At 37.4% G+C, this 72,089-nt stretch overlaps 2 protein-coding genes across 7 annotated transcripts; one reads left to right on the forward strand and one right to left on the reverse strand.

Annotated features, from left to right (window-relative positions):
• LOC109842972 (bifunctional aspartokinase/homoserine dehydrogenase 1, chloroplastic-like) lies at nt 8,967-47,152 on the forward strand. Of its 2 annotated transcripts, XM_020411891.1 has the most exons (19): nt 8,967-9,123; nt 11,328-11,393; nt 19,377-19,444; nt 20,097-20,471; nt 21,462-21,550; nt 21,637-21,940; nt 22,880-22,932; nt 23,011-23,225; nt 23,323-23,410; nt 23,480-23,593; nt 28,144-28,242; nt 28,437-28,631; nt 31,867-31,949; nt 42,504-42,729; nt 44,704-44,849; nt 44,998-45,133; nt 45,712-45,795; nt 45,862-45,954; nt 46,716-47,136. In XM_020411891.1, the coding sequence occupies exons 1-19, from the start codon at nt 9,029-9,031 to the stop codon at nt 46,959-46,961; spliced, it is 2,775 nt and encodes a 924-aa protein (XP_020267480.1). In that variant the 5' UTR covers nt 8,967-9,028; the 3' UTR covers nt 46,962-47,136. The 2 variants fall into 2 exon arrangements, with proteins under 2 accessions (XP_020267480.1, XP_020267478.1); XM_020411889.1 differs by having other exon boundaries at nt 45,712-45,954; nt 46,716-47,152.
• LOC109843411 (putative 4-hydroxy-4-methyl-2-oxoglutarate aldolase 3) lies at nt 47,854-51,110 on the reverse strand. 5 transcript variants are annotated; one of them, XM_020412344.1, is made up of 3 exons: nt 50,829-51,110; nt 48,691-48,853; nt 47,854-48,582 (listed from the first exon to the last, which is right to left on the reverse strand). In XM_020412344.1, the coding sequence occupies exons 2-3, from the start codon at nt 48,721-48,723 to the stop codon at nt 48,082-48,084; spliced, it is 534 nt and encodes a 177-aa protein (XP_020267933.1). In that variant the 5' UTR covers nt 48,724-48,853; nt 50,829-51,110; the 3' UTR covers nt 47,854-48,081. The 5 variants fall into 5 exon arrangements, with proteins under 5 accessions (XP_020267933.1, XP_020267937.1, XP_020267936.1 ...); XM_020412348.1 differs by lacking the exon at nt 48,691-48,853 and having other exon boundaries at nt 50,973-51,110; XM_020412347.1 differs by lacking the exon at nt 48,691-48,853 and having other exon boundaries at nt 47,854-48,585; nt 50,874-51,110.

Here is a 72,089-nt window from a genome sequence, read left to right on the forward strand (position 1 = left end):
CATAAGTGGTGCACCGCAGTAATTTCAACTGTCGAACGAGGCTCGTGCCCACCTTCCTTCACCGCCTGTACAATCCCATCGATGTGTCCGAAAACGAACTGAGGAGTGACTGGAAGGGGAAAACTCGTCCGGAGTCGAATAATACTCGCCAACACTCCATATATTCGGAGATGAGAACGCTCCAGAAGGGTATTCAACTGAGAACAAGCAATTAAACGTTTGTTAATTCATCTAATAAAAGGAAAATTGAACTCATCTACGAAGGGGTAAGATAGCAGTCATTGCCTTAAAAGGTGTTTAGCGTTTGGCCACGTTGCGCACTTCATTAAGATAGGGTATATCATAATATATCCATGCTTATAAGGCAACAACGCAGGCGACGAAAAACGCCCCCCTTTATTTAATTTTATGAATAGTGTTTTGACACAAGCAAAAAACATATCTTTGGAAGCGTCGGATCCTCGTACCAGGAGAATCAAGGCTTTTCCCGTTGCCTGCACGCAAGAGAACAACGGGGAGTAAAAAGGATAGGACCAATTTGCAAATTTCCAAGAAAAAATGGACTAATTTGTAAATTTCCAGAAAAAAGTGGCTCACCAGCATAAGAGGGAGGCGCGCCATCAGTCGGCACGGAAGAGGATTGACCCCTCGCCATACGGGACATAGAAACCTGCAAGGTAAATTGAGGGATCAGATCTAGAAAAGGAAAAATCCCATTTTTTATCGCAATTCCACCCCTAAAAAGGCGAGCTGAGGCATCAAATCACACCCTCAACCCTTATATGCGATCCCGCGACTCCATACACTAGATCAAACATGAAATAGATCAAGATTGCGGAGGATTTACCTGAAGAAAAGCCCAAAATCCAATAAAGGCGAGACCTTTAAGGAAACTTGGACCACGCGCTCGAGGGGCCTGAGAGAAACTTTTTTGGAGTTTTTGGGGGATTTCTCAGTCCAAGATCCAAAGGAAAGCTAGATCTAATACAGATCTGAAGTTTGGAGGGAGAAAAGAGGCTTGTGAGAAAAGAAAATCAAAAATTAGAGGGAGGGGGTGGCCGGCCCTAGAAAGAGAGGAAGAAAAAAAGAAAAAGAAAGGAAGAAAAAAGAAAAAGAATAAAAAAAACCCCTTTTATAGCCTTGAACCAGATCTGGCTGAACCAGACCAGACCGGGCTAAACCAGACCAAGCCAGATTGGACCAGAATGGACCAGAATGAGCCAGAATGAGCCCAAATTGAACCAGATTGAGCCTGGCTGGACCAGACCAGACCAGAATGGACCAGAATGGACCAGAATGAGCCAGAATGAGCCAGTCTGAGCCAAATTGAACCAGTTTGAACCAAATTTGAACCAGAATTCAAATTGAAGCTGAATTAAGCATTGAAACGACTTTTGATCAACCTACGGTTCAGTCCTTCACCTGTTTAATCCCTCTACCATATATTTGGAAGGGTCGGAGAGATTTTTGAACCCAAATACTGCCTTTTTGGCACTTTTTTTGGGCCGGTTCAGATTATTCGAACCTAAAGAATTACTCCAATAAGGTATACGAGTATAAACTATTCCCTCCTCTTTGTTGAGAAGTTTCTGGAGAATATTTTTCTAAAAATATTCTTAAGGATAACTCAACATAACTCCCAGGAGTGTATGAGTATAAACTAGACCTCCCCGCTCCAACTCCTTAAGAGCTTAAACTGTGTAGACTCCAAAATACTTACGAGTATAAACTGTGTTAAACGCCGGACAACGCGTCACAATGAAGATTCAAAGCCGTCAACCGATGGTCAATTCCATGTTGAAGCAACTAATTCGAGCTAAAAAGCCAGGAAATCAAGAATCGACTTCAAATTCAAAATTCCGACAACGGTCAGACAATAAATGCAGCACCGTAACCCTCTCAAACATTCGACAAAGCACCGAATAGCCTGGAGGATTGAAGGAATCGAGAATAGAAGCCATTCCAAGAGCCCGTTACACCGATTGAAGGTTGGGACAGTCATATCCAAAGTATTCCAGACTCTTCTATAAAAGAACGAGACTGGAAAACTTTGGAGGGGGTATCTGTAGGCATATAAAATTGCTTATAGGTCCCTTGACACGGTTCAACACGAACTAATGAACCATCAGGCGACGTATCTAAGCACGAACGTCAGTCCACAACACCGAAGCCAAGTGACACGCAACGAAGCGGATTAACAAGGCTACGAAGCTGACGAACCGCACGTGAACGACGGAATGAATCCACTCGCGTGCGGAATCAAACCAACGGTCCAGGGAGTCAACGAGTCATCCAACCATATAACGGATTCGAACTCAGACACCAAAGCCGATTTACTGCCTAATCGGGATCCAGACTTCCAAATCAGGATTCAGAACAAATCGAGGTTCAGAGCAACGCCACAGGCGAACTCGGATGAATCGCGATCAAGTCATGATCAGTTTTGGAATCAAACTCAGAGTCGGATTCATTGCCAAATCAGGAATCAAGTCAACGAATCGATTTCAGACCAATCAACCGCATAACCGAATCACGGACGAAGCGGATACAAGGACCAAAACAACCGGACGACGGACACACACAAAGCCCGGAGTGGCTCGGCCAAGGCCGAGCCACCCCGGGTGGCTCGGTGGTCGAGCCACCTCAGGTGGCTCGGCATAGCAGCCGAGCCACCCTGAGGTGGCGCCACCAGATCTGTGTCATGCACAGATCTGGTTGCCTATAAATAGCGGGTATTTCATTATATTTGGGACTTTTGAAGAACTTTTGGGAGAGCGGAAACTCGTCGCCGGATTGAGACCTCATCTTTTTTTTTTTTTGGAGATTTTTTTGAGTTTTTGATAGGCCTTGAAGACTTGGACGTCCAGATCCGATTTCTTGGCGCGAGCACCGCATCACAAAAGCAGTGATGTTCCGAGGATCGAGATCTCGTATTCTACGATGTTAACTCCGGATTAAAGCTGTCTTATGATCTCGAAGATGATCGAGCGATTGTTTCCTGGTGAAATAATCCCTCCGTATGTCTTCCTTGTGAAATAATACCCGTTATACTGCGGTAGATGCGTTCGGACACTGTAGATCGCCGCTGTGGTCCACGGCAACAACCCCCGGCGCAGCAAACACCCACCCAGCGAGTGACCGTAATAACAGGAGCTCGCGATCATTGTTCAATGAAAGAGAAAAGTTGATAATTTTTAATTTTCTTTATTTTGATATTTATTGTAACCGCGATCTTAAAAAAAGACCGGATCTTTCTGTAACGCGAAAAACTGTTTATTCAAAGATAGCAATGGAAATCAATGATGCAAAGAAAGCACGATTTTCGAGTCGCAACAAAGACAAGGATCAAGCTTGGGCTAATCTTGTTTTAGGATTTATATATGTTGTTAAGTACTGCTAAGCTCATATTATACTACACACACGTCATTATTGGTTTCTATGTATATAAATAGGTTAATTATATATATATATATACACAAGTTTTGGTTTCTATATATATATATATATATATATAGTTATATATATACATGCATATGTTTTGGGTTTTCATGTTTATAGATATGAAATTATATATTTCATATTTTCTATTGTGTTTTTGAAAACATTGCATAAAATATGCAATTTTGTAAAAATATTATATTCTTAGTTTTTGGACTTAACAACAATCATATACATACCTTATTAAGTCTATATAATCATTATGCAAAGTTTCAAAACATGGTTTAGCCAAAATGTCAAAGTTCACATGTTTCCATTTTCGTGTTTTGAACTATTTTGCAAAAATGATGATTTTTCACAAATGTGAAATGTAATTTGGAAAATTCTTTTTGTAACATGTTCATTTACATGTTTATATACATTTCCCAAAGTTTCATTATTTTTGGACTTCATTTGTTATTTTTAAACATATTTTCAAAAGTCTCAAAAATCTGTTTTTATATATGTTTTCTGCTGTGTCAGTCTTCGGTCGACCGCACCGGTCGATCGATCATTTATTTTTTCGTCAGCATGTGGCAGAGAGTTGGTCGGTCGACCGGTCCGGTCGACCGAGAGCTCCATCGATCGACCGATAAAATTTCCGGTCGACCGACGCCGTCGGTCGCCCGATATTTCCGCCGGTCGACCGACAATAGATCCGTTGCTTTTTTAACGGCTATTTCCTGAGTTGATTTTTTGGGGGCTCTTTTGTCTTTTTCTTAGGGTTTTTGTTGAGATCTTGAGTGGGTATAAATACCCCATTGCTGATCTCTTTTTAGGTAGCTAAGAAGTTTTTAAACAAGGGTTTGAAAAAGGGTTTAAGCTTGTTTTAAGCTTGTTTAAGGGTTTGGTTTAAAGCTGTTTTTGGTTTTCACAAGTGGAAGAGATTATCTTCTTGTTTGGGCTCATATCTCCATCTCTCCATCTTGATCTAGAGAAGTTTTTCTAAACTCAACTCTAGCTTTTATTTATAATTATTTGTTGATTATCATTTCTATTAAAGCTAGTTTTATATTGAGTTTAGTTTGATTTGATTTACTCTTTGTTTACACACACAACCATTGAGCTTATTGTATTTGCATACATTATATAATTAGGTTGTGGGATAGTGTGACATTGAGTTGAGCCAAATTGAGTTCTCACCTTGTTAGAGAGAACACTCATTTGTTATACTATGCTTAATTGTGAGGATTCACTTGTAATACACTTGTACACCGAGAGAAGTGTGTGGTGAGAGACGGGGTCGAATCCAATAGGAGTGGCGTCGGTTGACGTGCCTAGGGAGAGGTTGTAACCGAGCACTTGAGGAGGAGGACACGGGCTAGGACCAACACTTAGTGTGTGAGGTGTGATTGCATAGTGATTGTATTGTGAGGTGTAAACGTTGTTCGGGTGAACGTAGAAAACCCGGTTGTGATAGTGGAGATCTCCTCGAGGTGAGGAGCGGAGACGTAGGTCGTGGGGACCGAACTCCGTAATCATATTGTTTGTTTGTGATTGCATTGGCGCACTTCCTTTTATGTTCATATCTTATATCGCCTTTGTATATTGCTTGTTGATTATATTGCCTACTATCTAGTTTAGATTGTTTATCCTTGAGTTTATATATCCTTGCACATACATTGCCTATATCTCTTTGTTAGGATATATCTTGTTGTTCATATTGCTTATCCTAGCTCATATACATTGTTGTATTTCATACTTACTAGGATAACTTGTTAATTAATTTTAATTGGCATAAAATCGGATTAGATTAGCATAAGATCCTAATCACCCCCCCTCTAGGGTCTAACAAAAAAGATAAAGGCGAGGAAGGATTGATCTTAGCTTAATAAAAAAATAGAATGAATAAAAGGCAGTATTTTTTGAATATTTTATAGAATAGTTTAATTATTTTGATGGAATTTAGGAATCTTTAGAAAGGAGTTTCATGAGGTTTTTCAATACTTTTATATGCTCGTGTAGATGTTTTTTTTATCATATGAAAGTATACTAGAGTTAGCATTAATCTTTAATTCATAATTTTTTATGAAGTCTATCAATGATTAGGAACAAGCTTTATATTCTCTTTTGTATTATTTTAGCATACTTTTAACCAATCATTTTGCCTTATTGGTTTTAAATATTCACCTTTCTTGTATAACACTGTTTTAATATTTTTTACTTTTGCAACATTGTACTTTCTCAAGTGAAGCTTGGTTTTATGTCAGTCAAAATAATATAAAAATTCAAATTAGCTTCAAATTATATTTGTTTTCTATCAATTCAAATATCAACATAAAAAATTAAATTGAGTGTAGCCCATTTAAATAAACATCAAAGAAAATAAATAATTACAATATTAAAGCTAAGAGACAAAAGTGAGCATAAATTATTAAAGTGTAATTGAGGAACAAATTTTAGTTAGAAAAATCTTACTTCCTTTAAAAGCATGAGTTCGGAAAAATCTTTTCATGGTCAATATTACCATTTACTATTTTAAATATTTTATTTATATCTTAATCTATCCTAATTATAATTATATCATATTTTAATCCTATGTGAACTACCTATAGCTCAACAATTTAAAAAATAATATTAATAAAATAACGTTATGGTATTAGTTTGTTAAGATAAAAAAATATACGTAGCTAATATAGTATAATACATGAAATATTGCAAAAAAAACAACTAAAAATTTTAAAATTGCACCAAAAACCCTAAAAAAATTAAATTTATAAAAACATCTCGACTTTTTAAAACTTAAAACAATAAGCATTAATTAAGAAATTAACAGCATCTATGAATTATTTAAAATTTACAGTTAACACTTGAATGTCTCAAAAATTATAGAAACACCCTCAAAAGTTTAAATTACAAATAAGCACCCTGAAATTCTAAAATTTTAAAACTTTCAAACAACATAAATGAATTCAAGGAATTACCATGATACTCCTAAAATTTTTTAACATTTTAAACTTAGAACAATAAACATAAAATTAAGAAATTAACAGCAGCATCTGAAGAATTTAAAATTTCTAATTAACACGCTCAATGTCTCAAAAATTATAGAAACACACTTAAAAGTTTAAATTATAAAAAACCACCATAAAATTTTAAAATTTACAAACAACAAAAGATGAATTCAAGAGATTGCCTTCATGCACCTAAAAATTTAAAATTTACCAAAATTAACCTTAAAGTTATAAAAAATTGCAACAAAAAACTTCTTCAAAATTTAAAAATTATAAAAAACTCTAAAATTTCAAAATTTATAGCAAATGCACATTAAATCTGGAAATTATTGGCAGATCACTGATATTTGTGTTTTTCAAAAATTAATATTTAATTTTAATAATTACAAAAAGAACCCTTAAATTTTTAGGGTTATAAGAAATATTCTAACATTTAAAAATTACCACTAACACATGAAATATAAACATTACAACTGCCAAACTTAAAAGTATTTTTTAAAAACACTCCTAAAATTTAAAAAATTACAAATCACACTTTTAAAATTTATATATATATATATATATAGAGAAAAATGGAGAACCTTGGTACCAAGTTATTTAAAGCAACTTGGTAGTGATATGGCCTAATCTTACCCCTATATCACATATCGAAGATAGAGCCTCAACCACCCTTTACAAACTTCAATGTAGATGTAGGGATAAGATTAGGCAACATCACTACCTAGTTGCTTGGGGCAACTTAAAAACTAATCGGTGAATGATTAAAAATTTAAAAAGTATATGATATATTTAAAATTATTGTTACTATATAAATCGAAGTAACTACATGTTATTTTACTAATAAGTTGGAGTAGCAAAAATACATTAGTAACATTAATTGATAGATGTTTAAATCTATAAAAATAATAAAAGACTATAATATAATAGCTTAGCATCGATTGATTATAATTTAGAAACATTAATCTCCGATGTTAATAATATTTATAGGGTATAATAATGTAAAGAATTACATATGAAGACAGAATGTTCAGAGATATCATTCAAAAGAATCAAGTTATTTATATTACATATGAGAAAGTGACAGAAATAAATCAAAAAAACACCGACTGAGTTCCATTGAAGAATAATGTGACAACTTTATCTCAGTCAAAGAAGAATTCTCCTTGGAAAATACAAGAAAAATTAGTAAGTATTCATAAATTTCATACTTTGTTCTTCAAATACTAAAGAAATTAAATATTAATACATTAATCTAAGGCAAATTGGTAATAAAAAAATACAGGTATTTAGTTCAGATCTTTGTGGAAAATGACACGGATAAAGTAAATGTAACATTATTGATATATTAAAAACTCTTATTAGATGCACATTAGGAAAATTCATTGTAGAGAAAAAAGAGGTAGCTCTTAATCTTATTTAAGTAATAAATCAGGAACACAAATAATTATATATATGAAATTAAAATTTATTCTTATTGAAATAGGAAAAAAAATCAAAGTCTGTATTTTAAGAAGTTTGTGTTGAACATTAGAAGTACATTCAACTTCTTTGTGAAGTTAAACAAGAAGATAAAAGAATAACGAGCCTAGAAAAGATAACAATGCAAAGAATACAACTCGAGCCTGATATCAAAATCAATGTAGATGATGGAGATACTATTCTAGAATTACCTAAAAAAAGATAAAGGTGAAAAAGATTGATCTTAGCTCAATAAAAATAAAATAAAATAGAAGGAATAAAAGACAATATTTTCTGAATGTTTTATAGAATAGTTTAATTATTTTGAGTGAAAATAGAAATCTTTGGAAGAGAGTTTTATGAACTTTTTTCAGTACTTTTATATGCTTATGTGGATGGTTTTATCATATAAAAGTATACTAGAGTTAACATTAATATTTAGTTTATAGTTTTTATGAAGTCTATTAATGATTAAGAACAAATTTTATATTCTCTTCTATCGTTTTAGTATACTTTTAATCAATTATCTTGCCTTATTGGTTTTAAATATTCACATTCTTTGTATAACACCATTTCAATATTTTTCACTTTTGCAACATTATACTTTCTCAAGTAAAGCTTGAGTTTATGTCAGTCCAAATAATATAAAAATTTAAATTAGCTTTAGATTATATTTGTTTTCTATCAATTCAAATATCAACATGAAATTTTAAATTAGGTATAACACATTTAAACAAAAATCAAAGAAAATAAATAATTACAATATTAAAGTTTAGAAACAAAAATAAACACAAACTATTAAAATAGAACTGATGAATAAATTTTAGTTAGGAAATAAGCCAAAAATAATTAATCATAGTATCTAACTATGTATAAAAGTGTACTCAAATGCTAAAAGTGTACTCAAATGTGTAAATAAATGTGTAAATACGTATAAAAGTGTACTCAAATGCTAAAACCTAGTTCAGTAATAAATGTGTAAATACGTATAAAAGTGTACTCAAATGCTAAAAGCCGCTAAATCATCCCGTCCATTGAATTTAGACGCTTATATATCATAAAAGAGCTTATTTAGATCTTGATGACTCCTATAAACCCCATTTTTTTCAACATTTCCACTCTCCAAACCCTCAATCGCGATGGGCTCCCTCGCGCTCACTTGCTCATCTCCGTCCTCCTTCCTCCGGCGAGTTTCCCGCGCAAACGAGCCCCGTTTCCCTATTTCTCTCCCCAGGTGCGCATTTCAATCATGTTTTGATTTGGTCCAAGATTTCTGCTATGGGTTTGTTTTGATGAGGCTTGATATGGGTTTGATTTGAAATTTCATCTTTGTTAGTTTTTTTTAGTGGAAGCTCTTTGTCTATTACCCAGTTGTCGAAATTATTGTTTTGGAATGGTATTTTACATGGATAGGGCGCTGCATTGGAATTATATTGTGATTTGGTGTAATATTGCTGGTATGGGCTTGGTTAGATTTCATATTTGATTTGTTGTAGTTGGGTTTCCTAGTTTAGATTTTGTATTTGGAAGTTTTTCGCCTATAACCAATTTGTGGAAAGTTTCCATATTGTTTATTGTGATTGACTAGTGAATGTGATGAGTTTCATTTACTTTATTCAGTGAAGATTTTTCATGTACTTTATTCAGTGAAGTTTAGTGCTGTAGGCTATAATTAGCTCCATACCCATCAGAAGGTTAGTACTTTTGATTTTGGATGGTTTTCTAACTTAAATTTTCTTCATAAGTTAGTTGATATTAGTTGTATTTAACTTTTATGACCAAGTGATTTATTTCTTTATTGTTAAATGTTATTTAAACATTATGTTTTTTTTTGTAATTGCACTTTGTTGCTACATGTAGAATCTATTTCTATTTCGTGTTTGCTATAAAATCCAATGTGTGCAGAAGATAAGTGTAGTTGAAAAGAATCTTACAATAAAGTTATGGTTATACGATAAGATATATGATAAGAAATTTGTGCATTCATAAGAGGTTAGAGGTTGCTCTAATCAAGGATAAAATGAAGATGGATCACATGCAACGGACAGGGCTGGCCCTGGGGTAAGCCCACCAAGCCCCGAGGCTGGGGCAACCCAGGGCCGGGGGGAAACCTATCCCTCCCGCTCCTTCATCCCTCAAACTGTAATTAATTTTGATTTTTGAAGTTGACTTTGTAAGAGGACCTTTATGCAAAAATTGTTAGGGGTTCTATTTGTAAAAGAATTCTAATGAATACCCAAAACCCTACCAACTCCTTTATTTCCGTCAGCATTTCCTCTCCTCCTTCCCGTCTCTGTTCTACTCACATAAAAAGAAAAAAAAGAAAGAGAGAAAACCACTCCTCTCCTCCTTCCCGAGCCTTCGACGGTCCGACCTTACTCTGCTCCCATTGGACCCGTCCTTCAGGCTTCACCCCGCGGACTCCTCTAACCCAATCAGGTAAATTTTTTTAACTAAATAATTTTAGGGTTTTTTTGGACAGAAATTTGGAGTTTTGATGTTTTGCAATGAAATCAAGATTTCTGATTTTGAATCTTGGCTGAATCTTTGTTGTTGAATAATTGAATTAGGGGTTGTGATGTTTTGGAATAGGTTGCTAATCGAATTTTGTTACTATCCCCGTTACGGTTGCCTCGGCGGAGAGAAGTTTTTTCAAATTGAAATTGATAAAAAGTTATCTTCGCACTACCATGTCACAGGAACGATTGAATGGATTGGCAATGATATCAATTGAAAATGAATACTTAGAGAAACTTGAGTATGATGACTTAATTGAAGAATTCGCTTCAAAAAATTCAAGGCGAAGAATTTTTCTTTGAATTAACTTGTAGCACAAATGTAATCTCTTCTTATATGAATATTGATTTTGCATGAGAATATTATCAGTTTGAGCCCAATATAGAACGCTAAATTGTATTATATGTATTCATTTTTATCGTTATTATTCGTACCAAATTTTTAATATAAGGGGCAACCAAAATTAGATTGGGCTAGGGCAACCCAAAGCTCGGGGCCGACCCTGGCAACGGAGTCCACAAAATGCACTAGTTAGGAGCATAAGAAAATTATAATTAATGGAGTAGTTAGAGGTATAGGCAGACCTAAGAGTGCTTGGTTGGAAGCAATTAAGAAAGACATGATAGTGGTTACCTATTTACCTTAATGGAGTAGATATCCATTAATAGAACTGTAGGAGGAATATGATTACAATATTCAACCCCAAAAATTTATGGGACAGACTTTGTTTTTGTGTATAGAATCCAAATGGTTGTTGAAACCTTCAATAGTACTTTGGTTTTTTTGCATTCAAGGTTTATAAAAAGTTTATAGTCATTTTCTTTCTTTTTTCTATATTGAATTTTTTCCCTATCCGCTTTGCCCTTTGTGAAATTCTGATTGTTCTGAACTTACATTTTGTTCTCTGAATCCAATATGCAGCCGTTGTCTTCCCAGAAGTCAATGTAGTTGCAAGCCTCAAGGATGGTCCATTTCTACTTCTTTGAGGTTAGTAGTTTTATTGGTATTCTATTTAGTCGTGTTGATCCATTTGAAAAAAAAAAAGATTTAACACTTTTTTTTCAATATTAGGCCAATTATCTACTATAAGAATAATAATGCTTTGTAGATTGAACCTTCTATTTGGCCTAGAGAACAACAATATCTGTGGCTCATCCAAGTCATTTTTTCCTTGGACAGAAATAAATTATTAAATTGAGTTCTACGAGCTTTTCTGATGCTTGGAACCATCTGGATTACTTAATGTTTTTCATTTAGACACATGATTATTTTCAAGATCCTGGTATAAGCTAAAATGCTAGATTATTCTGATTATGAAACAAAAATGCAGTAGAAGTGGGTTGTTTAACATGAAATATTATATATGACAATACCACTCCTCCTGAAGAGCAAGGAAGTTGTCTACAGTCCTGGCATTATATTCTCATTCTTTTACAATCCTTGATCTGGAAATTCTTCTTTTGATAAAATCAAATTGGATCTAGCAAGTACAAGGGGGAATTTTATCATTGATATTTAGTTGTCAAAGTATCTTTTAATACCATCAGATCTGTTACGAGTCTAGTTGGTTGTTCACATTCAAAACCTGGCCATTGTCGTGTAGCTCAATTTTGTTCTTTTACAAGTAAAGTTTGTCTTCCCCTTCCCTGTTTATTGTTTTTTCTTCCAGAAGTATATCCATTCAGTTTTTCTCTGTTAACAAATGCTAGTCAATTAGTCTTGTGAACTTCCTACAGATTCTATGCAAGTTGACTGATATATCTAGGGGAGCAATGATCCACATTTGGGAATCACTATTGCACTATTGCTATGCTTTTGAGTTGTTCTGTGTCATTAGGTGCATCGGTTAATCTTCCTCAAGCTACTCAGCATAATTCTTTGTTAAGAACATCTGTTCACACTTTCACTCTGTGCCATCTCATGGACTCCAAGGAGTCGATCATCTACATTTAATTTACTCCATAAAATGTTGCATTTATAGGATTGATATCAAGTTGAGAGTTGGTAATGAAAATTTAATTAAATCTTTCATTTAGCTTCATGCTCAATACAACACACCATTTATGATAACAAAATCTTGTAAGATGATTTTGAAGATTAGTTACCTATAGGCTTCGTAACAAATTTATCGTAATACTTGAATGAGACAAAATGTCTCTAATTCCCATAGGTATCAATGCTAATAATTGTTCTAGTTAGGTTTATTATATTATCTAAAGTCTTCACCAGGTCAATTTATAGCTCTAACCTCAAAGAGAGATAATATCTTGCTCTCAAAGTAGTCAAATCCCATGAAATTTTAAAGAGGTTCTTTCGTACGTGATAGATTGTTCATTTTTAGCTAAAATATGGTCTCGTGAATATGGAGTGGAAACGTCCATGAAATATTGGAAATGAACAACTGATTAAGCTAGCTGAGCAAGTAAATTATGAAATCTTTATGATTTAGGAAAAAATTGTCTAGGACCCGAAATATGAAGATTCATGTGACTAGACCCTTGCACTTTTCGCCTAAGTGCAAAAGCCCCAAAAATACACATTGTATGTGAAAAACCTCTTTTCAATTGATACCTCATCAGAGGGAAAAAACATCATTTTTATCCCTAAACTACCCTCATCCTCAACCTCTCATCTCTTTTTTCATTTCTCATTAACCCATGAATCATTTTTCTTCCTTCTCAGCTATTATCTCTTTCAACATTGCCTTTCCTATTTCATTCTCTCTTGCTTCTCATCATTTCTCAACCATTGTATTTTTTATTGTCACGGCTCCTCTGCTATTTTCCTCTTTTCTTAACAACCTTTCTCTTATCTTCTTCCGCAACCACCGCGTCGTCACTCAAAGGTCGTCACTTTTGGCTAAAACGGATCGTCTTCTAAAATCACACTGAAGTTAACACCTAATAGTTAAAATTAAACACCTAACAATTAAACTTAATACGTAACCATTCAACTTACACCTAGAAATCAAACTTAATACTTAATGATTAAACTTAACGCTGTAACTCTGAAGTTAACTAGTAAGCTTTAAAGCTAACACGTGAAGTCTAAATAAACTAACAATTAAGCTTTTTTGCCGCCACGGCCTCTTCCATGTCATTTTTCCTCTTTTCTTGACCATGTTATCTTCTTCCAGAAAATTAGTCACGTCCCTCAAATGTCGTTTCTTTTGGCTAAAAGGAACGTCTTTTAGTGTTAAATTTAAAATTTGAGTATTAATTTAAAATATTGAGTGTTGACTATAAAATTTTAAGTGTTAGACTATAAATTTTTAAGTGTTAACTTTAAATTTTAAATGTTATATAAAGATTTTAACACTCAATTTAAAGTTAACTCTCAAAAATGCTGTTTTAGCCGAAGAAGACGACTTTTAGGAACGTGTCAGTGGTTGTGGAATAAGAAAGAGAAGCGATGGTTGAGGAAAGAGAAAAATGACAGAGGAGAGGCCATAATGGCGAAAAAATTTAATTATTAATTCATTTTAGACATTACAGGTTAACTTTAAAACTTACTTGTTAACTTTAAACTTTAATGTTAAATTAAATTGTTAAGATTAATAGGTAGGTGTTAAATTTAACTCATAGACATTAAGTTTAACTGTTAAGTGCTAAGTTTGATTGTTAAGTTGTAACTTCGACGTGGATTCAGGAGATGGCCCATTTTAAGACAAAGATGACTGTTTTTGAGTGACGCAGCGACGATTGTGAAAAGGAGGAGAAGAAAGGAGAGTGGAGGAAGGTGAAGATGAGGAGGAGGGAAAAGAAGGCTGAAATGGAAGTGAATGGGGGTAAGAGGATGCAGATGAGAGGACTGATGAGGAAGGAGAAGGGTGATGAGTAAGGAAGAAGATGAATGGAGGAGGGAGGAGGACATGTGGAGAGGAGGGATGATAATAGTGTGGAAATGGAGAGGAGATGAGGAAGGAGAATGAAGTTGGGAACTTGGGATAGAGAAGGAAGGAGGATGGAGATGAGAGAATGAAGGAGGGATGAAGGAAAGATGGTGGATGTGAAACAAAGAAGAGAGGAGAAGGAAGGAGGTGGAGTTGAGAGAGAAAATACTAGAGACAAAAAGAGGAGAAGAGAAGGAAGATAGAGTGTTTTAGGGATGAGAGGAAAGTATGAGTTGATGAAGCGTTTTTCCTCATGAAAAATGTACTTTTAGGCTTTTTGCACATGGGCCTGGTCACATGAGTCTTTGTATTTTGTGGTTTGGACACAAATTTTCCTATAGTTTATTTGTCATACTTATAATCACCAAAATAAAACTGGTAAAACGACTAAGATCATTAGTTGACAAGATCATCTTTCTACTATTCTTCTTTTGAGGTTTTAATGGTAGATCTCGCACCCTATGATATTAATACGAGTGTATCTTCTTTCTTGCTTCGGGAGCTTAGTGATCCTCATGGGAGCTTGGGGATAGATGATTCTCATGATATCTTGAGAATAGAGACGTGAACGAAGTCGTTGAAGGCGACAAATGCGAAGATTACAGAAGAAACTGTAGGAAACGTTTTGAGCTTCCAGTGGTCGACCGTGAACTGTAGGAACGTGCACAAACTGTAGGAAACGTTTTGCCATCCACGTTGTAAACTCTATAAAGAGAATTGTTTTAGGGTTCTAAACAATCAGAGAAATCAGAGAGGTGAGATCCTAACCAAGAGATTAGGATTTAGAGAGAATTGAGAGATTGTTCTTGATTCTAGAGAGATTGTGAGAGAAGGATTTGTAATCTATTATTCTCATAATCTAGAGAATGTATTTTTCTTCGTCAAAACTGAATTGTTCTTGTGTTTTCTATCGTCTTCTTCTCAACCCACTCTTGATAATTCCGTAATCAATGGTGTTTGTCCGACGACTCGTACTAAGTTGGTATAAGAGCCATGTTAGATCCTGTGAAAGGGGAACCAGTGTATGGTCCTTACTCGATCGCAATATAAGAAGCTAGACAAGATCCTTATTTCTTTGGAAGGAGTTCAGAGATTAAGAAAAAAGATGACTGAAGGGGATAGTTCAGCGAGACTTGATGCATTAGAGAAACAGATAGAGACAATAGGTTCGACTTTCACACAGCTCGTCAATCTTTTCTAAGGAAAGGACAAAAAAGGGGAATCTTTTTCGAAAGAAAAAAAGAAATTTGTAGAGTCTGATGGGGAGGGCGATGAATCTGATTCTGATGAGGATGTCGAGATTGTCAAGATTGTTCCGCATCAAGGGGGTAAGGGTTCTTATCAGAATTTGAAGATAGACTTTAATGTGAAGATTCCTGTTTATGATGGGAGTGTCAACATCGAGAGGCTCGACGATTAGATCAAGCAGATGAAGACATATTTTACTCTCTACGGATATTCATCTAAGAAGAAACTCGTGTTCTCGACCTTGAAGCTTTCGGGATATGCATTGACATGATGAAAGTCCTATTACAAGCAGGAAAGGAAGACGGTATCGTGGAACAAGTTCAAAGAATTATTACGGAAGCAATTCTATCCGGTGGGATTCCTTAATGAGCGTTGGTACAAGTGGTACGGTTTACGCTAAAGAGTCAATCAAACCGTTCAAGAATACACCACTGAGTTCCAACAGCAGATGATGGTTCTCAACATTACGACAGAAGAATATTCTGTGTTTATGAAGTATATGACGGGATTGAGCGATTACATTCGGAAGGAGATGAAGTTATTCATGGTGGAATCTATTGCAGAGGCGAGCGTGAAGGCTATTGCCATCGAAGGCAAGCAAAAGAGGAGCAACGAGGCAAAGGGAGATGTAAAACAAGCTGGAGGCAAGTCTAGTGGTTCTCAATCTAAGGAGGAGAAGGAGAAGGGTGATCTAGGAAAAGTAGGGTGATTTGTAGTCATTACGAAAAGACATGACACGTAGTTGACCGGTGCTAGGAGAGTATTCTCATCTCAAACCAAGGGGGTTGAAGGAGGAGGAGAAAAAAAACATACGTGATCAATACACAGAATATTCTCAAGCTTATGACGGAGCCCAACAATAGTCTCAAGCTTATGACGGGGAAGCAAGCCACGAAAGAGGACGATGATCCTAGAGAGCAGCTTTTTGTTCTTAAGCTACAGGTGAAAACTAGTTTAGTTGATGCCATAGTTGATCCAGGCAGCGAGAAGAATTTGATATCCGAGTCATTGGTTCAGAAGCTGAGTCTGAAGACAGTCAAACATCCAAAGCCCTATCCATTGGGGTGGATTCAGAAGGAGACGGGACTGAGTGTAGTTGATCAATACACTTTCAGATTTGCGCTTCATGAGTTGTATATTGACGAGGTTACGTGCGACGTAGTTCCATTGGATGTTTGTCAGGTTATACTGGGCAATCCCTATTTGTGGGATAGATACGCAATCTACAAGAGACGGGCTCAGAAGTACACATTCACCAAAGATGGTGAAAAGTTCATATTTCGTTCGGCATCTCTTACGAAGGAGACAAACTTGATGACGGTGAACCGAGCGAAGAGGTTAGTGAATGCAAGCAAGAAGTTTGTTGCGCTATGCATTAGTTCTTATGAGGAGCCACTGAAAGAGGGTTGTAATTTGGAGTGGAAGGTGACTACGACGAGATGCGGGACGAATGAGTTGTTTTCGATCAGACGTCGAGACCAGATTCCTAGCAAGGCCAAGTGGTTCAGAAAAGAAGGAGGGGCTCGCGAGTTCCCTCAGCTACAGTTCTAACTTGAACGAGACTTCAAGTTCCTAAAGGAGGGAGCCATAATACGGGTGTATCTTCTTTCTTTTTTCGAGAGCTTAGCGATCATCACAGGAGCTTGATGATAGATGATTCTCATGATATATTGAAAATAAAGACGTGGACGAAGTCGTTGAAGGCGGCAAAGGCGAAGATTACGGAAGAAATTGCAGGAAACGTTTTGAGCTTCCAGCGGTCGACTGCACGTGACGCCGCGATCGATCGCGAACGTGCACAAAATCTTGGAAGGTCTCTGGACTTTTGGCGGTCGACTGCAGCGACATGCACGGTCGACCGGCCAAACCCTGTAATGGGTTTTGGTTTCTATCGTTGGATCCGATCAACCGTGATGGTCTCTGTGGTCGATCGCGACAGTTTCCTGAGCCTTCCTGGTTCGTTTGGGACTCTGTTTTCCTGTTTGATTTTGGTTTGTTTAATTACAAGTTTACCATCCACGTTGTAAACTCTATATACAAAATCCTGAAAAAGGTCTTTGGACTTTTGGTGGTCGACCGCAGCGACATGTGCGGTCGACCGGCCAAACCCTGTAATGGGTTTTGGTTTCTGTCGTTAGATCCGGTCAACCGTGATGGTCTTGCGGTTGACCGTGACGGTTTTCTGAGCCTTCCTGGTTCGTTTGGGCTGGAAAAGAGAATTGTTTTAGGGTTCTAAACAATCAGAGAAATCAGAGAGGTGAGATCCTAACCAAGAGATTAGGGTTTAGAGAGAATTGGGAGATTGTTCTTGATTCTAGAGAGATTGTGAGAGAGGGATTTGTAATATATTATTCTCATAATCTAGAGAATGTATTTTCCTTCGTCAAAATTGAATTGTTCTTGTGTTTTCTATTGTCTTCTTCTCAACCCATTCTTGATAATTTCGCAATCAAGGGTGCTCGTTCGGCAACTCGTACCAGACATGGAACAAGTTGTTGGAGAAATTCGCATTTATGTATAGCGCACTTAATAGATGAAAAGTACATATCAGGAGCTTCATTTACTACATGGTTTGGTGAAATATAGTGTGGGTTAAAAAAAATAGCCCAAGCAATATTACTCAAGTAGGATCCTAATGTTGTGAAGACCATGAAACATCGTAAGCTACAACACCACCAAACTGTATCTCAGATTTAATATTATAATCTAGTTTTCAATTTTAAATGTCCTGTTATTGTTTGAAATTTCAAATGAAATTTGAAATTCTTAGATAGATGCAATAATAATCTCATCTTAATGAAGAACTATTTATTATCCTTTGATCAAACTATCTACCAATTTCCATGATATATTAATCCAATAATTTCATTGTGATAGGTTTTTTTCAAACAAATGATGATACATCTTAATGCTTCCTTGTAAATGTGACAAAATTGAGTGGAGAAAGGTTTGTTATTTTTATAAAAAATTATGTTGTAATTGTTGGCAGCCTCCCTAAAGAGGACATAAAAAATAAAACACATCAAATTATAATACTCTGCCCTTTTTTGTCTATCTAAACCGATAAAACTTAAAATAAATACGGGTTTAAAGAAATTGAGTACAGATGTCTTTATTTAATCAATTTATTGAATTGACAGTGAACCATGAAGGTGATCGGGATTCGGGTATATTGGTTAGAAATATAAAAACAAGTTCTTTCTTAGCTCCCTACGTCAAGATCCAAAACTTGTTGGAATTTAAAATCCACCCAATTGCAATAACAACATTGTTACACTATATTGTTTAGAACATATCATTACAAATGAGAAAAAAAATTGGTATTGATTTACAATTTTTCATTCTTACCAATTTATCACCTCCATTGCAGTGATACCGACTATAATTATGTCTGTTATCTGTTGCTTTTGACACTTGAAGCTTGATATCACTATTAAAAGCATAGGTCTTTTCAGTATTAACTGTTAGCAGTAGTGATGATTGCTGGTTTTTAATGTGCTGCTGGCAGTAATAAGATTTTTTTCTTTCTTGTATTTTTAACCCTCATTTGAGTGATTACGTTGCGCCCTAAATCTTGTGATTTTCGTCCAAGTTCTTTCTATATTTTGATAAAATATGTTATATCTGAATATTTAAGACTATGCTTATCAGAGAATCTTGAAAATTGATGCTTATTTACCAGGCAATATAACTGGTAATAGAGATTTTATACCATAGTTCACATTCACATCCCTACTAACGCTGGAGCAGCTTCTATAGTATGACAGTCTTTTGTGGGTTGTACTGCATAAAATCTAACTGTAGGTGTGCTTTATCTTTAACTATTTCAGGATAGGTTGTTCTTTGGAGAGGGCAGGAAATGCCACGCCTAAGAACCTTCATGTTGCCTCAATTGCAGGTAATGCTTCTACTTTACTCAGGTATAAACTTATGATTTTTTTTTTATGGAATCGTAGTTTTTCTTTTATCAAGTGGGGTGTTTTATTCTGCATGACTGATTTAACATCTGCTCGGTTCTCTGTTATCGGTTTGGAAGGATAAAGATAATCTGTATTCCTCCTAACTTCATTTGAAAGCTGATACAGATAATGATTTAAAGGAGGACTATAAAATGCATGTCTTTTAAAATACACATGTTTATTCTATGAGGCAAAACTATGTTATCAAGTATTACAGGAAAAACCCCATACTTTATTGTTTGTTGTTTGCTTCGCTCTTTTGTTCGTTCTCATAGTTAGACATTCTCATAATAATACATTTTCTAAACTTGCGTTTAGCACACCAGAGATTTGGTCCAATTATGCCTTATGTCTTTGCTTGCTTGCGTTATTTAATTTCTTTCACATCTTTCCTTTTCTTGTCACTTGTTTACTTCATCTTCCCTGCCTTGTACATCTTTTGTATTACCTTCTCCAATATTTGCAACCATGATCGATGGCACCATGTCGGCTCTTGGACAATAAGACTTGCTTTAATATTGAATTTGTATTGTATTTCGTTATATTTCTCTAAACATGACAATTTGCTTACGACCTCCTCCATTTACGCAGCTGTTTCCCCTGAAGAAACCATAGAAAACTCTTCTCTTCCAAAAGGTGACATGTGGTCTGTTCATAAATTTGGTGGGACATGTATGGGCACGGCTGAAAGGATTCAAAGTGTTGCAGATATAGTTTTAGGTGATCCTTCAGAAAGAAAGTTGGTAGTGGTTTCTGCGATGTCAAAAGTGACAGATATGATGTATAATCTGGTCGACAGGGCTCAGTCGAGAGATGATGCATATTTGTCGTCACTTGATGGTGTTTATGAAAAACACATGTTAACAGCAAAGCAGCTTCTTGAAGGAGATGATCTTGTTCGATTCTTATCTCAGTTGCATAGTGACATCAGTAATCTGAAAGCAATGCTTCGGGCAATATACATAGGTTTGAGCTATTCAATTCCTCTTATTGCTATTTACCTAATATCTTTAAAATAAAGTTGAAATTAAGCTGTAGAAGTGCTTTGTAGTTCTGCTGTACATAATCCTTGGTACAAGTGACATAAGATTAACTGGGTGGTGATAATGTGCTCAGTGCGCACACAGAGACACAGGATGTTACTTGCTGTTTTATTTGTTTATCTAGATGCATCCAAATCTCATAATTATCTATATGTTACTTTCTGTTTTTAATCCCTAGAGCTTAACTGTCAGCATCAGAATAATAAATAATAATTGAATGAGTAAAACTGCTTCGGAATTTTGGAGTATTTAGAATGCATCCGAAACACGTCAGCTAAGGAGAGGGGGGCTAATATAGACAACACCAATCAGATATTAGTACTTCTCCATCAAACTGACTGTTGTTTACTTGCTATAGTCATGTTTTTATTTGAAAACCTTGTTGCAATGTTTCATCCTTTGTTGGAGAAAAGCCTGTATCTATATATAGTATTTTTTCGTATGTCCTTGCACATATACTGGAGACTAAAAGCATATATATTCTGCTTTTGTTTAAAATGGATGTGTAGATGCCTTGAAAAGAAATGTATTTCTTGACTTAATTTGGATTCATTGAATTATATGAAGTATATTCATGTAGTCTTGTTATTATTTTGTTTCTCCCTTCAGCTGGTTAGTGCTTGGATTCATTGAATTATATAAACTGTATTCATATAGTCTTGTTATTATTTTGCTTCTTTCTTCAGCTGGTTAGTGCTTATGCTTTACCTTAAGTTTATTCTGTTGTGTTTTGGCATTGATGATTATCAGCATTATTTTCTCATATACTTCACATATTTTGCTGTGGGCCATGTAACTGAATCCTCTTTATAATTTATTATTGGTGCATAACCTTAAGTGTTTTCTTTGTGTCCTTTTCTTACTCATTGATGATTATCAGCATCAGTTTCTTATATCTTTATATATTTTGCAGCCGGTCATGCTACTGAATCCTTTTCAGACTTTGTTGTTGGTCATGGAGAACTGTGGTCTGCTCAAATGTTGTCATATGTTATAAGAAAGGTTTCTCAGCTGCATAGTAATTGTGGAGATTAATTATTTAATTAGATTTCCAGAAGTATTCTATATCCTTTATCTCTTTGATGCAGAGTGGAAGGCCTTGCAGTTGGATGGATACTCGGGATGTCCTCATTGTAAAGCCTACTGGAGCCAATCAAGTAGACCCTGACTATTTTGAGTCAGGGAAAAAACTTGAAAAGTGGTTTACCGGGGATATAGCTGATACAATAATTGCGACTGGATTCATTGCCAGTACGCCTAAAAACATTCCTACGACTTTGAAAAGAGATGGAAGTGATTTCTCAGCAGCAATAATGGGTGCTCTTGTCAAGGCTCGTCAAGTAACTATATGGACTGACGTCGATGGTGTATATAGTGCAGACCCGAGAAAAGGTTCCTCTTATCTAATTTTTGTTATGAAACATTTTTCATCATTTCTCACAACATTTTCTGTTTTAGTTTTATTTAACTTCATATCACCTTAGTAAACTTTATATGTGCTGCTTAAGATAATAAAGTTTTAAGGGGATTCCTTGGTGAAATCCTCATTTCTACATTTGGGTCAATTTGGTCTAAGGGCTGTTTGGTTGGTAGTAAATGGTTAGCAGAAACTCCAATCACTATGTAAGTTTGTATTAACAGTTTTCTATGGATGTAGTCAGGTTACTGACCTGAAAATGAGTTTGTTGGCTGCAGCCAAAATTTTACAAGTGGTGTGATAAATTGCTTGCCACACTACTTGTTGCTTCTCATGCTATGAGCCTGTAATTTTATATATCTTTCTACTTGTCATTTCACCAAAGCGACTACATGCAATGTCATTTACGACTTAGGAAACATTGGGGCTCTAATTTGTGCAGCACCAAATACCGCAAACCATTTACTGCAACACCATTTTTAAGGTGCGTTATACATACAGCTGACCTAACAGGATTATTTGTTGCAAAAGCAGAGTGTACATGGAATAAGTATGCTGACGCACTTGTTAAGTGCGAATAAGATGCTAAATTCTGAAACATAAATTTTGATTTTTCTGTTGTGTTCATCTGCCTAGTACAAGGACATAAGTTAGAATCATTCATTTAAAATTCCATATGAAAAAAATGATGAGGTTATAATGACTCTTCAACCGGTCTAGCAATGTTTCAAGATAATGGTTTCGAATTTACATTTTCTTTATAGTAGTCTCTGCTGAATACTATGGCCTATTAGACTACATATTCCTTTGAATCGCACAAAATTTAAATAGCTTTGAAGGATGGAATGCCTTAACTCAACTAATAAAACAGCTTAAGATAAATTACAGTGCTGAATAACTCGTTCTCTCTGCAGTTAGTGAAGCTGTGATACTGAGGACGTTGTCTTACCAGGAAGCATGGGAAATGGTCAGGTTTCTAAGCATGTGTTTTGAAATAAGTTGGAATATATCTGGCAATTTCTGAAAATTTAACCTTTCTTTGCAGTCTTATTTCGGGGCCAATGTTTTGCATCCTCGCACCATTATTCCCGTGATGAAGTATAACATTCCTATTTTAATTAGGAACGTTTTCAATCTCTCGGCCCCTGGAACAATGATTTGCCAACAGACTGGGAATGAAAATGGGGATGAGAATAGTTTGGAGTCTTGTGTCAAAGCATTTGCTACCATAGACAACTTGGCCCTTGTTAATGTTGAAGGGTGAGGTCACTTTGATGCTGCAGTTGCTGCTGCATCTTATTATTGTGCCCTTCCATCTTGTCACTTGTGTTCATTTAGTATGTTCTCTTGGTTGTAGAACTGGAATGGCTGGTGTTCCTGGCACAGCTAGTGCTATTTTTGGTACTGTTAAAGATGTTGGAGCTAATGTTATCATGATATCTCAGGTATATTATACAGTTTTGCTGTCTCTTGGAGGTGTGCTAACGATTAAAGCTAATATTAGGTTTTTGCAGGCTAGTAGTGAGCATTCAGTTTGCTTTGCTGTGCCAGAAGAAGAAGTAAAAGCAGTTTCTGATGCATTAGAGTCTAGATTTCGTCAAGCTCTGGACGCTGGAAGGCTTTCTAAGGTATAAAGTTTTTTCTATGATCCATATACCAACTAATGGGCATTTTGATGTGTTGCCATTAACATTTGGCATTCAATTGTAATAGAAAATTCCTTTCTGCTAGAAACTAAGTGAATAAATCAACTCTTTCGCAGAATAGCTTGTACAGTCATACTGTATGCATGTATATCTTGTTGAGAAATAGGGGAAAGTTGGCTCATGAAAATAAAGGAACTGCAATTGAGTTGGTGTACAATCTTGACAATGCTATCAAGATCTATATTCAGTGCCACTTCTTTGATCCCGGTCATAAATGGCATCTTTAATGTGGATCAGACATTGGCTTATCAGATTTAGCTCTTACGGTCTCCAGTTAAAACTTGCAATCAGGTAGGTCTTCCAATACCACTCAAGTTGTACCCTTCAATGCACTTGAAAAGGCTTTGGAAGTATAAATATTTGAAACAACTGCATGGGTTCTCTGAGAAATGCCTGAGGAGTAAGTTTCATAGGAGTTATAAAGTTCATGAATGAACCTAAATGTTTGAGGACAAAGCACACTCCGAAGTAATCGAAGTAGCACATAGGTGTTCCAATACCACTCAGGTTGTATCCTTCAATGCACTTGAAATAGCTGTGGAAGTATAGATATTTGAAACAATTGCATGGCTTTCTAAGAAATTCCTGTGGAGTAAGTTTCATAGGAGTTATAAAGCAGAGTTTGTGAGTGAGCCTAAATGTTTGAGGGCAAATCATACTCCGAAGTAATTGAAATAGCACATACAAGCGATCAAAAGCAAACCATCACACAAGTCAAAGCTAAAATAAGCATGAAGGACATGGATCTAGAAGGAAGTGGGTCTTGATAAATAACAAAGCAGCAACTGGAATTCCTTCAGCTTCTCAAGGAGTGTAGCTGGGGGAAGATATTTGGAAAAATCAAGAAAAATGGGGAGGTTTTTAGGTGAATTGGTTGTCTCGTGAAGTAGGTTAGGTGCAAAGTGGGGTTCCAACAAAAGCAAAGGGAGGCTAGTTGTGACTTAATAGCAGGAGGATCTAGTGAGATGGCTGATAAATCACCTTTCTAATGGATCTATTTAAATATGACTTCTGTTACACAATGTACCTTTAAAGTGGTACGTGTATATCTCTCTTAAAATACTTAAAGAAGGAAATGATTAAAATTATTGTACAAAACAAAGTATAAATAAACAATCTTTGTTACTTACCATTTGATGGTTTATAATGTACTTAGACGTGTATCTGCTCCGAAAAAACCTACGTGTTTATATCTGCAATTGTGTGTTAACTGTTAGGTCTCATGTTTATGAGCCTACTATCTAATCTAGTTTTGATGATTAACAAACAATTCCTAACATCGTTTATCGAGTGTTTGTGTTTGCTTAGGTACTCTACACAAAGATCCTCTATCGGAGGTTGGTTGGACTTGCGCCTTCACGATGATATTCAAAGGAGGTTGGAAGTAAATTAGGAATGAAACCGTCGCAATTCAAGTCGAGATTCATTATCGCTTCATCCGTTACTTAGATCGAGCTTCACGAAAACCTCTAAGCTTGGTATATTGTTTATAGTGTTTTAGGTTTGTACTTTATGTGTTATGCTTAAAGCTCAAACCACACACATACACGTTTTTGCTTTATAGCTTTCAAGCTTAATCGTATAGATATGAAACAAATAGTTATATTTATATATATATATACTTGTTTCATATTTATTATCTTTATTTGAAAAATAATGTGTTTATGTATTAAAGACTTGTTTACACTATTTTATATCTTTCCTCAAGTCTATTAATCTATTTAAAAGTGTTTTCAAAACTTGTTTGAAAGAAATTCGTCAAAATCAAGTTTTAACAAGTTCGTATATTTTACCGATTTTGCAAAATGATAAGTTTTCATAAATGGGAAATGATATTTTAAAAATTTCTTTGCTAACATGTTTATATTCATGTATATAAATATTTTCCCGAGTTTCATAATTTTTGGAATTCATTTGCTATTTTTAAACACCCTTTGAAAATCAGATTTACTGTTCAAAATCGGGCTGTGCATGTTTATCAATCGACTGACACCGTTCATCAGTCGACCGATGAACTGCTCTGTAATTGTTGAAAAGTTTCTGCTCAGTCGATCTATCTTCATCAGCCGACTGAACAATGTTTTCAGTCGACCGATGACTTGCATTAGTCGATCGATAAACTATTATATATTTTCAGTTTAGTTTCTGCTCAGTCGACCAGTCTCCATCAGTCGACTGAACAATGTTTTCAGTCGATCGATGGGTCTCATCAGTCGACTGATAGTTTTGCAGAATCAGCTAACGGTCAGCTCATCAGTCGACTGAACAGTGCATCAGTCGACCGATGGCACTGTAATGACTATTTTCAGTTTTGCTGATTTTCATGGATTTTGTGTTTTTCTTGGGTTTTAGAGTTTTGTTTCAAGAACCTATATATACCCCTCAGTCCTCAACACTTATGTTTAACCAAGAAAAGTTTTAAACAAGTTTGTGAGTTTGTTCAAGTGTTTTAAAGAAAAATTTTAGTGTGTTGTTTATGTGAAGAGAGTTTCACAAGAGGAGATCAATTCGTTTTGAGCATCAAGTTTTCACATCTCTATCTCTCTTGCTTGTTTTAGAGAAGTTTTTCTAAACTCATCTTCTAGCTATTTGATATTTTGATTCTTATATATTTATGCTAGATTGATTTGAGTTTTATTTCATCATACTCATTGTTTTCACACACAACCACTTGAGCTTAAGTTATTTCACATATTGTATATTTTGGGTTGTGAGAGTGTAACAATTGAGTGAGCTTTCATTTTAGTTCTCATCTTGTTTAGAGAACAAAATCTTTATTTGAGCTTATTTTTGTGAGATCAATTTGTAATACATAAGGACACTTAGAGGAGTTGTTGGGATAGACCGTGATCAATTCTAAGAGGAGTGGCGTTGGTTGTAAAGCCTAGGGAGAGGTAGTAAATCCAAGCATTTGAAGAAGGTGACACGAGTAGGCCAACACTTAGAAGAGTGTATTGTGTATTGATAATCATGTGATTTGTAAACGTTATCGGTGAGCGTTGAAAACCGACTGTGTAGTGATTTTTATTGTGATAGTGGAGAATCTACTTGAGGGTGAGGAGCGGAGACGTAGGTCAAGGGTGATCGAACTCCATGATCATATTGTTTGTTTGTGTTTGGTATTAGCGCATTTATCATTGTCTCATTGTTTATATCGTCTATTGCTCATTGTATGTCCTTGCATATTTCTTTGTATATTATTGTTAGGGTATATTAGTTAATAAGTTTTAATTTGACATTAATATCGGATTAGATTAGCAATTACCTTATTCACCCCCTCTAGAGTACTTTCATTAACAATGGTAATGAAAGTGCTAGCACCTTTGAGATGCCAAACCCACTCCTAGATTGCAGCCCCTCTGTTGTTCCTCCCCTCTGTTGCCTCCGGAGGGCTCAGTGTTCTTGTTGCCTTGCAGTATTTGCCCATTTTGTCCACCATTAGCTAGAGAGAAGGGCTAGGCATGAAGCCCTAGCCCATAGTTGTATGGAACCCTGGTCGTTCACGGGATGAGTACGGGAGAGTGGTACGCTTCTCATTAGGAATCGGGTACGAGGGGGTAGGCTTATACGGTACGCGAGGGTAAGTGATACACTTTCGGTTCATTTCTTAAATGTAGGAACGAGAGGTTTTGCAAGAGTCAAATTTAAGAAATATGCTAGTTGAAATTAGTAATGGTTAAAAAAAAACCTTGACAATCATGTTGTAATAAGGTATGCATACTTTATTTGCTTAATTTCATGTGTTTTTTAGTGTTTACTCTTTTAAAAAATAGTTTTTTTTTCCAAATTTTAACTGGCTTTCACGTGAATAAGAATTGTTGGGCGCGGCGAAGCGAGTGCTTCTAGTATTTCGTGGAACGTGGTGGATATAATTTATAATTTTATACCTATAATTTCGAAATATTTCATGCTCAGAAGTTACACAACAGAAGATGCTGCGGGATAAGGATAAAAAGTGCGGGATACAAGTACAAGTGCCATAAAAAATGTAACGAAAGCTGAGAATTTTAAATCGACCGCTGGAGTTGGTGAATCGGGTCATGTTCCACACGAATTTAGGACGATTGAACCCGGTCACGGGTCTCTATAGCGTCCCCAGTTCTGACTTCTATGCCCTAGTCCCTATGGTAGAAGCAGGGACCCAAGGCTTATTGTATCCCACACCTTTCTATTGTTAGTTCTCCATGGCTTACCTATATCTCAAATTCTCAATGTTTCCCTGTGATTTTTTTTTGCTCTACTTGTGAACCATGAACTCAAAGAACACAGAATAGATGAACAGAAGAAAATGAATAAGAAAATTATTTTTTCGACGAGTCTTTTGCATTTTTGACATAAAGCTATAATTTCTGGACTATTTTCTCAGGTTTGAATTCTCACTACAATTTTTTTATGCTACTTGCTCCTGGGCGGAACTTTCATCTGTGTTTCCATCTTTTCCTCTTTTGGTAACTTAGAACTTCTTTTTGCAGGTTGAGGTCATCCACAATTGTAGCATCCTAGCTGCAGTTGGCCAGAAAATGGCAAGCACTCCTGGAGTTAGTGCTACTCTTTTTGATTCATTAGCAAAGGTATTTTCTGGGTTATTTTTCAAGAAAATCCTTTGTAGGTTATGATAATATATGTATGGGAAGAACTCACAACTTAGCATACTAAACTAGTCTATTTCCTGGATTATATTTCGAGAAAATCCATGTAGTTTATTACTTATTACAATATTTACTTATGGGAATTAGTGAATTACTGAACTAGTATTATCTTTCAGGCTAACATAAACGTAAGAGCTATAGCCCAAGGTTGCAGTGAGTATAACATCACTGTGGTACTGAAGCAAGAAAACTGCGTAAGAGCACTACGGGCTGCACACTCTAGATTTTATCTCTCAAAAACAACATTAGCCATGGGCATAATTGGACCTGGCTTGATTGGTAGTACACTACTCGACCAGCTTAGGGATCAGGTACCTGAAATGTTAGATTCCTTTATTGTGCCTGTTACTATTTCCTTATCTGACATGCAGTAGCTGGATACATCAGTAAGTAAAACTCTCAATACTTGCATGTTCTTTCTGTATCAGAGAGTTTTAAGGCATGTTTGTTTCATTTATATAACAGATTATTTGTTCATTGGCAGAAAACATCTTAGCTTATGTATTTCATCTTTTCTTGAACTGATTTATTATTGACAACTTATTTATTCCTTCTTTTGATTTATTTCACATTTCCCTTCTCTTTCTCTTCACCCCCACCCCCATCTGCTCAGTACTTTTTTTCCTGTTGCTCTCTCAGTTAGATTTTAAGGGGAGGAGAGGATGGGGGAGATGGCATTCACTGCTGGCAGTCTCCTCTTTCCCCAGATTAGTTCATTGTTGGATGCCTTATGGTTGCTAGGGTGAGCAGGAATATTCTCTGCAACCTTATGCAGTAGCCTAGAAGCTAGACGGGTTGTTTCATATAAGGTTGATGCCTTCCCGTCTTAATTGATACTTTACTCTCGTAGACAACCCAGGCCTAACTGACCGTTTCTTGTGTTTTGTGACTTGCTTATATTATATTATAGTGGCTTGTGAAGCCTTATATATGCGCTCATGCTCTCTCTATGTACTAAGCTTTTGTTTGCCTTTTGCCCTTTTATTGTGCTTCCAAGGAGAAGTCCTCAATGAACGTTTCTTTGCTTTCCATGTATATGTGAGGTTCATAGAGATAAGACAGCTCAAGGACAATTGAGGTAGAGTTACATCCTAGCGGTTAGATTTGAATTCAAATAATAGATATATGGGTTTCAGTGGTTACGAGGCGGCGGGTCATTTAGCAAAATGAGCTAGCAAGAGCAAGAAGTGGTAAGATCCACAACTTTCGAGGTAACTTGAAGGGTGAGCCTCACAAATACCGGTTATTAGAAATATATCGGACAACCAAAATTCATATCGGATCCCGATTATCAGGGATAAATCGGGGATAAGTAGTAAAAATTGGAATGTGGATGGTGAGCATATATAATATAATGTCCTACAATGTAATCTAAGCACATTTAATGAAATATCCGAAGAGGTTCTTCGAGCGAGGCTGTCGACAAAGGTCTTCGAGTGAGAATCTTGCTAGCGATTTGGGGGAGAGAACAATGGAGGTAGAGATTTGGGTCACGTGATGAGCGGATGTGAAGTAGAATAAGATAGCACACTTTTTGTTTAGTGGATGTGGTCGGTTATGGAAAAAAGAGGTTTTTGCCTCCAAATCCTAACCGATTCACTTAGAATGTAAATTGTAGGAAATCAGGTAATTTTTAAGCCATGAGAGATCGGCCACTTTATCAGATTTACACCAATATGTCGGGACAAATTGATCAAAAATGATATGCGATAAATTTTTTCGGAAACCGTATTGGACATGGCCTAAGCCCTATAATCAGCGATGAATCGCTAAAATCGGCTAATTTTTAAAAGACTAGCCCTCATTACATGGCTATCTCTTAATAGCTTTTTTAGCAAAATGAGCTTCCACCTCTTTCCCAATTTTTGCTAGGTATAATATCTAGGTATGGATTATAGACATAATGATGGGTATAGATTACTGTATCATGGTTCTTCAATGATTCATCAATCTTCGATTTGTGTCAACTTGTTTCTACTAATAGTTGCATACCAATTGGGCTTGCAAGAAAGTTGAGTTAGGAGAAAAAACATAGGAGATTATCTACATAATTTAGTATCATCTTCATGTTGCTTGTTGACTTGAATCTGATTGTTGATCCTTCAAAACTTTGGAGATATCAGTTCACATAATTGCTCTTGTTAGTTCATACGTCATAGTTGTAAACGAACCGAATGTTAGTGATAGTATACTCTGATGAATGGATAAGGAACCATTTTCTTTTTTTTATGCTGAACATTTGCTTGTGCATAGGAGTTTCAACATTTTTAAGGGTAACATCCTCAAGAAACATTTTGTATGTTGTTTTTCATTACATTATCAATTACTTAAATATTTATTTTCTTTTTTTTTGTGTGTGGTTAGGGGGAGGGGTTAACAGGGATAATATCAGAATGTTATTTATTTAAGTATTTCTCAACCTTTCTTCGTTCCATTAAATTGACTTCTAAAGAAATGTTCAAAACATATTGCATAATGCCAAACCACAAGGTGACAAGATGCATACCATGTCTAGAGAAGATTTTCCTTTTCTCTTCCTCTTATTCTCTTCTGCTTTGCAACATAAAATTGTTCAATTTTTCTTGGCTAGATCTTAGAGTAACAATTCTAACCCAATAGATCTCACCGATTAACACACTCAACTAATTCCAGTTTAAGATTAGGATAAGTTTCATGATTAATTGAGAAAATAAAGATAACAACAAAGAATTTGTATTCTTTAAAAATTTATGAGCAACATATTGTGCAAAATATACTGTCAACAATGCAAACTGCGGAATCATGACTAACCCATTTAAGCTAATTGTAGTAAACATTATATTAACTGTCTTATATCATGTAAAAATAGTAATATTTCAAACTTTCGTGCTACATTATGCTATCTATATTCTCACTCCGTCCTAGAGATATCAGTTTATCAGTAAGTACGGTGCCCTTATTCTGACACGATCCAATATTCATGTTTTTTTTGCGTATCACTGCATTTTATGAGAATAAGGGAGATGAGCATCCAGTCTACGAAGCTTGATATAAATGAAATCGATGATGAACGATCTAAAATGGATGATCCAGAGTCTTCACGCTCCATTCAAATGAATGATAAACACCAGTCATCATGATTTCTTTGCCTTCAAACATATATAGATGAGCAGTGATCATCATTTGCCCATGAATTAAGTGGTTTCACTAGTATTATTTAGGTACCATTCATTCATTTTACAACCACTTGATGGATGAAGTCTTTAACCTCTTCATTTTTACCAAGGTGCAATATAGAGATTGAAGACATGATGACTAGTGCAAGCCATCCATTTGGATGATCCATCATAGCTTTTCTAGTGGCTGTTAGAGGAAATCTTTTACGCATGCTTGTCATCTCCCTTATTCTCTATTTTATTTTACAGTAAGTTTTAGACCTCTTATTCTGTCATATTTATTATCCATTATTTATAGTGTTATGCTTTTTATTGCATATTATGAGATAAATTACAATGGACTATATGTCTTAAATCAGGATGTCACCTTCATTTTTTCGTTAATCTTCAGGCTGCAGTTCTTAAGGATAAATTTAATATTGACTTGCGTGTCATGGGAATTACTGGATCAAGGGCGATGATTCTGAGCGAATCGTAAGCTACTCTGTCAACCTTATGTCTCCTTTCATAACTTCCATTAGTTTTCTTGTTATTTTATGAAATGAAGGTACTTATAACATTACTTGTGATGCATGTTTATTTGTATCATGTGCTTCTCTTGAAATTGTCTCGAAGTTATCAGCGTGATAAACCTACAGAACGAATGCTTATGTAACATATAACACTGAATACTTAATGAGGGAGCATATATGAAATTGTCTCGAAGTTATGTTTCTTTTATATAAAATTGTCAGTATGATTGACCTATAACACTGAATACTTAATGAGGGAGCATATATAGTCTTCAAAGCATTATCAAATGAATGCTTTTAATGCATCTAATCTTTTGAAGGATAAGAAAATGTTCACCTTCCTTAGTAGAAGGTAAATGACAAGCTTACTATCATTACTTGTCTAAAGCTGTCTAAAGCAGAAAAATATAGAATTTGAGTTACGGTTACATCCATGTCTTGTTGTTCCCCTTGGATCCATACTGATCTTCATCAGATGAACTTGGCAGGAAGAAGGGAAAAATGAGCCCTCAAAGAATAACTTTTGTAAGAAACTTGCTTAGGTTTCATAATTCCTAGGAATACGCCCTCTGATTATAGTTGAAATTCTTGGAGAGATTCTACTAACTTAAAAGTGTTAAATTTGAACTCAGCATTATCTGAATTTTCCATCAACCCGTAAGGAACTATAAAATTATAGCCCTCAACCCTCAACACAACTTTCGAATCTTGGTCTAGTGACAGGGATCTTTAATATGGTATTATCAGATCAACCAAGGTTCAAATCCCACCAGCCATGTGTTAGACCCTAGAGGGGGGTGATTAGGGTCTTATGCTAATCTAATCCGATTATATACCAATTAAAATTAATTAACAAGATATCCTAGCAAGTATGAAATACAATCAATATATATGAGCTAGGATGAGCAATATGAACAATGAGATATATCCTATATGATAGAAATATATGCAAGGATATATAAACAATAAGATATATCCTAACAAAGAGATATAGACAATGTATGTGCAAGGATATAAAACTAACACAAGGATAAACAATATGAACTAGATAGTGGATCATATAAATAATGAGCTAATGACAATGGCGACAAGAAATATAAACACAAGTATAAATAAACGCCAAATCACACTCAAACACAAGATATGATCACGGAGTTCGGACCTTCCGTCCTTTGTCTCCGCTCCCCACTCCCTGGGAGAAATCCACTATCACAACCGGGTTTTTTACGTTCACCCGAATAACGTTTACACCTCACACTCGGTTTTCTAGCTAACCGAAAACTTTACAATCACCACTCTTGCAATCCCACTCTACACCCACTAAGTGTTGAACTAGACGTGTCTCCCTCAAGTGCTCGGTTACGACCTCTCCCTAGGTTCGTCAACCGACGCCACTCCTCTTGGGACGATCCCCGACTCTCACCACACACTTCTCTCGGTGTACAAATGTATTACAAAGTAATCTCACAAATAAGCATAAATATAACAAATGATTGTTCTCTAATATGGATGAGAACACAATGAAAGCTCACACTCAATTGTTACAACTCTCACCAACCCAAATATACTATGTATGAAAATACAATAAGCTCAAGTGGGTGTGTGTGTAAACAATGAGTGAAATCAAATCAAATCAAACTAAACTCAAATATAAATACTAAAAACTAAACTCAAATATAAATACTAGCTTAATAGAATGATAATCAAACAATACAAAATGTAAAGCTAGAAAGAGTTTAGAAATTCTTCTCTGAAAATTTAATAGAATGATAATCAAACAATACAAAATGTAAAGCTAGAAAGAGTTTAGAAATTCTTCTCTGAAAACAAGATGGAGAGGAGGATTGAAATGAAGTTCAGACACTGTGAATGATCTTCTCCACTTGTAAAAAAATCTTCAAACCAAACAGACTTTGAACCCAACTAAAACCCTTTTCAAAACTCTTTCAAACTTCTTTTTAAAAACTATTCATTGGGTTTCTCTTAGAACTGAGATCAAGGGGATATTTATAGCCTCCCAAAACCTCAGCCAAAAAACCCCAAACAAGAGACCAAAAAGCCCCAGCCAACGGTAACAAGAAATAGCCGTTGGAACAGAACTGACAGAGCGGCGGTCGACCGAAAAAATTCGCGGTCGACAAAATTCCAAAAAATATAAAACTTTGGGGAATGATTGTAGACATGATAATAAACATGCTACAACGACTGGTTTCCAAAAAGGACTTCCCAAATAAAAAATATCATCATTTTGTAAAATAGTCCAAAACATGAAAATGTAAACATATGAATTTTGACATTTAGGCTAAACCATATTTTGAAACTTTGCACAATGATTTTATAGACTTAATAAAATATGTATAAACTGATATTGAAGTCTATAAACTAATAAGACAATATTTTCACAAAATTACATATTCTATGCAATATATACTAAAACACAATAATAAATATGAAACATGTGATTTCATATTTATAAACATGAAAACTCAAAAACACATGTATGTATATATATAACTATATATATACATAGAAACCAAAACTTATGTATATATATAACTATATATATATACGAAGAAACCAATAAATGTGTGTATATGATATTGAGCTTAGAGTATCTAACACACATAATATAAGCCCTAAACTAATTTACCCAAGCTTGATCTTGATCTTCAATAAGCTTGACTTGGTACACTTTGGGGATGAAGCTTGAACTTGATCTTTAACTTGAATTGTATGTTGCTTCACTCCATAATTCCGTCAACCTCCATTTGATATCGTCGTTGAAGCGCTATTCCATCCATTCTCCAACTCGTTGTTTGCCTAGAAAAAATACGAAAACACAAACGCTAGACAAACAACATTAGAAGTAAATTGTTTGTTAAACATCATCAAAACAAGAAGGCCAACACCATGAATTTAAATAAGATTTAAAAAAATATTATTGTTGTTGTGAGTCAAGGTCCCCATAAAAAAGGTGTTCAACATGCGAAGCATGTTAAAGTATAAAATTATATCTTTCAACCCTCACCACAACTTGGGAATTTTGGTGTAGTGGCTGGAATCTTTAACAGAAACCAACTCATGGTTGGGATTTTTAACAAAAACTAACTCAGACAACCCATGTTTTAACTCGAAATCCTTACTTTAATCCCAAAATAACTACGAAGTTACTATATTCACCAAATGTTTAGATCTTTAAACCTTACTAATTTGTTAGAATACTGACCCTCAACTGTTCCTTTTAATGTTTACCATTACGCTGTTTGGGTTTAAGGTCTGTTTACAAGAAAAGAAAACAATGTATTAGTTGGGAAAGCCTATCCAGGGAGAAGAAACAAGACTAACCTTTCTACTTTTCATTTTGATATTGTTCTAGGGGTATCAAAATGAAATGCCAAACTCCAAAGGGGATACTGAATTTACCAAAACCAAAACTCCAATCTGAAAACTCCCATGGACTCTGTTTCAGATACTCCTAAACTTCCTTTTTGACTGTTATTTCTTCTCTTCAGTTTTGTCAATTTCTTCAAGTTTTAACATTTCACAAGAACATTCTGATAGGACATTTCTGTTCTATATTATTTACTTTGTAGATTCCATAATGCCAATGGACCATGTACAGATACGATATATAATTAAGTTTGCTTGACCTATTGCAAGTTCACAGAAGCCTCAAATGAGCTTTTGAGTAAGGTGATTATCTGGCATAGTAGCGTAGCACCATGTTTCAAGAGATCTTGGTGTCAAACCTCATGATTGAGACTTTAGAACAAGGTTACAGAAATTGTTAGGCGGCCTAAGCGTCGCACCCAAAGCATAGAGCCTAGGCTGAACCTAGGCGGTTTTCCTTTTCTTTTTTATTTTTTAGTTTTAATAATTGATAATACATGCCAATGTTATAAAAGGCGTTAGGCGCCACTAGGTGCTCAAGTGGATTTCTTAAGTGGTGGTGAAGAAGGTTTTGCTGAAGGTCAGAGGAGATGAAGGTGTTCACAGTTGGTGGAGTTCAGAGAAGGTTAGAGGATGTGAAGGCTGCGGTATAAGAAATTATGACGTAGACCTAAGTGGTGCAGTCTGCATAAGCAACCTGCTCTCCCCTAAGCACTCCCAAGAACAATGCAGGAGGCCTACATACTGCCTAGGTGGCTAGGCGCTAGTTTTTTAAAACATTTCTTTAGAATATGTTCTTTGCTTTTCCTTTCATAGTGTTGAAACAAAAAGGAAGAGGGAAGAATAGCTATATTCTCATTGATTATTAAGAGGTTAAACTCTATTCGTATACATATTGTATAATCGTCATAAAAGAAAAACTCTAATAAAAAACTTACAATAGGGGAAAGTCCTAAATAAGGATACTATAATTAACTAATACGTCGAATCTGAACTCCTTTAGTAAATGCAACAAATAATATAAAATCTTCCAATAAAACGAATGAATCTTCTGAATCTTTCAATACTCCCCCTTAAGCTGAAGCATGATGCTTAACAAAGCAACACTTGTCCATAAAAGAGTTGGAAAAACTTTTTCGTCATAGTATCTTCGACGTATCAATAATTGATGATAACTTACCCAAACAAATAGAGTGGAACAATTTTCTCCTCGTGGTATCTCAACCATATTAATGTAAAAGTGATAGGAACGAACTTGATCATACTAACAATCGACCAAAAGAGGTGAAAATAATGTCGAGAGAAAAGCTTTGCAAGTGACGTCGACCAAAAAAAGATTTGCAAGGCACAAAAGTCAAAAGAGACTTCATGAGCAATGTCAATAACAAGAATCTCGCAAGTGAGATAAAAGACCGTCCCATACATGGTGCGAAAATTCCATGTTAGTTGAAGACTATGCTGAGATTCAAAGAAAATCAAGTAGGAACACACAAAATCACTAAAGGTGAAATTAGTAGATGACGCTAGAATAATGTTGAGATCAAGAAAATCGAGGTTTGATCCTAGAAGAAAAAAAGCTATGTGAGCTAGAGTCCAATAAGCATGAGATCAAGTGAAGGCGGACTGAACCAAACTTTTGAACATAAATAAGTCTTTCTATGAGAAACCCTATGGCGAATGCCTCTTACATGAAATATATTATAGAAATTATAAAACCGAGATTAGGGGTTTTATTGAAGATCACTAGACCAATCCAATATGCAAGACAACAAAATTAAGACGCATAATAAAAAAAGTCAAAATTGAGATTAAAGCCTTTGAAGCTAAAGAGGAGGAAAATAGAAATATTGCTCATAACAAAGCCAAAAGTAAGATCGCCGCCGCTTAGGCAGTGTTTTAAATATTGGCCGATTAACTGATATTATCGACGATTTATCGATTTTGGGGGCCTTCCGCTATGATAAGTTTGATTTTAAACTGGTTATCTTTTTTGGAGGTTTATCGGCGATAATGTGGCGATAAAGTGAGTTATCGGTCGATATTGTCCGCTCAAAATATTGAAATTATCGGCCTTGGTTTGGGTTTGGGTTTGCTCTTTGGATGTTTAAGAATTATAAACTATTTGTTGCTTTTGAAACTTGGTTGTTTGGTGATTAGCTTATATTTGTTTATGAATACTGACATGGTTCATAACTATTAAATCTCAAATTAGTTAGTTTATAATCTCATGATTACACAATAATTATGTTCGATGATTCTTTATTCTTTATGTTATCTTGTTATTTGCTTGTATGTCATTCCATTTTTACTAACTATGCACTCAAATGGTTTCATCGTGCGATAAAGAAGTAAGTTTCTACCACTAGTTAGTGATCTTAAACATGATTATTTACGTTTTGGTATGCTTATATTTTATTAAGTATGGTTAGATTACATTTTAAGATATTATATTATATATATACACTATCTGGTAATATCACTCCGATAAATACTACTTATCCTTCATATTGATCGTCAGATAATGTGACGCCCCTGGCTTCACACCCAAGGTGAATCCAAGGATGTCAAACCTGCTATGCACACACACAATGCATTAACACGTTTCATCAATCACAGTAATATCCTCTAGTGAAATAAAAAAAATGTACGTACAAAACAGGCAAAAGAATATGATAATAGTGCAATGAACATGATGAATACAGAGGAGATAGCCAAATAATAATATCATGTCTCAAATGAACAAAATAAAGTATAACTAAAACGGGAACAAGTGAAATATGTCTCAATACATCTAGTCAAATAAAGTATCACTAAAGCACTAGGCCTTTATAAAAATGAAATACAAACTCTAATGTCTGAATAAAAATACAAAACTACAGTGGAGCCTCTAATGCTAAAATCATGTGACGGCGCGGCGACTATGCTAGAACTTCATCATCTTGCGGCTCTTTGAAACTCTGAGCTGCCTGAAAAAAATTTAAAATAAAAAGAGAAATTATACGAACGTCAGAATGCTACAGCAAGATCACCTCCATCCATCCCCAGGGAAAGGGCTGCTGGATGAAGTGGAGTCTCTACCTATTAAGCATAGTCTACCTAGATCATTATTTTTCGTATTTAACAGAATTAATATTTAGACTTTTACAAAGCGAGACGTAGTACGTCGAGCGAAATAATCCAAATAAGAAAACTCTTATGTATATACCATATGTCTCAAATTGTAGATACCTAAATATTAACACCGAACTAAAAAATAAACAATCTAAAGGAAATCAATAATTAGAAATCCACAACACGAGACTGGTACGTCGAGCGAAATAATCCAAATAAGAAAATCCTCATGTATATACCATATATCTCAAATTGTAAATCGCTAATCATTAATCCCAACTAAGAAGTAAAGAGAAACAATACATTAAAATAAAACTACAATCTCCAACCCTCACACATGGTGAGCTATGTCAAAACTCAGACTACCCTCGGGTAGTTGGCACAAACATAAGGAGTATCATCCAGCATAATCATTCCCATAAAACAGACCATATCTGTCAAACCTCAAAATCATACTCTACTCTTGGGTAACTAGCATGGGAGCAAACTACAATTGTGTATATATATACCTTTATCAAATAACGATATTCTTGTAAGGTTCTCACAATATCATGTAGATTCAACGTCTTAACTCAATCGTTCTGCGACAATAAGTTTTATCTCCCCTATTCCGGATGATGCATCCAGATGATCGTACAACGGAATGTAGGCGTATCAGCCCAATCCGAAAACACCCTGATCATCTTCGAGTATTGGTACCGCCGAGGTCTCATTACGGAAAAACGTCCAAATACTCCTAGTGTGGTACAGTCGCGGTCTCATTGCGGGGAAACATCCACACCGTACATCCACAACTGATAAATTATGCATGATCATGTGTTATACCAACAACTATCGACTCAAACATGTGTTATGCATCTCAACTATGCATGTAAACTCAATCAAAATGTGTATTCAAACATTCGCGCACGTGTCTCGGTGTGTGAACTCAAAACTCGTATCTCAGATGTAATCGCCACTATATCCATATTAATCATTTTCAGGATAACCGTGTGTGTACTACGACACTGTACGTGTGTATTCATGACTGTACGTGCAAAGTAGTGCGGCTCAAACCCTGCAAACGCAACCAAAATAGCAAGAAAATCAACCAAACTACATGTCAAAAATGACCTAGGTCGGTCGACCGCCCCAAAGACGTCGGTCGACCGAACAGAGCATTGTGCATATCGTGCACGCACAGGACTTTAACGGTCGACCGGCCAGAGCAGGATCTGGTTTTTGGGTTTTCGGGTTTGCATAAATTGTAACTTTATTTAAAAAGTATTTATATCATCATGATACATATAACAAGATTAAAAACATGAACATTAAGTAACAGAAAATCATCTCAACAAAAATCAAACTTTTGATTTAATCTAATTAGGATTAACATCCTAATTAATCAAAAATTCTCACTTAAACCCTAGTTATTAACATGATTAGCATAAACATGTTTGTAAAAACTCATAAAACAGATATAAGTTGATTTAAATACGTTCATACTTAAGTATCATAAATCTAGGGTTTAAACACCTATAATTACCATGATAACTCAATTAATTATAACTCTAGGGTTTAAGCATGATTAGAACATGATTAAAGCATGATTAATAAGCTAAAAAATGAAAATACAAGCAACCCTAATGATTATGATCATGCCACTAACATAACAGCAAGAAAACCATATAGATCTAACATTAGTTTAAGATTAATCATCAAAAATCTCATCTTTTTCACATCGGTTTAAGCCTAAACATGTAAAACATTGATTTAAATATTGATTTAAACATCTTAAATCATTTATTAAATAAGGGTGCAGGTTTGGATGAAGATGATCTTTCCTTAATCTCGTGTGCAAGCCTCTGAAACAAACAGCAAACAATCCACAACTGCAAACAATTCGTTCTCCCTTGCCACACGTCGATGCTCGTCTTTGTGTCGGTATTTTACTTCACAAAGCTCACAAAACTCATAAGAAATTGATCTAGGGTTTTTGAGGGGAGAGGGTGACTGTTAGGGTTCCGAGATATCATCAAAGAGAAGAATTTTTGTGAAAAACACATGTATTTATAGAGGCAAACTCGAAACAAACCCGTTTGACCCGAACCGGGAAACCTAGTCTGACTGGGAAAACCACCTTTAGTATTTTGACTGTAACTTTCTCATCCGACCTCGGAATGAGGTAATTTAAGATTTATTGGAAAGCTGTTGAAGAGAACTACAACTTTTATTTTTTGAGTTTTTCTAGATTCGAACTGCATCGGTGTGTAAAACACGTATACTCTTAACTGTTCGTTTTTCCAAATTTCAGTCTCGTGTATATAGTGCATGATTTCACTCCTATATTCACATATATACATTGAATTGATCTCAAATTAATTTCTAGCATACTCAAACATCAATAAATGTTATTTATCACCATATAACACATTTATTATTATTTATCACCATATTTTCACATTCATGAGGTTTTACAGATAAATCCCTGATAATCGATATCTAAAATCTTGAGCTGAGGGGAAATGATGGTGGCAGAAAGACCCCTCAGTGGCACAAAGACTAAGAAAGATTAAAGATCCCTAGGATTTAAGAACTTGCTCTGATACCATGTTGAAACAAAAAGAGGGAAGAGTAACTATATTCTTATTGATTCTCATTGATTATTAAGAGGTTATACTCCGTACTTAAACATATTGTATAATCCTCATAAAAGAAAAACTCTAATAAGAAAAGGAAAACTTACAATAGAGGAAAGTCCTAAATAGAGATATACTATAATTAACTAATAGATCGAATTTAGACTCCTTTAATAGAGGCAACAAATAATATAAATATCTTCCAATAAAGCCAATGAATCTTTTGAATCTTCCAATACATAGCAAGTATCAAGTATGCCTGGAGGCTTTTCAAGTGGCTAAAAGCCATGTGAGATGGAGCATTTGTAGACATGACGTCAATTATTAGTTCATAACTCCAACTGAAACTTTCAAGAAAAGCGGTCACCAAATGCATGGTTTGTGATTTGCACATAAAAAAAAGGGTTAAGTGCAGATAGACCCGTTGTATTATCGTCCAATTGGGATTGACCCCCTGTAGTTCTATTCTACTGATAGAGCCCCTGGGTGAACCTTTTTTGACTCTTTTACTCTCAGGATATCTATTTGTCGAAGGAAGCAATTTCTTTTTCTCGAAGGGTAAAAGAGTCATGGTTTTCACTCGAGAGGTCTATCTGCAACTACAGAACTACAGGGTTCTATCCACAATTAACCTTTAAAATTAATAATGTAATATAGCTTTGATGTAAGAAGGTAGAAGGTAGAAATCATGAGTATGGTCATGCTTGGGAGGGAAATAGATTGAATTATTATGGTTCTGCTGATAGCGATTGTTTACAAAAGTACAGGAGAATGTTTGAATTTGTAATATTTTAGTTCAAGTTCTCTAGTCACGTGGTCATGCTGGAAGAAACTAATTTTTGAACTCATTGTGGTTCTTCTCATGAAGGTTGTTCTATGAGCTAAAGATGAATGTTTAAGTGTCAGAATATTATAATCCAACTTATTCAGTCATATGGTCATGCAGGGACAAAGAGTGCCAAATCATTATAGTTCTACACATAGGGGTTGTTTTACCAAGCTAGAGAAAATATCTAAACTTTAGAAACGGTTAATCTGAGTTCATTTGAAATGCATTTCATTTGAATTGGTGTTCTAATGGAAATGGAAAAAAATACTGTCAGATGCCCCACAATTCCCAGTCACTTTCAATCATTTCGCTTCCTTCCTTTCCACTACTTAGTTGAAATGAATTTTTTTTTTCATAAGTCATAACTATCTATAATGAAGCTTTCTTGCTTTGGTCATGATCTTTCAGGGGCTCATGACCAACCATGGAAGTAACTTCTTATGTCTATTTACTCTGATATGTTAATGTGCTGTTCTATTTAAGTGTTGAAATTTTCTTCTGAGCACAGTTATGCTTTTTATTGTATATGGTGTCTACTAATTTAACTTTCAGTTGCTTCTTTTCTTAGAGGAATTGACTTAACTAGATGGAGAGAACTTCAGAAAGAAAAGGCCCAAGCAGCTGACTTGGAGAAGTTTGCTCAACATGTGCATGAAAATCATTTCTTTCCAAATACAGTACTGGTTGATTGTACATCAGATTCAAACGTTGCAAACCATTACTATGATTGGTTACGCAAAGGAATTCATGTTATTACTCCGAACAAAAAGGCAAACTCCGGACCACTTGATCGGGTAAATATATACTTTCACTTGCTTCTGCATTATTCTTCTGGACATTACTCTTGTACATTATGTTTTATATATTTTGTTAGTATTTCTCTATTTGTTTCATTACCTTGCATTATAATCGTAGCTATTTTCTCTCAAGGGTTAAAGTTTAAGCAGCATGGTTACTGTATCTTTATGAAAATGTAATGATGGCTTACAATTTATGAAATTTCTTAAAGTTCTATAATTTTGTTTGGATTGCAAATGTTATAAGTTGATGAATTGCTGCCATATTTTCGGCCAACGCGATATCCTTCAAGAGGTGGACTACTATAGAACCTTAGAAAGGCCAAGTTTTTAGTGGGAATATAAATATGGCTGTTTAATTAAATATCTCTCTTAAGATTCTCTGACTAAATCAAATCAAGTAAGTACAGATGACATTAGGTTGAGATGTTTAGTCACCATGGTTGTATAATTTACATGACAAAACAGTCCAAGTATGTGTGTGTGTGTGTGTGTGTGTGTGTGTGTATATATATCCTCTTTAGTATCATGCTTTTTATGTTGTGTTAGTTCCGTAATCATATCTTTATCTTTCAGATGTGTTTTTTAGCCAATACCCAATAAGAACATTTTTGCAATGGTAAGAGTTGGTAGATGCTTTACATTTAACATTACCTTTCATCTCTGTCCGAAGTTCCTTGTCAGTAGTCTTTCAGTCTGGTCAGTTCTTGTATTTATTATGATCAACCGTATTTTTTATTCATTGGCACTGTTAATGAGTCTAAATTTGTTAACTTTTAAATTATAGTCCTCCTTAAAATCATTGATATTATGGTGGCTGTTATTGTAAACTGCACCAGGCAGAGAGCAATGTTGTATTATTATTATTATATTTTATTTTTTATTTTTATTTTTATCGTGCGAGGAACCTTGGCCTAGTATGAGCCAAGTAAATCCCGGTGTCCGTAGCCCCCATTTCGCAGCCCAAGCGTAGGTGAATAGTACAAGTGAATGCCTAATAATATGAAATTGGGGATTGGCATGTTATAGACACAAATTGACCCTTGGCCTTTTGAGCCAAGGCCCCAAGCCCCAACCAGTAGGCCACTTGCGGAGGTAGCAATGTTGTAGTTATATTGAACAAATTTCGCACCTGATCTAGATCTTAAGATTGTGGGATCCAAAATGTAATAACTATTTTCATTTTAGCTTATAGAGGTGAAGCGAAACTTACAAGTTAAGAAAATTTCTTTATCGGGTCGGTATCACTATGGATCATTTTCTACTATATATATTCAGCAGTAGTATGAAATATCAATTGCAATATGTGTGTAACATTGTAGTTTGGCTTTAGGTCTTTCTTATAGTAAAGTGCTTTCTTCCCGTGATAAAGGTGGTACCAGAGCATTATATCATTTCAAGTTGCTGATTGGGGCTTATTCCACTGATAATGTTGTATTCTTCCATTGAGGCTATAGTATTGATACTGTTGTTATCATCTGTGTGGGCTGAATACAGGTTAAACCCCTCTTATCAGATGAAAAGTGCTTAATTTTTTTACCCTTCTTCCCGTGATAAAGGTGGTACCAGAGCATTATATCATTTCAAGTTCCTGATTGGGGCTTATTCCACTGATAATGTTGTATTCTGCCATTGAGGCTATAGTATTGATATTGTTGTTATCATCTGTGTGGGCTGAATACAGGTTAAACCCCTCTTATCAGATGAACTTGTATGTTTCATCACTTACTCCTGATCATATGCTTCCTAGGTGGGCCTAAGACAGGTATTGTGAGAGTAGTTCAATATATTGGCCTGACTGCAGATCTAATCCTCTTTAAATATTATCTATTATTTCATACAAGATACATTATTGACCTTCGTGCAATATAGATACAATACTGTCTATGTGCACATGATTCACTGGACATAAGTTTTCTTCCATCTATCCATTTTCTTGCCGTCTCAAATGGCCTTTTTCATCATGTGCAGTATCTGAAGTTGAGGACATTACAGAGGAAGTCCTATACTCATTATTTCTATGAAGCAACTGTCGGTGCTGGTCTCCCGATAATAGGCACTTTGCAGGGGCTGCTTGAAACTGGTGATAAGATTTTGTCTATTGAGGGAATTTTCAGGTCAGTTTTGTCAGTCCCTCTATCTTAGCTTACATAAAATCGAGCAAAATTTACTTCTCTATGTAAAGAATAACAAGTACATGATTGAACTTGTGAATTGGTCACTGTGCTCTTATCTTCCTTTGGTTACTGGTATTTGTGGGTACAGTGGAACCCTGAGTTATATTTTCAACAACTTCAAAGGAACTCGAACTTTTAGTGAGGTCGTTGCTGAAGCAAAAGCTGCTGGATATACTGAACCTGACCCAAGAGATGATCTATCTGGAACTGATGTTGCTCGGAAAGTAAGGACACTTTTTAACTTTCATCCACAAAATAGGAAATTCAATATTACCTTCACCTACAATTTTGATCAGCCTGTAAAACACCGCTTGTTGGATTTTATCACATTTTTCAGGAATAAGAGGCTTTTCAATGTACCTCTATCCTCATGTTAGTGGGCTTTATTTATACTGGTCCCAGTGCATATCCAATATAGTTATTCCTGCTTGTTTGACCACACAAGCAGCCGCCCCAATTCATGAATCAGATCATTTATCATAATTGGCATGTTATAAGCTAACATAAACAAGTTACTTGTTCCAAAAGTTACATTGAGTGGCTATTGCAAAATTACTCCTTTCCAGCAATAGAGGAAATGCGCTGCTATGAAGTACACTAAGAAGTTTACGTAAAATATAGTTCCTTATGCATATATGTTTTCTGGTGTGGTATGGACTGTCACTTGGGATCGTTCAGAATGTTTTGATAACTGAGAAGTGCATAAATGTAAATTATCTTGATGGATATTGACTGTGAACATCAGATTGTTTTTAATATTATATTCTTGATCATGAAAATTATTTTATTATTACAACTTTAGGTTATTATCCTGGCGAGGGAGTCAGGTCTGAAGCTAGAGCTTTCTGATATCCAGATTGCAAATCTTGTGCCAGAGCCATTGCGGGTAAGACTAGCATATATTTTGTTGTCAGGCAGTTGTAAGAGTGATAATGCTTGTGTTGTATTTCAGGCTAGTTCATCAGCCGCAGAATTCATGAATGAACTTCCAAATTTTGATGGAGATTTGTCAAAACAACGAGATGATGCAGAGGCTGCGGGTGAAGTGAGTTTCTTATTACTCTATATATCCATTATTCCTAGAAGAGTACTCTGCTTTTAATATAAGAAACAATCATTAGTTTTCATGACTTTTCAGTAAATGCCAGTCACCATGATTCATAAACTGATCATTTAAACTTCTATTGGATATAAATGATATGTTTCTAATGGTTATTCCTGTTCCATACACATGAATTAGCTTTAGAAAATGTTAATTTTGTAGCACTTTCCAATTTCGAGGTTGTAGATGTTTCAAGATGTTTTAACCCATGGTGAATGTTATAAGCTATTGTTCTGGGTTTCGTCTGACATTGGATAGCGTTCATCATATCAGAAATCATCTAGTCTAGAATTATGGGCCGTTCTTAGTTTCTTGATGTTTAAGACATGTATGTTATGATGTATAGGTGTATCATCTATCAGATGGTTCAGAAAACTTTAGAATGATCCCAACCCAGTAGATTGTTTCCCCGAAGATATTGCATATTCAATTTTCTCTCTTTCAATTCTAAATGAACATCAAGCTGAACCACCTCAATATAGCTTCTTGTTTATCAGACGGAAATTTAACAAACAACAACGAAGTCTTTAACCCCAATTTTTTTGTGGTCAGCTATGTTAACTATTACCAATTGCTACTTAATTGCTTCCAACCGAGTTCTTTTAGGCATTACCTCTGGTACTTTATGCTCCATAAGTACAGTGTGTTACTAGATGTATAACAACTATTTTTCTTTTCCTTTTTTTTAATTCTTTCTTCTTAAGGTGTTGAGATATGTCGGCGTAGTAGACATTGCCAATGAAAAAGGCATAGTAGAGCTGAGAAGATACAGTAAAGATCACCCATTTGCGCAGCTATCCGGATCCGATAACATCATATCATTTACCACCATGAGATACAAGGATCAGCCGTTGATTGTTCGCGGACCTGGTGCAGGTGCTGAGGTCACTGCTGGTGGAGTTTTCAGTGATATTTTGAGGCTAGCATCTTATCTGGGCGCACCATCGTAAATAAAGAAATTGCGACTATTATTGTGCTTTGTGAAGCAACTATGATGGGTTTTTGATCTGTTATTTCATTTTATTATCAGAAACTGAAAATGTTGAGAGTACTGTACGAAAGAGCTTTGTATTGCAACTATTTGTTAATATCAACTAGGGCAAATCTGCGTAAGTTCCGAAGGTTTGTTTTTGCCTTTAAAGATGCCCCTTTCTTCTGTATCACCTTTCTCTGTTTCATCCGTCGGAAGCTAAGTTCGACAGATTCATTTGTTAGGGAAGCCATCTAGTGGAGTTCACTCAAGAGTCGAAGATTGAAGAGGAGCAAAATCCTTTGACCAGTCAATGATGTCCATTGATAGTTTTCGCCACCTATAGGGCATATGCAGTGAAACGGAAAATAGTTTTCTCATCTCTGAAAACAAACAAGTGATCATGCATTCTCATGTTTGAAAATATCTTCCATGCAATAAAGATTGGCATACCATGTCGAACAAGTTCTAGTTGATTGCCTAGTAGGCTCGACCGAAAATCGTTTGCTCATACAGTACTGTTCTATAGATGATCAACTAAGCATATTCATGATCAATTCATGATAAAGGAAGAAATCAAGTAGGCTTGTTGTAGCATTTCTCCTGTTTTGCCATTCAATCCAACCGCAAGCAACTAACTTGAAATATATGAAAGTCATACCCACAGAGAGCTATAATTCATCTCTTTGTCCTGGGTTTTTCTTGTTAAGTTTGAAAGTAACGAAAGGAATATGCAGCAAAAGTGTGACAAGCCAATAACAGAAACGTATTATCATGTATCCAGCTCATCTCCGGAAACAAATATATCAGTTATGTAATCTCATCTCGAAAACAAGTATCTTAACAACACCTCCACCACCAAAACAACAACGATTATAATAATAATAATAATAATAATAAACTGAAAATGTAAACAATGTACCAACAGAGAGATCTACAATTCAGTGCTTTTATCTATATTCTTCTTGTTTGTAAGTTTGAAAGTGCAGGAATGGAACTGATACCATGAAGTATATGACGATTATTGTCACAACAAGATGAATAAACAATTCTTATTCGAGGCATAAAACCACATATTCCCTAAATCCACAGGGAAAGATTCACACACTCAACTCCATCTTTGATATCAAAATACCATCACTATCAGCATACAACCATTCCCCATCTTGAATAACCGTACCCCCAACATTAACTGGAACACTCTTCTCTCCAACACCCTTTTTATTCGATTTCAGCGGATGAGATCCCAAAGCTCTGACACCAATATCACAAGCATTAATCTCATCGACATCTCTAATGCACCCATTTACCAAAAGTCCTGCCCATCCCATATTTTGGGCTAGTTGTCCTATGTTGCCCCCGACTAAAGCACATCTCATGCTCCCTCCACCATCGATGACTAGGACTTTTCCTTCACCGGGAGTTTCAAGAAGTTCTCTGACTAAGACATTGTCTTCGAAGACCTTGAGGGTGACTATTGGGCCTGAGAAGGCTCGGCATTGGCCATAGGGTTGGAAGATTGGCTGAAGGACTCGGAGCTCTCCCTTGGATAGAAGGTTGGCATTTGCATCACAGATTTCTGCAGTAGCGAGATAAGCCATCTAGAAATGAACAGAAAAAAATCATTGTCAATTGCGTGTAAATTCTTTTGAAGTTATAAGAAAGGAAATATTTTGATGCAAAAGGTGGCTAAAATTGAATTCGTATACCGCTTCATTGTTTGTTATTGCAGATAGAGCCATGCACTATCGCCCAATTGCGGACAGACACAATGTAGTTCTGTTCTTGCAGATCATGATTCCCCGAGTGAATTTTTTCGACTCATTTACCCTCATAGAAAGAGAAACTTGTATTTTTGACAATTATAACTTCCTGAGAGTAAAAGAGTAATAGTTAAAAAATATTCACTCAGGGGGTCTATCTACTATTGGGTGATAACACAGGGGGTCTATCCACAACAATAAAACTATAGGTCTATCCACAATCAGGCAATAGTACACAGCAGGTCTACCCTCAGTTAACCTTTAAAAAATGTCTGCATTTGACCTCATCTAAATTTCAATTTATCATCAAGTTAGTATTCAAATAGTATTAGCCCCCATCAAAGAAACAAACACAAGGATTGTGATATCTACATTCATACTCTTAGGAACCACTGCAGAACTCCATAATATGATCATACACTGTTCATACTGCAAAAGAAATGACACAAAGACTGGGTCATTTTTCTCTGCTCTCTCTCCTCATCTCATCTACAATACTCTAGTCTAAACATCTGCCACCCTTCGATGCCTCCAAACATCCTACTCATCAAGGAAAATCACAGTCTTATAAGCCAGGATTTTATCGCCATTCGATTAGACCAAAATATGGGTCGTGGTAATCTTATAGAAAACCATTCAATAATTCCAAATCGCGACAAGTGGTATTGGAAGGTGGCAAATTTGTTAAATTTAGACAAAACAGATGCTTGTAATGCATCATCTCGATTCCATTGTGAGAAACAAATACTTCCAAAATGCATTAGACATGTATGAGACCAACCAGCATGAATCTAGTACATACTAATAGGATAAAGTAGTTATGAATTGATAGCAAATCATATGAATTGTGAATTGATAGCAAATGATACTGAGGTGTAACACTTCTGGAACTAAACAATCTAAAATGTTGTCTTTGCAATGCAAACTAAAGACACTACCTAGAATGGCTTTGTTGTCCCATAAAGAAAGGTACTCTCCCACTGAAGTCATTCCATAAATTAATCCTATATTCAGAAAAATTACCAACAAACAACTCATTTCTCAAAAAATCATAATCTGCAGCCAGTTCATACCCAAGGCCATCATGAACATGAACAACTATGTATTTCAATCCACCACTAAATAAACCACGACTTTCGGTAAAGAAAAAGAAAAAACAAGATACAATAATCCACAATCATCGTAGTGTTAGAAAGTTATCCATGTGAGCTACACCAAACCACATATAAGTGCCAACCAAACTATGAAACCGCAATCATACCTATAAATCATAAACTATCAAATGATACATATTAGCCAACAAATTGAAACCAAGATTAATAGGACCGATAAGAAATTATCAAATATATAAGTTGAAACAAAACCTAAAACAGACACCTGGTACAGATCAAATGGATACTGATATGCAGCTACATTGAGTATAAGGGGGAAAAAAGACAGAAGAAATTGGAGAAATTAAAGCTTTACACATCGAAATTCCTCACAAAGCTAGGAGCTAATGGGTTGTACAATTAAGAACAACAAAGGTAAAACTAAGAACAAGAAGGACAAATTCATAGTTGGGGAGTATATATCTCTACCTAAACAAAGAAGCCGGATAAATCCAAACTAATTCATTTTCCGTGGATCCACTCTAATTAAAAAAAGGAAGGCACACAAAAACAAACTCATTCAATTCTATACAAGAAGAAACACCCTCCACTCTCAATACTAATGTATATGTTTATTGTTGTAAGAATTTGATAAAAAGGAACAACAATTTATGGGGGTTAACCCTTAAAGCCTAGTCATAGCAATCTAAAATTTTAACATTTGAAGTTTGAAATTGGGTTATTCAATAAAACTTGCTACATAAATCCTTTACCGGATTAATCTGGGTTATTCAATAAAACTTGTTACATAAATCCTTTACCAGATTAAGCTCACAGAGGCATATTATTTTCCAATTTCGATCGACACTCGCACATACTGCAAGCATCACAAACCATTAAATGGAATATACAACCCAACCCCACAGAAGAAATCGAATAATTTCATGATAATAATTGGAAAAAAATAAACAAAAACGAACATTTGACCAATACCCAGTTCTTCAATTGTCCCAGAAAAGGAGAGCTATGGGTTTTGAGGTTCTTCAATTGTCCCAGAAAAGGAGAGCTATGGGTTTTGAGGATATCCCTGGGTTTTGAAGAAGAAATCGGCTCAGAAATAATATCTCCAGAACTCACCAATTTTTTTTTTCGGATTTGTGTGCCAAACAAGTGGAGGTAAGTTGATAATGATTGAAAACAGAAAGGGTTCGAAATTTTTTGGAAGGATCCGAAACTGAAGCGGATGCTTTGGGAAGGACGACGTCAAAAAGAGAAGGGTAAATTACGCTTAAATACTCTAAGCTTTGGTAAATTCGCACGAAAATACCCTAATGTATCAGCCATTAAAAAATGACTGACGGCGTTAATTTAAGGCATTACATGGCATTAACGCCCCCTCAATAAATTTTACCAACCCTCCCCCTAATAAAACGACCCCAACCGTAAAAAGAAGGTTCACCAGGTTTCCCCTAATTACAACCGTCTTACGGTAAAATTAGATCTCAAATTTGGAAATAAAACTCAAATTAGCGATCTACAAGTTGAAGGAGCTGTATTTTTTGCAAGGTGACGTGGATTTGGGTTCGGCAGTTACCTAAGTTAGGTATTGTTTTCCCCTCTTATGCAAAGGTAAAAAAAAATTATGTGCATTTTCATTGTTCCTTGTTTATTTATGATTTTCCATTGAATAGGAGTAATTTGATGGTCATTTTGAGCTATTGGGTGTTAAATTCGAGTTTGTAAATTGGTGTTTTTTTTGCATGATGTGCTCATAGGTTAAATTGAATACTATAAACTTGATTTTCGTGCTTTGTGCTATTTGTTATTTGTGATATTGTTATTGGTACAAGTGAATGCTATAAACTTGATTTTGGGTTAAATTGAATACTATAAGCTTGATTTTCGTGTTTTGTGATATTTGTTATTGATACAAGTGACTAGATTTTGGTGTTTGATGAAGTTTTTTTTTTCCCCACAAATTCTTACGCACAAAGTGCATTGGTGGCTGTGGGTTATGATTTTTTTTTTATGAATTTGGTGCGATATAGGGACATGGCTAAGAAGCAGAATATTAAGATAACAATTCATCATGGGCGTAGTTTTGTACAAAATCCAAGAGTAACATATTGTGAGGAGAAAAGAACTATAGTATATGTTAATAAAGAAACATTGTCTTGGGATCTCTTGAAAAGTATTGTTAGGGACATTGGTTATAAAAGTCAATTCAGAGTGCATGTTAAACACCCTTTTAGCACAATTGACAAGGGTTAAGGCTGGTTTTCATTGGCATGACCCCTTCTCTCATTGACATAATAATTATTTATTTTACAATTTTACACCCTCATTATCTAGTTTATCATCATACTCCTTTTAAAAGTACGATTTTGAGAATATCTTTCGGCAGATAAAAATACCATTGAAATTCAAATACTAATTCATAAGTAAGAGTAAGTTGATAAATTGATGAATTCTTATTGGATATACATAGTATGAAGATAATGATATAGTTTAAATTGAAATGTAAATCTGAATGAAATTATTAAATGCCAAATTCATAAATGCTTACAAGATGATGGGCGTATATGGATAAACCAAACAATTTAACGAGGCAAAATAATGTCTACTCTAAAGATCGAACTCAGTAGCAGTGCAGACCTACAAATGTATATAATGTGGACAGGATATCTGCAAAATTCACCAAACAAATTAAAGAGACAAAATCATTCTCAAAAATAAAAAACGAAAATTAAAACAAACGGCTGTGATCTGAGGACACAACGTGGTGATCTCTCACCGACTAAAATTCAAGTAGTTCACGGTAGTGCATAATTAGTTTCAAAGTTTAATTATACTATTATTATTTAAATAGAACTCCATTTATAATTATTATCCTCTCACATGTAATATTACATACTAATATATATATATATATATATAAGCTAAAATATTATAACAATTTTTATAGCACTTTCATCTGCTTTTATAGGTATGTGTCTTTATTATTTTCTTCTTATTAGATTAGAGTAAATTAACTTAAAGTAATTAATTATATTTTATATTTAATATTTTTTCATATTAAGAAATAGCAACAATTTTCACAACACTTTTTCATATCTGTTTTCTTCTTTTTAGATTAGATTAGATTAATTTAAAATAATTAATTATATTGTATGTTTGTTCTTTTTTTAGATCAAGAAATTACGATAATTTTCGCAGCACTTTCATCTCCTTCAACATGTATGTGTCTTTATTATTTTCTTCTTATTAGATTAGATTAGATTGTTAAAAATTATGAATTATAAAATTAGAACAATTTTCACATTACTTTCATCTATTTTTCCCTATTAGATTATATTAGATTGTTTTAAAGCAAATAATTATATTATTTGTTTGATCTGTTTTTCAGATCGTAAAGTTTAATTATACTATTATTATATAAATAGATGCTATTTGTATAAAAGTTAAAGAGAATCTCACACGTATCTTAGAGCTCAATGCCAATTGTAATACTTACATATGGGTGTTGGTTAAAATAAATTTCACATATGGGGTTAACTTATCTGATCCTACTTTAACCGGATTAGATAATTTAAAATTTTTTCTTTACACTCAAACTCTTTCAGAAAAACCAAAAGAGAGTAGCAATATTATAGCTATATATATTCACAAGATCGCAAATATATTGAAAATGAACGAAGAAAATCATACAAACAAAAACCATATTAATTACCCACACACACCCACTGTTTTCATAACCACCCTTCTCCATCTCCATCTATAATATATCCACATACCTAAATGAAGCTGCTAGAGTTTCTCACCAACTACACCATTGATCAACTCTTTTTTTTCTTTGTACTTAAATTGTATAATATTTATTGCGATGAAGACTCACCTGAGTGCTCTGTCTGCCTTGAATGCCCAATAAAAAATAATGTATTATACTTTGTAGTTAGTTAATAATGAGATCCTATCATTATAAACAAATTAAGTAAAAATTAATAATTCTTAAGAATATACTACATTCTATTAGCTTCCGCTGCAAACTTGTTAGTTGTTCATTCCTGGCCCCATGAATAAAACTCAAAATTAGATTAGCACAAATATGAGAACAAGGACCTTTGACTCTAGGCGATTAAGCCTCTAATCAAGAGCACCAAGTTCTGATACCAATTGTTGCCCTAATGTCACTAGGAAAGAACCCTAGAGGGGGGGGGGGGGGGTGAATAGGGTCTATGCTAATATAATTCGATTTAATACCAATTAAAACTAATTAACAAATTATCCTAGCAAATAAGATATGCAACAATTATATGCAAGGATAATCAATATAAACAAATGGTAAAATAAACAAACTACAAATGTGATATGACAATATACACAAAGAGTAATAGACAATGGTGATATAAGATAAACACAAAAGAAAATGCACCAATGACAAACTCAAACACAAGCAAATGATCATGGAGTTCAGACCTTCCGTCCTATGTCTTCGTTCCCTACTCCCGAGGAGAAATTGTAGAACCCCGTAAATTTTATAATGAGTATATTGAATTACTAGCAAGAAATAATATTAACCATATATATATATATAATATATATAGAATGCGAATATCAGTGTTTTGGGAACTAAATAAGTGTGCATATGGGAGAGATTTGGAGTGGTGTGAGTAGCAGGTTCATAATCATCTAATTTGGGAATTTCTGATCTGAGCGGTCGACCGCAGGAGTCATGCCGGTCGACCGCTGATCAGTCTCGCACTCAGGAAATTTCTTTCCTGCTGTGCGGTCGACCGCACTGGGCTCGGCGGTCGACCGCCCAGCAGGCAGAGAGTTTCCTGGGTTTTGGGTCTTATCGGGTTTCGGGTCGGGTTTGGGGATTAGTATATATACTAATGAACCCAAGAGAGACTCTTTTTCATCTGAAATCAAAACCCTAGCCCCCCTCTCTCCCCTCAAACCCTAGTTCTCTCTTTTTGGTGATTTGGGAGGAGCTTTGAAGGGTTTTTCGGCGGATTTTGGGTGGATTCAGCGAGAGGGACCATCTTCCTTCAGATCTAGGGCGTTGCTTTCATCAGAGGCGAGTAACATCTCGCCCAACTTCACCTCTTTTCATTTTCATGCAAAATTTGGGTTTTTAATCATGTTTTTATTGGGCCAAAAATCGTACTTCATGTAAATATAGTAGATCACTATGGCATAATATGTGAAGATCAAATATTTCGGATTTTTAAAGCTTCAACTTTTGAGATCCAGATCTGAAAATGTTTTTAACAAATTTAATCATGTTTATACTGTTTTAAAGACATCTAAATCATGGTTATATGCTTGGGATTTTAAATGATAGATTTTAAATGTTTAAAATTGGTAGTTTCCTGTTCTATGACCTGGATTAAATGTTAATTTTAAGTTAGTGCAGAAATCGTCAAGGGTGGTTGGGATTTGAAGCCGACAGAAACCCTAACTGGGCTTCTGTCAGCTTCGCGGTCGACCGTGCTCTGCTGTCGCATCGGACAATACAGTGTCCAGCGAAGGACAACCCCGCGAGTCATTCATGATAGGCGCGGAAGAAATGGCCAAAATGCTTGAAGACGCTTTGGCTAAGCAGAAAGAAAGTTTTAAATTCGAGATGGAGACGGCCATGCAGCAGATGAGAGAGATGCATGAACAGCAAATCCAAGCATTCAGGAACCAACAAGGTGAACCAAGCCACCGTAACCAGGTTGCTCAGGAAAAGGAGCACGCGGATGGGGATGAAGCTCACAATGCCAATAACCCTCCCATCAATGCAGGGGGTGGTAGTGAGGATGCCAACGGGGATACAAGTGAAGACTTGAAGATCAAAAGCCTCGAGAGTAAAATCAATACGTTGCTGTCTGCTCAAGAGGTAAAGAAAACGGGCATTCCTTGTCCATACCCGAGGGAATGGGAATCAATCCCCTATCCGGCGAAGTTTAGTCTAATCAACTTCACGCCGTTCGATGGAAGGGGTTCCCCCACCCAGCATTTGATTTATTTCAAATCGCACCTGGGTGCTATCTCTGGGAACGAGCCTCTGATGGTGCGGTCATTCGTCGGCACTCTTCGCGGAGCTGCCTTCGATTGGTATCGTCGCCTCAAGCCAGGAAGCGTGAACAGCTGGGATGACATGGAGACGAAGTTCCTTGCAAATTTCTTCGACGACGACACCGAGATCTCTATCGGATCGTTGCTCGACGAGAAACAAAAAGACGGGGAGTTAGTCGACACCTTCGTCAAAAGGTTCCGGAACAAGGCGATGAATTGCCGGGACCCGATCACCGAGGAATTCATTCTCCAGACTTGCCACAACAACCTCGCATTGGACGTATTGGAGGCAATGGGGACAGCACCGTCTGACACTTGGAAGGATCTGAAGGTGCGCGGTGAACAAGCCGAACGCTTCCTTAAAAGGAAGAAGGCCGAAAGGAACCAACCGACGGTTAATCTGCTGGACTCAAACTTCGCTTCCCGTGGTAAGGGCAAAGCACCTGCAGCTGCTGGTGGTGCTAATCAAGCGTCACAACAGCAATCCCGAAGGCAGCAGAAGACTTCGGGTCCGAGACTCCAGAGAGAGTATTCCTTCAAGGACGAAGACGTTCCAACCATCTTCGAATCGCTCCTCGAAGGCAACAAGATCAAGCTACCACCTATCACGAATCAGGAGGAAGCTGATAACACTACGGACCCAAAGTACTGTGCATACCACAGAAGGGTTGTTCATCCCACCAAGGATTGCTTTGCTCTCAGGAATAGCATTCAGACCTTGGTCGAAGCCGGCGTTATAACGCTAAGGTAAGCCAAATAAAAACGGCAAAACTCCGACCGGTATAAGAGTATAAACTGCTTCCTGACACTCCAAAGAGTATACGAGTATAAACTGTTTCTCAATCCTCCGACCGGTATAAGAGGTTAAACTACTCCCTGATACTCCAATAGGTATATGAGTCTAAACTGTTTCCCCACTTTTGACGGGAAGTTCCTGGAGAATATTAAGCTAATATTCTTAAGGATAACCCGGTTAGTTAACTGATAATAATGTCCGAACCAGTTCCGCAGAGGAAACTGGGGGTGGACGATTTATGTAACGGGAAGTTCCCAAAACCACAGCAATGTAATGAATAAGGACTCCCATTCAAGTTCTCACTGTGTCTGTGCACTCAACACTCTCTCTGTTAGAGTCTGGACGTAAAGTTCCTGATTGGTCAAACCTTCTTACAGTTAGGACCACAGTCAAAATCCCCTCTCGATTCTCCCAATGAACGAGAGGTCCACAAATCAAGCGATCAAACCTTCCTACAGTTAGGATCGTCTTAAACCTTCCATTCGGTCAAACCTTTCTACAGTTAGGACCAAAACCAAAAACCCCTCTCGATTCCTCCAATGAACGAGAGGTCCACTTTCAAATCGAGTGATCAAACCTTCCTACAGTTAGGGTCACCTCAAACCTCCCACTTGGTCAAACCTTCCTACAGTTAGGACCAAAACCACGATTCATTCTCGATAAACGAGAAATTCATCTTTAGTTCGATAATCAAACCTTCCGACAGTTAGGGTTATCCGAATCTTTTTGATTCTCGGAGTGGAGATCCCACTCTTAGTTTCACCTTTCCGGATTCTGGGGGTGGAGATCCCACCTCGAGTCTCCTTTCCTTCTTTGTTCGGGGAATAGAATATAAAATTCTTCCTTCCCCATACCAATCCTTTTCGAAGAATTCAGGATTCATCCTAGGAAGTTTATCCCGAATCCTAAGCAGGGATAAGTCTGCGCCTAACACGCGCTGCCGGTTTAGTCTTTTTTCTGCACAAAAAGACACCAGAGTTCGATTCTGGGGTATTCTATCCTGAAACCTAAGCAAGGATAAGTCTGCGCCTGACACGCGCTGCCGGTCAGTTCTTAACCGTTTAAAAAGAACACCCGTTCACATATTCAACATTGTGACAGGTTGTTATTAATAACACCAAAATCCATGCCTTACACGCATGGGGAATTTCATCCTGAATCCTAAGAAAGGATATGCCGACGCCTAACACGCGTCGCCGGTTTAGTCTTTCCCCGTAGAAAAAGACACCAGAGTTCGATTCTGGGGTATTTTATCCCGAAGCCTAAGGAGGGATAAGTCAACGTTTAATACACGTTGCTGGGTAGCCTATTCCCATGACAACGGCGAAGTCTATGTATTCAAAGTCATAGCAACAAGTCTTAGAGGATTCAGTCTCTAAGCACAACGTTACATGCGGAACGGATTTAGACAATTCGCATGCTAGCCCGACTCAAACGGTAGTCGGTAAAGGTTAATCAAATCCGTTAAAGGCTTGGGGTTAGCCAAAAATCCTAAAGTCAGCGCCTAACACGCGTCGCCGGGTAGTCTATTCCCGTGAGAAAGACGAAGTCTACGTATTCGAAGTCGTAGCATCAAGTCTAAGGGAGTTCATTCCTTTAGCACAACGTCACATGCGGAACGGACTTAAGACAATCCGCATGTAAGCCCGATTCAAACGGTAATCGGTAAAAGCATGACAAATCCGTTGAGGGCTGAGGATTTGCCAAAAATCCTAAGTCAACGTCTGATACACGTTGCTGTTTAGTCTTTTCACAGGAGAAAGACGAAGTCTACGTATTCAATATCGTAGCACTAAAAGAGTTAACTCTTTTAGCATAACGTCACATGCGGAACGGACTTAAAACAATCCGCATGCTAGCCCGACTCAAACGGTAGTCGGTAAAGGCGCATCAAACCCGTTGATGGCTGAGGATTTGCCAAAAATCCTATAAATATGCGAGTCATTGACGCATCAACTTTATGAGTTGGTCTCGTGACTCGAGCATCCAACGACCTTGGGATAAGATCCATGCTCCAATTCCTTAAGAGCTTAAACCGTGTGTACTCCAGCAGACGTACGAGTATAAACTGTGTCAAATGCCGAACAGTGCATCATAATGAAGCCTGGACGCCGGACAACGCGTCGCAATGAAGCTCAAACGCCAGACAACGCGTTATAGATGAAGATTCAACGCAGTCAATCGATGATAAGTTCTGTGTTGAAGCAGCAAACTCGAGCCAAAAAGTCAAGAAATCAAGAATCGACTTCAAGTTCAAATTCCAACAACGGTCAGACAATAAATGCAGCACCGGAACCCCTACAGGCATTCTACAAAGCACTGAATAGCCTGAAGGAATTGAAGGAATCCAGAACAGAAGTCATTCCAGAGTCCCGTTACACCGACTGAAGGTTGGGACAATCACATCCAAAGTATTCCAGACTCTTCTATAAAAGAATGAGACTGAAATACTTTGGAGGGGGTATCTGTAGGCGTATAAAATTGCCTATAGGTCCCTTAGCACAGCTCGACGCCGATTTAACAAACGGACCACCGGGCGACGTATCCAAACAAGACCGTTAGCTCGCCAACGCTGAAGCCAAGCTATACGCAACGGAGCAGGTTAACGAGGCGACAAATCGCACCCAAGCATTGGAATGCATCCACTCGCACGCGGAATCAAACCAATGTTTAGGTGAATCACCGAGTCATCTAAACAAGAGCGAACTCGGATGAATCACGATCAAATCAACATCAATTCCGGACTCAAATTCAGAAGTTGGTTTACTGCCATATCAGGAACCCGACTCACTGCCATATCTGGAATCAAGTCAACAAGTCGTTGCCAAGTCAATCAACCACACAAGAGAACCAGAACCGGAAACAAAGGACGAAACGGACAAACACCCGGGGACTCGGCCGAAACCGAACCACCCCAGGGTGGCTCGGCCCAAGCCGAGCCACCCTGAGGTGGCTCGGCCAAAGCCGAGCCACCCCAGGGTGGCTCGGCCAAGGCCGAGCCACCCTGAGGTGGCTCGGCTAAGGCCGAGCCACCCATGGGTGGCTAGGCTCAGAACTGTGCGCGGGCACAGTTCTGAGTGCCTATAAATAGGCCTTGTGCTCATTTGTTTCGGAGGCTGGAAATTTTGGAGAGAGGCGAAGCCCTGCTGGATTGAAGACTCAGATCTAAAAAAAGATCACAACTTTGAAGGCTTGGAGACTTGGACTTTCAGATCCGGTGCTCGGCGATCACCAACGCCAAATAAGGCAGGAGTTCGAGAGGATTGGATTTGAGATCTACACGTTCACACTCCGGATCTAAGCTTGGTTCTTAGATCCCGAGATTCGAGCGGTTGTTTCCTTGGTGAAACAATCCCTCCCGGCTATTATTCCCTTGGTGGAATATTACCCGTCATATCGTGTAGATCCGACCGGATCGAGATCACGCGGTGGTCCACGGCAAATAACCCCGGCGCAGGCAAAGAACCCACCAAAGCGAGCGACCGCAAAACAGGAGCTCGCGATTAGTTCGACAAATAAGGAAAATTGTAATCTTTACTTTGTTTTCTTTGATTTTTCATTGTAACCGGATCTTATAAAAAGACCGGATCTTTGTAACGCATAAAGTTGTTAACTGAGATAGCAATGATATCAACAATGAAGAAAGCTACGATTTTTCCCGCGAACAGAGGGCTGAGGATTTGCCAAAAATCCTAAGTCAACGTCTGATACACGTTGTTGTTTAGTCTTTTCACAGGAGAAAGACGAAGTCGACGTATTCAATATCGTAGCACTAAAATGGTTAACTCTTTAGGCATAACGTCACATGCGGAACGGACTTAAACAATCCGCATGCTAGCCCGACTCAAACGGTAGTCGGTAAAGGCTTATCAAACCCGTTGATGGCTGAGAATTTGCCAAAATTTTTATAAATGCAAGTCATTGAAGCATCATCTTCATTAGTTGGTCTCGTGACTTGAGCATCTAACAACTCCAATATTTTGGACCGCCATGCCCCAATACCTCAAGAGCTTAAACTGTGTATACTCCAACAAACGTCAAGCAATCCGAAACCCTAAGGTCAACGCCGGTCAACGCGTAACCCTAGGTCAACGCCAGTCAACGCGTTGCGACCAAAAAGTTAACGTTCGACGTTCGAAACCCTAGGGTCAACGCCGGTCAAAGCGTAACCCTAGGTCAACGCCAGTCAACGCGTTGCGGTCAAAAATCAACATTCGACTTTCGAAACCCTAGGGTCAACGCCGGTCAACGCGTAACCCTAGGTCAACGCCAGTCAACGCGTTGTGACCAAAAAGTCAACATACGGTGATCTGAAACCCTAAGTCAGCACAGTGTGACAGAGATAGTCAGTTCAAAGTCAACTCAATGACACGAGCCAAACTCAACTCACTGGTGGTAGACTCGAGACTCCGACGACGGCCAGGCGATAAACGCAGCGCCGGAAGGACTTCGGCTATTCGTCAAAGCATTGAATAGACCAAAAAATCGAAGGAGCCAAGAGTTGAAGCTAACTACAGGTCTTTTACGCTGACTGAAGGCTGGACCAATCACATCCAAAGTATTCCAGCCTCTTCTATAGAAGAAACGAGTCTGGAACGCTTTGGAGGGGGTATCTGTAGGCATCGAAAATTACCTATAGGTCTCCACGAATAGCTCAGTGTTAAGGAACGACGATGAACATCACTATCTGGTTCACAGGAGTTCGATTGATGTCGATGAACGCTTGAAGTAAATCGACGAACTATGTGAACTAACGAAGGTACGGGCTAATCGGGAGCCTCGCGATGTTTGCAAAAGGAACAATGCCCTTCGTGTCTCATTCACTCTACAGATGATCCAACCATCGGAGCTGATAGAACTCCGCATCCAATCCTTAGTATTATCCCGTTGTGGTAATTCTAAGAAGAGCAATTATCTCGCTTTTGTTGAAATAAGCGCTTCTGTTTCTAGATCTCCTCGCGGATCGACAAAGCTCTGGACCTGATCTGATTGCCAGGTAGTCCACGGATATCGACATCCCCGTCACAGGCTAAAGACCCACGCAAGCAAGAGACGACGAACGGATCTTGTGTTTATTTTCAAGAAAGTTGTAATCTTTATTCTTTTGTTGTTTGAATTCATTTGTAACGCTTAAAGTTTAATGAAATCAATGACTAAGGTAACTTTCGACAAAAACAAACTGGCGACCACAGTGGGAGCCAATAGCCTCGCTGTCGACGATCTCGGCAGCGAGATCGGTGGCTCCCACTGTGGTCGCCAGATTGTTCGCGAGAAAAATTACGTTCTTCATTGATTCCATTGCACACTCTTGTAATAGTTTATCGATTACAAAGATCCGATCTTTTTATAAGATTCGGTTACAACGAGATCAAAAGAAAAAGAAAATTACAACTATTTCCTTATTTGTCGAACAAATCACGAGCTCCTGCATGGGTTCTTCGCCTGCGCCAGGGTTTATCCGTGGACCACCGCGCGATCTAGATCCGGTCGGATCTACGCAGTATGACGGGTATTATTTCGCAAAGGAAATAATAGCCGGGGGGGATTAATTCACCAAGGAAATAATCGCCCTAGTTCTCAGGATCAAAGGCCAAGCTTTGATCCGGAGGATGACTACGTAGATCTGAGATCCGGTTCCTCTTGAACTCTTGCCTTATTTGGCGTTGACGATCGCCGAGCACCGGATCTGGATGAGCAAGTCCTCAAGGTCCCAAAGCTTCAATCTTTTTTAATTATGAGTCTTGAATCCAGCAGAGCTTCGCCTCCAAAAGTTCCAACCTCTCAAATGAACACAAGCCCTCTATTTATAGGCTCTCAGATCTGTGCCTTGGCACAGATCTGGGCCGGCCACCTATAGATGGCTCGGCCACCGAGCCACCTAGAGGTGGCTCGGTTTTGGCCGAGTCCCCTTGGTGTTGTTTTTCTGGTCTCGTGGTTGATTTGGACTCTGATTTGTTGATCTGAATCCTAATTTGGTAGTAAACCCGCTTCGGTGTTTGAGTTCAAATCCGTTCTATGGTTGGATGACTCGTTGACTCACCGAACTGTTAGCTTGATTCCGCATGCGAATGGATGTATTCCATTGTTTGTGTGTGGTTCGTTAGCCTCGTCACCTCGTTAATCCGCTACGTTGCGTGTCACCTGGCTTCGGCGTCGTGGACTGACGCTCGTGTTTGGATATGTCGCCCGATGGTTCATCGGTTTGTGCCGAGCTGTGCTAAGGGACATATAAGTAATTTTATACGCCTACAGGGATAAGTCAGCACTTAACCCGCGTTGCTGGGTGGTTCGTTCCTGTAAAAATGACTGAGTCTACATATTCAGCATCATAGCAACAAAAATCCATGCCTTTTATGCATGGGGAATTTTATCCCGAAGCCTAAGTAGGGATAAGTCAACGCCTAACACGCGTTGCCGGTTAGTTCTTAACTGTAAAAAGAACAAAAGCCCACATATTCGACATTGTGGCAGGTTGTTATTCATAACGTTAAAATCCGTGCTTCACACGCACGGGGGATTTTATCCCGAATCCTTAGCAGGGATAAGTCGATGCCTAACACGTGTTGCCGGTTAGTTCTTAACCGTAAAAAGAATAAAAGCCCACATATTCGACATTGTGGCAGGTTGTTATTCATAACGCTAAAATCCGTGCTTCACACGCACGGGGGATTTTATCCCGAAGCCTAAGTAGGGATAAGTCAGCGCCTAACACGCGTTGTCGGGTAGTCTATTCCCGTAAGAAAGACGAAGTCTACGTATTCAATATCGTAGCACTAAGAGAGTTAACTCTCTTAGCACAATGTCACATGCGGAATGGACTTAAACAATCCGCATGGAAGCCCGATTCAAACGGTAATCGGTAAAGGTACATCAAACCCGTTGAAGGCTGAGGGTTTGCCAAAAACCTTAAAATCTACACCTAATACGCGTCGCCGTTTAGTCTTTTCACGTGAGAAAGACAAAGTCTACGTATTCAATATCGTAGCACTAAAAGAGTTAACTCTTTTAGCATAATGTCACATGCGGAATGGACTTAAACAATTCGCATGCTAGCCCGACTCAAAAGGTAGTCTGTAAAGGCTCATCAAACCCATTGATGGCTGAGGGTTTGCCAAAAATCCTATATATGCGAAAATCACTAACGCACCAGCCCCATTAGTTGGTCTCGTGACTTGGACATCTAACAAATTTAGGATAAGATCCACACGTGCAGATGAATCATCTTTAATAGTTAGTCCTGCAGCCTAATATTTGGGACCGCCAAGCTCCAACGCCTTAAGAGCCTAAACTGTGTAGACTCCAGTTGACGTATGAGTATAAAGTGTGCCTTTGGTCTACGCCTGTCAATGCGTCGTCAAAATTCGCCAAACTAAGAATTAAAAAATGATGACAAGGAGTTCAATCATGTTCAGCTATGAATTCCTGACAAAGATAGTCGGTTCAACGTCAACTCAACGAGATCAATCAACTCACGAGTTTCAATCCAAGACTTCGACAGCGATCAGACGATAAACGCAGAACCGTAAGAACTTCATCTATTTGACAAAATACTGAGTAGATTGAAGATTGAAGAAGTCAAGAGCTGAAGCCAATTACAGGTCCTTTTACACCGACTGAATGTTGGGCCTATCACATCCAAAGTATTTCAGGCTCTTCTATAAAAGAAACGAGACTGAAACACTTTGGAGGGGGTATCTGTAGGCGTCAAAAATTACCTTTAGGTTCCCGCATGCAGTTCGAGACAGAAAGAAGACGATAAACGTCATTATCCGAGTCAAGGGAATTTATCCAACACCAGTAAGCGTACGAAGTGGATCAGTAAAATGTGCAAGTCAGCGAAACGATGAACCGTACGCAAAACAAGCGAACTTGAGGGGTCATGAATCACCGAAGTATCAAAAAAATGAACGAAACACACCCGGAGGCTTGCGTAAGCGCGAGCCACCCAATGGTGACTCGCATGAGTGCGAGCCACCAAAAGGTGTCTCGCACCCATGCGAGCCACCAAATGGTGGCTCGCACAGTACCGAGCCACCACGACTCTTTTTGACTCCCAAGACTCCCAAAAGGCAGATTTCGATGATTTTTAAGGATTCTTTCATCCCAGGGCCTCCCCAAATGTTTTGAGGCTATCCCTAAACGCGTTTAAGCGGTTATTAACTGCAAATAATGTTTAAACATTAATTCTTATCCAAAAACACGTCTCCAAAAGCCTATAAATAGAAGCCTAGGGTCTTCTTTCAAGAGGATTTGAAATTAAAAAAGGGAGGTGCTGTCAAATTATTCAGCTAACCACGAATTTTAGAAGAGAATCATCAGATCTTGGCGAATACTTTCATAAAGAAAGTCCTTCGAAAGGTTTGTGATTCTTTCCCCTTCTTTCCTCCGAATTAAACTTGGTTTTAATCTCGAGAAGAGCCACAATCTTGTTTGGTCGTGATTGTCGCTTCCGCAATTGTTTCCTTTGTGAAACAAGAGCGTAGTTATACTGTCAATCGGGTTTGATCTGCGGTGGTCCACGGACTAACGCGTCCCCAGCACAGGCAAAGATCCCACGCAAAGCAGCGGGAGATAAACTACTGCTGCGTTTTGTTTGATAAAGTTATAATCTTTATTTTTCATTGTAAGAAGATCTTATAAAAAGATCAACTTTTCTTTTAGTTTGAACTTGTAATCGATAAACGGTGTAACAGGTTTGAAAGCAATGGAAAAAGCAACTTTTGACAAAAACACCAAGTCAAGCTTCATCCACAACCAATTCAAGCTACAATGAAGATCTATTAAGCTTGGGTAAATTAGTTTAAGGTTTATATAATGTGTGTTAATTCTATAAGCTCAAATATACACACACATTACATTTGTGAATTTTCATGAAAATAGGTGTTTTTATGCAAAATACATTCAAATATGTTTTGGACTATACAAACCATGCTAACATCTTTTATTATGTCCATAAAATGATTACACAAGTTTTCAGAACTTGATTTGAGCTAAAATGGCAAAAACAACATATTTGAAAAACATGTATTTTAGCACTTTTGAATATTTCTGAGTTTTCACAAATGGCAAGAGCAAATTCAAAAATTCCTTTTCCAACATGTTCATAATCATGGTTATAAACTTTTCCTAAAGTTTTATAATTTTTGGAATTTATTTACTATTTTTAAAAAGATTTTCAAATTTGTTTTTAAAAAATCATTTCAGGCTGATAACCTGTTATCAGTTGACTGATCAGTCAACTGATGACATCAGTCAACTAATAAGTCGACTGAAGAATATGCCTACAATCTTTAAAAGTTTCTGTTTTGTTTTGATCGACTGACCAGTCGACTGATGTGGTCATCAGTCGACTGACCAGTCGACTGATGTGGTCATCAGTCGACTGATGAGTTGAAAATGCCTACAACGGTCATCTCATCAGTCGACTGATGAAACACGTCAGTCGACTAACGGCCTAACGGCTAGTTTTTCCAACCTTCTGTTTTTTTTTATCTTTTACTGGATTTATTTGGGTTTTGTGCCTTGGTTTTTCTTCCTATATAAACCCCTATTGTTCTCATCAGAATTAAGTTTTTAAAGAGGGTTTTTTACAAGAGTTTTAAGTGTTTAAAAGTTTGTTTCTAAAAGTTTAAGTTTGGTGTTTGAGTTTACAAAGAGGAGGCTTGCATTTTCAATTGAGGAATTAATCCTCAATCTTCATCAACCTCTTTGTGTTTATAGAGAAGTTTCTCTAACTCTTTTCTCTAGCAATTTTATTATTGATTTTCATATTCTAATTATTGCTAGTTTGCTAATTGAGTTAGATTTTATTTATACTCATTTTATCACACACACACACACCCTATTTGAGAGCTTGTAGCATTTCATATATCATATATTGGGTTGTGGGTTTGTGATTTGTGAGATTGCGCTTACATTGAGTTCTCATCAAATTAGAAAACATTTTATTGTAATTGAGCTTTATTGTGAGTTACACGTTGTATCACACTTGTACACCGAGAGGAGTGTGTAGTGAGAGACGAGGTTGTCCCAAGAGGAGTGGTGTCGATAGTAATGCCTAGAGGTAGGTTGTAATTCCGAGCACTTGAGGGAAACACGGGCTAGAACCAACACTTAGAGGGTGTAGAGTGTGATTGCAATTGTGTGTGTTGTAAAGTTTTCGATGAACTAGAAAACCGAATTGTGAGATGTAAACGTTGTTCGGTGAGCGTAGAAAACCCGGTTGTGATAGTGGATTTCTCCCCGGGAGTGAGGAGCGAAGACGTAGGTGTTCGCGGGAAAAATCGTGTCTTTCTTCATTGTTGATTCCATTGTCATCTTAAATAACAGATTTTTGAGTTACAAAGATCCGGTCTTTTTATAAGATCCGTTTACAATGAAAATCAAAGAAAATAAAAGAAAGATTACAACTTTTTATCCTTATTTGTCGAACAAATCACGAGCTCCTGTTTTGCGGTCGCTCGCTTGCGTGGGTTATTTGCCTGCGCCGGGGTTTATCCGTGGACCACCGCGAGATCTAGATCCGGTCGGATCTACGCAGTACGACGGGTATTATTTTGCCAAGGAAATAATAGCCGAGGGTACTATTTCGCCAAGGAAATAGTAGCCTTTAATTCTCGGGATCAAAGACCAAGCTTTGATCCGGAGTACGCCTGCGTAGATCTGAGATCCGGTCCTCTCGAACTCTTGCCTTATTTAGCATTGACGATCGCCGAGCACCAGATCTGGGAGAGCAAGTCCTCGAAGTCCCACCCCCTCTCCTATTTATAGCCAAGCGTCACTGTGCCCGTGTGCACGTGTGGCCACCTCATAGATGGCCAGCCACCTTGAGGTGGCTCGGTTTCGGCCGAGCCCCTCTAGGTGTTGGGTTTCCGCTATTTTCCGTCGTTGTATCCGTTTTTCGGTTCTGTGGTTGATTTGTCTGGATTCGATTCGTTGATCTGATTTGGCAGTAAATCCGATTCCTGATTTGGTAGTAAATCCACTTCTGAGTTCGAGTCCGAAACTGATCTTGATTTGATCGTGATTCGTCCGAGTCCGCCCTTGGTTGGATGACTCGTTGATTCCTCAACCCGTTAGCTTGATTCCGCATGCGAGTAGATTTATTCCATTGTTTGCGTGCGATTCGTTAACCTCGTCGCCTCGTTACTCCGCTTCGTTGCGTGTCACTTGGCTTCGGCGTTGTGGACTGACGCTCGTGTTTGGATACGTCGCCCGATGGTTTGTCGGTTTGTGCCGAGCTGTGTTAAGGGACCTATAGGCAGTTTTATACGCCTACAGATACCCCCTCCAAAGTATTTCAGCCTCGTTCTTTTATAGAAGAGTCTAGAATACTTTGGATATGATTGTCCCATTCTTCGATTGGTTACGACGGGATATTTGGAGTGGCTTTCCTTTTTTGTTTCTTTTCTTTCCCTCGGTGCTTTGTCGAATGTCTGTAAGGGTTCCGGTGCTGCATTTGTTGTCTGACCGTCTGTCGGAATTTTGAATTTGAAGTCGATTCTCGATTTTCTGACTTTTAGCTCGAGTTGGTTATTTCAACATAGAACTGACCATCGGTCGTCGGCGTTGAATCTTCATTTACAACGTGTTGTCCGGCGTTTGAGCTTCCTTGTGACGCGTTGTCCGGCGTCTAATCTTCATTGCAACGCGTTGTCCGGCGTCCAAGTTGGAGTATACACAATTTAAGCTCTTAAGGAATTGGAGCGTGGCGGATACTCGAGTCACGAGACCAATCTACGGAGTTGATAAATCTATGACTCGTATTTATAGAATTTTTGGCAAATTCTCAGCCATCAACGGGTTTGATGAGCCTTTACCGACTACCGTTTGAGTCGGGCTAGCATGCGGATTGTTCAAGTCCGTTCCGCATGTGACGTTAAGCTAAAAGAGTTAACCCTTTTAGTGCTACGATATTGAATACGTAGACTTCGTCTTTCTCCTGTGAAAAGACTAAACAGCAACGTTAGGATTTTTGGCAAATCCTCAGCCTACAACGGATTTGATTAGCCTTTACCGACTACCGTTTGAGTCGGGCTAGCATGCGGATTATCTAAATCCGTTCCGCATGTAACGTTGTGCTAAGAGAGTGAATTCTCTGAGACTCGCTGCTACGACTTCGAATACGTAGACTTCGCCATTGTTATGGGAATACGATATCCAGCAACATGTATTAGACGCTGACTTATCCCTACTTAGGCTTCGGGATAGAATACCCCAGAATCGAACTCTGGTGTCTTTTTCTATGGAGAAAGACTAAACCGGCGACGCGTGTTAGGCGTCGGCATATCCTTTCTTAGGATTCAGGATGAAATTCCCCATGCGTGTAAGGCATGGATTTTGGTGTTATTAATAACAACCTGCCACAATGTTGAATATGTGAACGAGTGTTCTTTTTGACGATTAAGAACTAACCGGCAGCGCGGGTTAAGCGCAGACTTATCCTTGCTTAGGTTTCAGGATAGAATACCCCAGAATCAAACTCTGGTGTCTTTTTCTACAGAAAAAGACTAAACCGGTAGCGCGTGTTAGGCGCATACTTATCCCTGCTTAGGATTCGGGATAAACTTCCTCGTACCTGTGAGGCACAGATTTTGGGAGTTGAATAAGGTGGTGTCTTCTCTTGGGGCAAAGACGAACCCGAAATGGGAGAGGAAGAATTTTATATTCTATCTCCCGATACTGAGGAAGAAGAATTTTATATTCTATCTTCAGCTGGAAAGGAGACTCGAGGTGGGATCTCCACCCCCAGAATCCGGAAAGGTGAAACTGAGAGTGGGATCTCCACTCCGAGAATCGAAAAGATTCGGATAACCCTAACTGTCGGAAGGTTTGATTACCGAACTAAAGATGAATTTCTCGTTTATCGAGAGTGAATTATGGTTTTGACCCTAACTGTAGGAAGGTTTGGCCAAACAGGAGTTTGAGGTGACCCTAACTGTAGGAAGGTTTGATCACTCGATTTGAAAGTGGACCTCTCGTTCATTGGAGGAATCGAGAGGGGGTTTTGACTGTGGTCCTAACTGTAAGAAGGTTTGACCAATTGGGAGGTTTGAGACGATCCTAACTGTAGGAAGGTTTGATCGCTCGATCTATGGACCTCTCGTTCATTGGAGGAATCGAGAGGAGATTTTGGTTGTGGTCTTAACTGTAGAAAGGTTTGACCAGGTGACAGATCAAGATTCTAAGCATTACATCCGGACTCTAACTACGAAAGTGTTGAGTGCACGAACATAGCGGAAGTTTGAATGGATTAAACTTGATAGAATTTGGTGGTCCCACCGTCAATTAGTCTGATCGGTGGGGGATTTAGTGTTCATCACTTTGTTCATATTGATCGGGTTATCCCTAAGAATATTAACATTCTTTCGGGAACTTCCCGTTACACGAATTATCCACCCCCAGCTTTCTTACAAAACTGGGTGTAACGAGGAGTACGTTATCCTCAATCGCATGTTCAGGTTATCCTTAAGAATGTATGATTCTCTAGGAACTTCCCGTCAAGATTGGGAAACAGTTTAGACTCATATACCTATTGGAGTATTAAGAAGCAGTTTATACTCGTATACTTGTCGGAGTGTTGAGAAGCAGTTTATACTCTTATACTTATCGGAGTGGTTGAGAAGCAGTTTATACGCCGGCTTCAACCAATGTCTGAATGCTATTCTTGAGAGCAAAGCAATCCTTGGTGGGATGAACGACCCTCCTGTGGTATGCACAGTACTTTGGATCCGTCGTGTTGTCAGCTTCCTCCTGATTTGTGATAGGTGGTAGCTTGATCTTGTTACTTTCAAGGAGGGATTCGAAGATGGCTGGAACGTCTTCGTCCTTGAAAGAGTACTCTTTTTGGAGTTTCGGACCCGAAGTCTTTTGCTGTTTTTGGAGTTGCTTTTGTGACGTCTGGTTAGCGTCAACAGCTGTTGCAGGTGATTTGCCTTTACCACGAGAGGCAAAGTTCGAGTTCGGGGGATTAGCCGTCGGTCGGTTCCTCTCGGCCTTCTTCCTTCGGAGGAAGCGTTCGGCTTGTTCACCGCGCACCTTCAAGTCTTTCCAAGTGTCAGACGGTGCTGTTCCCATCGCTTCCAACACGTCCAATGCAAGGTTGTTTTGGCAAGTCTGGAGGATGAACTCCTCAGTGATCGGGTCCCGACAGTTCATCGCCTTGTTCCGGAACCTCTTGACGAAGGTGTCGACCAGCTCCCCTTCCTTTTGTTTCTCGTCGAGCAACGTTCCGATGGATATTTCGGTGTCGTCGTCGAAGAAGTTAGCGAGGAACTTAGTCTCCATGTCGTCCCAGCTGTTCACGCTTCCTGGCTTGAGGCGACGATACCAATCGAAGGCGGCTCCACGAAGAGTGCCAACGAAGGACCGTACCATCAGAGGCTCATTACCAGAGATAACACCTAGGTGCGATTTGAAGTAAATCAAATGCTGCGTGGGTGAACCCTTCCCATCAAACGGCGTGAAGTTAATTAGACTGAACTTCACCGGATAGGGGATTGATTATTATTCTCGTGGGTATGGACAAGGAATGCCCGTCTTCTTCATCTCTTGAGCGGAAATCAACGTATTGATTTTGCTCTCGAGATTTTTAATCTTCAGGTTTTCACCTGAGTCTTCATCAGCATTCTCGTTACCACCCCCTGCATTGACGGGCGGATTATTGGCATTGTGAGTTTCCTCATCTTCCAGATCAATCTGGTTACGACGATTTGGCTCACCTTGCTGGTTTGTCAACGCTTGGATTTGCTGGTCATGCATTTCTCTCATACTCTGCATGGCCATCTGTATTTTGTGCTTGAAGCTCTCCTGCTGTTTAGCCATGGCTTCTTCGAGCATCTTGGTCACTTGTTCGGCGCTTATCATCAGCGACTCGCGGGGTTGTCCATCGCTGGACACCGTATTATCTGATGCGACAGCAGAGCATGAATCCGATTCTTCATCTTCTGACGGTAATCTTGTTCGAACCCTACCATAAGTTCCTTGTATGATGGCTCCAGACCTCAGACGAGTTAGATACCGAGATATTGGCAGGATTGACTCGGGATTATCCCGTGTCGATGCCCTTTTGCTGGTCATATTAGTGGTGACCCTCGAAAATTCTCCGTCTTCGACTACCCTTCTTCCTTGTCGGAAACGCCTAGACCTTGGTTCCAGGCCTTGATGCAGTTGCACTCAGACAGTACCGCCCGAATGAGCTTTGAACAAGGGCACTGAGTTTCTAGCCTTCGAGGACTTCTCTTTCTGGCTTTGCTCGTACCCCCAGCACGATAGTACAGCTCTTCCGTTTGAAAGTCGGAGCAACCTATCGTGTGTTGGCACGATTTCTCAGGTATAACGCAATCATCATCAGACGATAACGTTTCCTTCTGAGAGCGAATTACCTTCTTCGG

Source organism: Asparagus officinalis, chromosome 5 (assembly GCF_001876935.1).
Source record: "Asparagus officinalis chromosome 5, Aspof.V1, whole genome shotgun sequence".
NCBI lineage: Eukaryota > Viridiplantae > Streptophyta > Magnoliopsida > Asparagales > Asparagaceae > Asparagus > Asparagus officinalis.

What these genes read in the sequence shown, in the direction of transcription:
- LOC109842972 (XM_020411889.1), top strand. Translation starts at nt 9,029, where the DNA reads ATGGGCTCCCTCGCGCTCACTTGCTCATCTCCGTCCTCCTTCCTCCGG. An exon ending in TGTCATATGTTATAAGAAAG is followed by an intron (nt 21,551 to 21,636) that starts GTTTCTCAGCTG and finishes TCTTTGATGCAG; the next exon opens with AGTGGAAGGCCTTGCAGTTG. An exon ending in ACGCTGGAAGGCTTTCTAAG is followed by an intron (nt 23,594 to 28,143) that starts GTATAAAGTTTT and finishes TTCTTTTTGCAG; the next exon opens with GTTGAGGTCATCCACAATTG.
- LOC109843411 (XM_020412344.1), bottom strand. Translation starts at nt 48,723, where the DNA reads ATGGCTCTATCTGCAATAACAAACAATGAAGCG. An exon ending in CAATAACAAACAATGAAGCG is followed by an intron (nt 48,583 to 48,690) that starts GTATACGAATTC and finishes GTTCATTTCTAG; the next exon opens with ATGGCTTATCTCGCTACTGC.